Consider the following 72,089-nt stretch of genomic DNA (forward strand, 5'->3'; position numbering starts at 1 on the left):
AATTCAATCCTATGAGAATTTTAATACCAGCTTAGCTGTTGACTCTAGGAGGACCCAATAGTGCACCATACTGTATACTCAGAATATAACAATTTTGGATAGCTATTTGTGGACTGAGCTGTCTGTCTGTGAGGCCTGATAGGAACTGATGTGTGAGTTATGCATTCCCAATGCATGCTCAGTGTTATTTAATGTCGATAGTTCCATGGCTCTGAGTTACTGCGGCTGTGTTCATTGTTATGTCCTCTTCCCTCCATTCACTTTGTTTCTGTTTGCTGTTTTTCCCATCTTTGATTGAAATCTTCAGTAGGGTGGAGAGAGGAGAAGGCAATTTTGCTGCTTCCACCATGAGTTGCATCAAGAGTGAGGTGTGGCTGCAGTTACACTAACGAGAGGCATAAATAAGATGCTTTTAAGAAGCCAGGGCACTGACCCTGTTTGCATTTACATTCCTGGGCAGCAAAGTCATTGGGCGCAAAGTGACTCCTTTCACAAAACTAAGTGATTGGACAACAAAATGGCAATGAAATTTAATGTGGATAAATGTAAAGTAATGCACATTGGAAAAAATAACCCCAACTATACATTCAATATGATGGGGGCTAATTTAGCTACAACTAATCAAGAGAAAGATCTTGGAGTCATTGTGGATAGTTCTCTGAAGACATCCACGCAGTGTGCAGCGGCAGTCAAAAAAGCAAACAGGATGTTAGGAATCATTAAAAAAGATAGAGGATAAGATGGAGAATATCTTATTGCCCTTATATAAATCCATGTTACACCACATGTTACAACAGCACATCATTTTCTTCGACAATCCTACTAATGAACAATCATTTGTGGCCTCCCCCATCCTACTTCCCCTCCCCTCTATTTTTTGAGTGAAAAAACCAAAACCAGTTCGTATACAATGAGCATGCATGTTTGCACCTGCTATAAACACAACCTGTGTACTTGATTCAGTGAACAGCAAGCCACGCATGCCCTTGTGCATGCAGTTCCTAGCCTCCAGCCCTACATATCAGCTGATGTCCCATCTTGTAGCATTGGCTGATGTACTTCCTAAGATGGGTGACTGACACAAATTGGAACTTCAACCTTTTGAAATACCTTCCCTCATTTTACAGCAAGGCTCATTTTGCTCCACCCTAATGATATCTAGGTATGAGGGAGCTGCTTCAGATAAAACAAGCTGAACCTTCACCCCCAATTAAAACTGAATAGAGCCCAACCCTGCAGTTTTCGTGTGGGTTCAGGCAATATTTTCATTCTGTTTTAAAATGCATATGTACCTCTTCCCTTTCTGCAGTTGCAGTTACTGCAAACAGAAATACTATAAGAAAGGTGATTACCAAAGTACCTGGGCTGCAGCCAAAACCAGGAGCTCGCATCAGAATGAGCCAAGGTCCAGAGCCAAGAGGTTCTGATACATTAGCTTTGAATAGGCATCCAAAATGAATCTCTGGACCACCTAAAACACCCACCATGCTGGGTTGGCAAAAGAAATGGGAAATAGGCATTTTGAGTGTCACACAAAGGTGATCTTGTAAAGGGTGATGATTGTCATGGGGTCACTGGATGAAACCAGGTACACTAATAGCCTGGAAGTTCTGTCCTTTAGGAACATTTTGGTATGGCCTAGCTGATATTTAAGAGGCAATTAATACATGCTGTTAAATGGGGTTTCTCCTCTCCCGCTTTTGCCTCCCCAAAATCCCACAGTGGTTTAAATACAATAAGCCCCAATAGTTTGGGCATGACAGATGCTATTTAATATCAGTAAGTGTTCCCAAAAAGAGTGCACAAATAGTATTATAGGAGAAGAGCATGGGGGAGAGAGAAGGGACCTGTGCATCTGTAACGCTGACAGACCCCAGTCATCATCAGACATGATCGAACTGGGGACCTCTGCAGCTTAATGCATGAGCCTCTACTGCATGAACGAAAAGCCAACTGGCTGCTAGCTAAGGCTGTAGAGCAGACTCATTTTATCTCTCTCTTTAAGTGGCCTCAGTGCCACTAGATGGGACAGAACACCACACTCAAGAGGTGTGTGGGTTACACATCAACATATCCTGGATCAAATACTGAAGACTACAGCTGCACGGCACTAAAATGTAAGAAAAGTAACCAGATCTACCCTGGGACAAAAGTCCTGTTAACACACAGGTACATTAACTATAGAACCTGATACCATACAGTGCTGCTGAAGGAAAAACAGATGGAGGCTAATTGCCTAATCTTTAAAGATTTACTTTGTGTTTTTCATCAAATATAAAAACACATACAGCAGAAAGGAAAAACAACCAGAATTCAAAACATTCAGTCTGGAGAATTTTTTGTTTGTTTGTTTGCTTTGCAATTCCAGCAAATATTATTTCCGTATTCCTCTTTAGCTGACGCATTGGTTAATATGCCAAATTCCTCTATAGTTAACCTCTCTAGGGAGAAGATGAAAATGCTGTAGTAATTGTTTCTTTGCTTTGTTGTTTCTCATTTGGGTTTTGTAGAGTTACTCCATAACGACAGGTTTCAGAGTAGCAGCCGTGTTAGTCTGTATTCGCAAAAAGAAAAGGAGTACTAGTGGCACCTTAGAGACTAACAAATTTATTTGAGCATAAGCTTTCGTGAGCTACAGCTCACTTCATCGGATTGTTAATATAAATTTGTTAGTGTCTAAGGTGCCACAAGTACTTCTTTTCTTTTTTCCATAAAGATCTATCTCTCTAGTGCTTTTATAATAGCTGCCACTCTTTACTGGGATTGACCTACCAGTCTTGGATAGAGCTGGGCAAAATGTTTTGGTTGAAACATTTTTTGGTGAAACATTCAGATTATGGGTCGACCAACACATCATTTTGCGAATTTGTGTCAATTTTGCCAAATTGTTTCAGTTGAAAAAAATAAACCCAACTAAAAAAAAAGTTCTGAAATAACTGAAATGTTTCATTTTTTCCTTTTAGAAATGAAATATTGTGATTTTTCCATTTGAAATGAATTGGTTTGAAATTTCCTTCAGTTTTATTTAAAAAGTCAAAACAAAACAAAACATAATATTTCATGGAACTGAAAACATTTTTTAACTTTTTGATTTGCTGAGTATTTAAAATAAATTGTTTGGGGTTGGTCTAAAATGAACTTTTTTTCTAATTTTTCAGACCTGCCACCAAACCAAAAAATCTCTTATTCTCACAGCTCTAGTCTTGGAGTCCCCATACACTTCATGCTCAGTTAAAACCCAGATGAAAATCACCAGCAGGACCAGTCTCCAGGAGGAACCAGCAATAGTGCTGCTGCTGATGCCATTAAATGAGGGAGGGAGATGCAACATTACAGCTTTTAAATGCACTGAAGTCAGGAAATTCAAAGATAGTTTTCCCCTATAGACCTGATGTAACAGTTTGTATTACTGTATGCAGTGTTGATTATTAATTCTTACTGCAGTGTGGCCAAATGATAGTGGTGGCAGGTGTTTTCCTGATTTTTAGGGCTCAGCCATAACTATTCAAGCCAGAATTTAAGGACGCAGCCATAACATTGCATTAATAAGTGCACAAAACAGGTGTGTCCAACTCATTGTAGCAGTCTTTCTGGCATCATTTCTAATCTGTATAGCCACATCATTTCCCATAGCTGTATTTCCTTATACCTAATAGGTAGCATTTCCCCAAATCTATTTTAATCCCCTCATTTTCCAGTTCATTATCCCTTTTATTGGCTTTGTCAGCATTGGGGTCTAGTGCAGTGCTTAATTTGTGCCAGGACTTCCCAAGGCTGAGCCCTGGCACCTCTAGGCTTGGTAGTTCATAGCCCCGGCACCTCTGGGTCTGCCGTGTCAGTTATGAAAGTAAAAAAATTGCTTGAGCTCCAGCACCTAATTGCTTGAGCCCCAACACCTAATTGCTTCAGCCCCAGCACCTCTTTCAATACCAATTAAGCATTGGTCTAATGTAATGGTAGCCACTAACTCAGTGCTCAATTTTCCTCTACCGCAAGTGGACTTAGGCTCTCACCTTTTCATGTGAAAGGTGTGTCTAGAGGGCTCTTCAATGAACTGTCCTTTATTACCTAATCATAGAAGTGTAGGGCTGAAAGGAACCTCAATGGGTCATCTAGTCCAGTCTCCTTCACTCAAAGCAGGACTAAGTAATAACTAGTTCATTCCTGACAGTGTTTTCTAACCTGGTCTTAAAAACCTCTAGTGACAGGGATTCCACAATGCCCCCAGGTAATTTATTCCAGTGTTTAACTACCCTGATAGGAAGTTTTTCCTAATGTCCAACTTAAACCGCCCTTGCTGCATTTTACCCCCTTGCTTCTTGACCTATCTTCAGAGGTTAATGAGAACAATTTTCACCCTCCTCCTTGTAACAACCTTTTATGTACTTGAAAACTGTTATCATGTTGCCCCTCAGTCTTGTCTTCTCTTCTCCAGACTAAACAAACCCAGATTTTTCAATCTTTCCTCATAGGTCATATTTTCTAGAACTTTAATCATTTTTGTTGCTCTTATCTAGACTTTCTCCAAATTGTTTATATCTTTCCTGAAATGTGGCACCCAGAACTGGACACAGTACTCCAGTTGAGACTTTATCAACATTGTACAGTAAACAATCAAGGCAGTATATTAAACATCTATCACTCAAAGAAATAATCAGCACATTTCATCTTTATTTATTTTTGGTCAAGAGTGAAAAATCTGGTCAGACACCTTTTTCTCTGCCACTGCGACACAACTATCAATTACCATTATGCATGTTTAGAGCCTTAGGAAAGGATAATATTAAATGTATCATTTTAATCTGTACAGTTAAGCAAAAGTGGATCTTTCAGCCCATGTATAATATCACAAAACAAGACATGGGCGGTGAGTCAGTAGACCTAGAGTTGTTGGCACCTTCCTTATTCTTGCACATTGAATGCGACTGATCTTTGTCAGTTCAAGGCTGCATCTGAAAAACAAATATTAGGCAACATTCAGTTTCAGGGATTGCATTTCCGCCTTTCAATGCAAACCCAGCCGAAAAGGTAACTGTGGCTGAATTCAGCCCAAACATTCTAAACCACGGAATACTAGAAGACTAGTGGTTTTGAATGTGTAAAATGTCAAAGATTCTCTGTGATTTGGCTTGGAAGCATTTGATTTTTATTGGTTAATGTCAATTTCACACAAACTGATGAAAAAGTATTTCCATCTATAATAACAGAAATTTATAGACAGCAAAGTAAGAAAAATGCTGCCTGAGAACGTATAAGTTTGATTTAAAAATATTTAGTTTTTATATTTTGACATGTGATGTCGATAGTTTGTGTTAGCACTTATAAAGTTTTAACTTTTTAATTTCAGTGTCTACTATTATTAAATAATTATTGTTGGACCCCCCCTTCCATAATTTTGTGCAACTGTGAACATTTAAAGTGTTAAAAATAAAAAGAATGCTTAAAAACTAACATTGATATTACCTATTAAACTTATAAAAAAATAATAATTGAATTATGCCCTGCCTATCTCTGGTTCATGGTTAGGAGGGACAAGGAGAAAAAATAGAATGTTTTCAAGATAGTTCAATGACACTGAGGCAAATAGCTTTGTAAGATTTCAAAAGGCATTTGACATTTCTGAATATTTGTGCTATCCTAGTGCAAAATGAGACAATTTTCTCTTTAAGGAATTACTGAAGTATCTTTAAATGTGACAGATATGGGAAAATTTTAGATTCTTTTGTCTGTTAGCGACAAAGATTAAACTTATAAATTAAAAGGATTGGGATGATTTAGTTGGTTCTCAAATTTGAATTAATCAGTTCAGAAAGATTAGTGCCAATGCATCACTCTTTGTATGAGAATTTTTCAGCCCTCATGGGTGTCCAAGACATGCTAGGAAGTAATCATACTTGAAAGTTAAAGCTGAAAGTATTATTATTACCTCTGCAGTGGGCCAAATCTTGAGCACTCTCAGTTCCTTTTGATATCAGTGAGGGATGCAAGTGCTTTGCAGATACTCACTTGTTTTCAGGATTTGGCCCAGACTTATGAAATGTTGTGATCAGCTCCATGTGCCAATTCTTCTTGCATACCATGGCTGGTTTATTGGAAGCTGAGATGTTTTTTGTCAGCCCATGTCTCACCCAAGCAGTAGTGTGTTACTCTGCAGTGTTGGTTTTCAGTTTTTTGCCTACTCCTTCTTCTGCAAACCTAGTAATTGTTTCCTTTGTAATCCTCTGTTCTCTTGTCTTCCTCTTTTATTCTGGTCCACTGGTCATTCTTCTGCAATGTCTGTTGGCAGTTAAGAAACCATCTGCATGAGGCAGAACTCTGTCATACATTCTGTTACACTCTGTTCCCGTCCTACACCTAAAACTTATGTCAAACTAGCTATGTTGCTCACACCCCTAAGACATGTAGTTAAACCAACCACTAGGTTGATGGAAGAATTCTTCTGTTGACCCAGCTACTGCCTCTTAATGAGGTGGATTTACTACAGCAATGGAAAACCCCCTTCTGTCCATGTAGCAAGTGTCTACAGTACAGCAGTTGCATAGCTGCAGTAGTGCTTTGTAATATAGACATACCCTAGGAGACAATGGGCATGTGATCTCAGAGTCCCAACCATTCCCCAGAAATTCTCTCATTTGACACGATTTGGGGTTAGTTACCATTACAATCTGTATTGCTCTACTTTAGCACCCCATTAATTGTTACTTATTTGAGGTGAACAAGGTTTCTTCCTGTCCATATTGCATTTGGGACAAGGAGGATAGTTAGAATGATGTAGTTCAAAAGACCCTGTGATGACACAGTGTCCAGTTTTTCTACACACACGGCATGAAGCGTACCATGAAGCAAACCAGCAATGGTCTAATCTAATACAACACATCCTCTGATTCTCTGGTGTGCACCCTAGAACTAATGCCAAAGGGTTTGTGTGTGTTGGGACTAAAGATTCAGCTTTGGCCCAAACACTGAATTTGCTGGCAAGAGGTGTTGGTTTGTATCTCACCCTTAGACTAGGTCTACACGAGAAACTTTTGCCAGTTTAGGGGTGTGATTTTTTAAACAACATTTCTATATTAACAGTTATAGTAACATACAAGTTCTTTTGCTGGTACAGATTATTTCACGTGGGGAACAGGTGCAGAAGCACTCTTTTGCCAGTATAAGATTTGTTTCCACTAGGAGGGTTTGCCGGTAAGGCTATACCAGTATGGCTACACCAACAATACGTTTCTGCTGCAGCCCTGGCCTTAGTGTTATGTACAGGATAGGTTTCAGAGTAGCAGCCGTGTTAGTCTGTATTCGCAAAAAGAAAAGGAGGACTTGTGGCACCTTAGAGACTAACCAATTTATCTGAGCGTAAGCTTTCGTGAGCTACAGCTCACTTCATCGGATGCATTCAGTGGAAAAACTGAATGCATCCACTGAATGCATCCGATGAAGTGAGCTGTAGCTCACGAAAGCTCATGCTCAAATAAATTGGTTAGTCTCTAAGGTGCCACTAGTACTCCTTTTCCTTCTGTACAGGATAGGGCTCCCCAGTGTAATGACAGACAGACAGGCCTATCTCCCCCTCCCCACCACTCCTTCCATTGTGAGTGACAAAGTGGCACATGACGAGTGTCGCTTAGGTCAATCCAGGGGGCCTGAAAGCCAGGCCTGGGGCTGGGGTTGTGACAGGGGTTTCTCACCATGGGCCCTCTTGGTGCCCCTGCCCGTGGCACTGTGTGATCCCTTCCCTTCTCCCAAGGTGCCACTTCCCTGCCTGTCACGGGGGAAGGAAGGGGTGTGGGCTTTGGCTATTCCCAGGAGAAACTGCTCCCCCTGACCCCATCGGGCCAGGAAGGGATCCCTAAAGGGGAACAACCGCTCCTCCTCCCCGCTCTGCCCCACCCCCTGCTGCCCTGCCCCCTTCTTCTCCTCCTCTGCCCTCTTCTGCCCTGCCCCTTTCACTCCCCCCCTGCTCTGCCCCCCCCTCCTCCCTGCCCCCCCTTCCTCTTCTGCCCTGCCCCCTGCCCCTCTTCTTTCTTCCTCTTCCCTCCCCGCCCTCGCTCAGGGCGCTGCGCCGGCGGGGGCGGGAGGAGGAGGCGGGGCTTGCGGCCGGGCCCGCCCCCTCAGCTCCGGGCCGGCAGTTGAGCTCGGCGTGGCCGGGATCCGAGTTTATCTCTCGGCGGTGGGAGCGGGGCGGACGGGTGAGTGACCTCTGCTGGGAGCGGGGCGCGCGGGCGGCCTAGCGAGGGCGCTCCGGCGGGGGCCGCCCCGGGGGAGAGCGGGGGTCCCGGAAGGGTGGGTCGTGCTCCGGTGGGAGCGGGGAGACTCGGTGCAGGGGTGGGCGCCCCGGGGAGAGCGTCGGGACAGGGATCCTGGTGGGGTGCGTGAGCCCCCGGGAGAGCAGCGGGAGGGGGAGTCCTGGGGAGTGGGAAAGGGAGACACCCCCGGGGGGAATGTGGGGCCAGGGGTCCCCCTGGTAATGGGGAAACACCCTGAGAAGGGGGCTGCTGGTGAGGAGGGTGCGGTGTTGCACCCCAAGGAGAGCGGGCTGGGGGGTCCTGTTGGGGATGTGGGCGATGCACTCCGGGGAGAGCTGGGCTCACTCTCAATTATTTTCAGACTTCTCAATTAACTTTGTCAGCGCTTCTATAACTAAGCCTCCAAATCTGCTCTGTCCAAAAATCCTCCCTGCCTTGTTCTCCTTCAGCCTCCCTGTGCCGTATACACAGAGCCTCCCTTCACTGCCAGAACTGCTTGCTGTCCCAGCTCGTCTCATCCCTGCGTTGTCTAACCCACTTATAAACTTCTGCCAGGTGTCTTACTCTGCCTGTATCACATTAAATAACTGATAAAAATCCTGAATGGTGTTTTTCCCCCTCTCAGCACCATTTTGATTGGTCAGCTCCAGGCTGGGGTGAAATTAGGAGGGGCAGTAGTATTTAAAGATTATTATTATAGATTTAAACTCACATGAGTAAACCAAACAGCCCAGTTTTTCTTAGAGATATGAAATCTGGAGTTTAAGATTGTTGAAATTTATGATATTGGTGCTGACTCATCACTAGTTTTGAATAGAACTTGACTCATCTGGTTAGTGCATCTTTATTAAAGACTTTATCCCAAAACACCTTCCAGTGCTAAATAAGAAATAACAGCAGAAACATCTCAGTTTGAGAGAGACAGGCAAGAGAGAATAAATGTATAGGTGAGACTTGAAATAGATGGGAGTATCACAGAGGCAGACTGAGTGCTTGGAGCTATAGTGGGACTGATAAGTACTGGATTTGGAGAGAAGGGAAGATGCAGAAGGCACCAGTCCCTTCCTGTTTTAGACCCTGGTCAGTTAAATTCTGATATTTAAGTGGGAAAAGATCAAAGTGGTGATTTAAAAAGAAATAATTTCACTGTTGGTAGGAACTGCAATGTCATACCTGATAAAAAAAGGTAGGGCTGAGGCTCTTAATAAAATTGCTGCAAAATTGTCAAACCCTGTAAATAAACATGGGATTTCTGTTTTTTCTGCTGTACATGCATTATAAAAAAACATTCCTTTTTAAAAAGGGAGTATTAAACTGAATTCTGCAGATATATTCTGTAGGAGGCAATGTGGCCTGAGTCTAATGAGACCTGGGTTTTATTCCCAGCTCTGCCACAGCTTGCTGGACCTGGGTCACTTCCCTTTCAGCCAGAGTTTCCCCCATCTGTAGAGTGAGGATAATGATACTGACTTCCTTGTTTAAATGCTTTGAGATCTACTGAGGAAGGTGGTATAAGAGCTAGGTGGTATTATAACCTAATTGTTATTTACTGTCATCTTGAAAAATTTAAATAATCTAGTGATAAATTTGTATTGGCTTCTAAAATGTCCCACAGCCCTAGTGTATTAGGATGAGACACTGTCTCAAAGAGAGTATGGCTGTGACCGTGGAGAGAAGACTTTTAAGCTTAAGAAAAAAAAAGTGTTTGGATTTTTTGTTTGATCTGTTTCACTTCTCACCATGTTTATTTGCCCTCACTTATCCTTTATCCAAGGTAAATGCTGGCTTTCTGTGTGCTCGTCTGTTCAGTTCAATGTCTGGCAGGATTCATTTAGAGATGTCTTCTGTTCATGTGAAAACCAAACAGTTTCTCTTTTTCTGGTGGAGCTAGGAAGTTCCCGGCATTTAGTCAGAGAGAGCCATGTGATGTGAGCTGGCCTTAAACGCTCTAGGAAATTTCTTTGGGGAGAACCTCCCCTGCTGGTGTTTTATGCAGAATCTGCACATGACTGTAGCACTGTGTATCTGTTTCACTTGCCTGACTAACAGTGGGCCAGAGAGAGAGGCCCTATTTAAGGGATGAATTGCCGCTTTTCCTTCCCTGGTCCATACAAAAACTTTTGTTTTAGTTAGAAATGTTTCTTTTAGATCATAGCAAGCTTGGTGATTAAAAGATCTAGACTGACAGTCCTGTAGAGTAAACGCCAACATCTGCGGAATAAATCCAGCTCAGGTCTGACAGGGCAGTCATCTCTGTCCATGCTATATGTACTGCCATGTTCTCATAGATGAGCCATCCGGTTACTGTATAAGATACAGAGGAAGACACTGTTCACCCAGATCACCCTTTAATATTACATTTGAAATAGACAAAAGACCAGACACACACACCCCACTCACTCTCATGCTCGGTGCTAATTTAGAGCTTTTTTTGCTGTCATGGATAAGTGTCTGTGAGCATCATGGACGTAGTGAAACATTGCCTGAATTCAGCTCCTAAATTTATTGCTGAAATGTCATATTGTTACTGGGACAACACAGAGATGCCTATTTATGGCCCTAATTCAGAATTCAATAGAACTACACATTTGCCTAAAGTTAGACATATGTTTAAGTATGTTGCTGAATCTGAGCCTCTTATCTCTTCTGAGTGGTCTAACCAGCACAGAATTAGGGTTACTGATCAAAAAAGTAACTGGCATACTTCATAGGAGAATGTCATGTTTGTTTGATTTTTTGCAAGAATTTGAGCTCAATCTTATCCACATGTGATCTTTATATTGGTTCTGGAATGTTACTGCAGTAGCTGTCTCATTATTTCAGTGACACTGGATTCCCCCAGTCCCTCTACAGTTGTGGATGGACTCAGGCCCGCTGATGCGGGGGGCAAAGGGGACAATTGCCCAGGGGCCCAGGCGATTTAAAAGGGCCCGGGGCTCCCGGACCCTTTTAAATCACCTGGGTGGGCTGCAGGGCTCCTAGGCACGTGCACGGTGGTACCGGAGGCGGTGAAGGCAGCTGGGCGGGCATTTGGAAGCCCTGGCCATGCTGGAAGAGCGCAGCCAGCAGCTCGCTGGGCACCAGTAGTGCAGGCACAGCACCACCCAAATGTCAGGCGGACCGTGTGGGCGTAGGCATGGCTTGTGCATGTGTGCGTGCTCCAGCCGCCACATGTGGTCCAGCTCTGCCCCCATGTGGTGACTCCACACTGGGCCTGGGGGCCCAATGACTGTTCTGCCCTGGGGCCTCGAATTGCTGATGGCGGGCCTGGATGGACTGTTTGGTACAGGGTAGTTTTTGCCTCCAATAACCACAGGTGAAAGGGCATGTTTTCCAAAGTATTGCTTTTACACTTAGACATTTAGGCTGGATTTTCCAGAGAGCCTAAAATTGTTAGGCCGTAACTCCTAATTAATTTCAATAGGACTTGGGAGCCTTTGAAAATCCAAACTTCTCTTTAGAAAGTTTGCTTGTGCACTCAGGGCTCTTATTCTGGAATAAGTGTGTCTACAAACTGAGTTATACAGGAATAGCTACTGAACTTTAAATTCACACCATGCATTAATCAGAAAGAACTTTCAAGTATAAATTAGCTTTTAGTGTTTAAAAGTGGCTGCATAAAACTGCACAACTGTTGGTGCACAAAACTGGGTATTTGCACATTTACGTGGGTGTTTGCGCACATATAGTTTAGGTAGCCAGTCTTGACATCTGGAGTCTGTATTTTGGAAAGCAAGCAGGATTTTCTTACTGCTTGTAAGTACAAACTTGACTTGAATTTAAAGTTGTAATGAATTGTTTGAGCACATAAGTGAGTTAAAATTCCCATTACTGTTCTCTCACTGTCCAAGTGACCATGTTCTGGGACGGTTACATGGAAATCCATGCCAGCAGAGACCTCTTGTGCAGTTCCTGGTTCCATGAGGCTAGACTACTAGGCAGATTGCAGCTAATGGTTCAGTAAAAGGGAAAATGAATCCCCTGTCTTTTTAAACTGACTTATATGTAATCTGGATATTGTACAAATTTTAAGCTTGCATAACTTGAATACGTCCCCTTATCTGATTTTAAGACAGGTCCTTGTGGTAAATGTCTCATGACAGAGGGATATCTGTGACCGTTTCTCTTACTTCACAGCATTTGTAATGGAGCTGAAGCAATTAAGCACTCCTCAAAGACCATATTCAGGCTGAAAGGAACTGGTAAGACTGAATTCTGGGCATGGAAATTGGTCGTATAAAAATAACGTCTTCTCAAAATAAACAGACTTTGGAAACTCCTTTTCTGAAATTAAATGCTGTGCTCGCTGTACTTAACTGAAGTTTTTTCATCCTCTATCCCTGAATGGAAAGAATCCAAGTTTTATGCTAGTTGGCTTGGGCTGTCTGCTTACAGAAATAATACAAAGCGGCATTTTTGGTCAGAAATGAGTGTAACTGAATGAAAATTCTGCCACTACCTAGTGTCCTTTCACCCTTACAGGCAATGCCTGTCTTTTTGATGAAAGATCCTTTTCACACCACATAAGGAAGGCTGTTATACAGATGCATATAAAGACTTTGTGTAAGTGAGTCCACTAGTATGACCACAACTTACTAGCAAAATCATTTTCCCTTAGACCATGATTCTGCTGTCTAGACATTCACTTAGGACGTCTGAATCCAAGAATACCAAACAGGAATAAATAATATAGCTGGCTGTCATTTCAGAATTTTCTGACAGAAATTAAGAATAACTCCAAGGTTTCTGCGAGCCCTCTGTGATTTTTGGAGAAGATGGGGTCAGAAAGATTTAGATTACTGTAATGTAGGAAAATAGTGAACCTGTTTAAGAAGTTTGTAACAGTTACAAGTAGTTTGGAGATTAAATTGAAAAACAAAATGTCAGCATTTTACTGTACTCATTCATACAAGGGTTTTGGTAGAATGATTCTTGGTTCATAATCGTGGACAGATACATTGAAAAAAAAGGCTTAAATCATAAATACAGTGTGCGCTTATAGTGCATACTGTAGATATATGCACCGTTTATCCTTGAAGTATTGACTTGAAGTATTTGTTTTATATGCACACGCTATAAATAACAGCCAACTAGAATTTTGCAATACCATCTGGGAGGGCACATTATCAAGTGAGTGCTGGAAGAGGCAAGGGTCATGAATTCGAAGATCTCTTTTGGAACTGACTTGCTGTGTGACCATGGGTAACTTATTCTGTAAATTTCCCTGTTGAAAAATAGGGATCAGAATACATTCTTCACAGAGCTGTTGTGAGGCTTAATTAATCAATGTTTATAAAGTGTTATAGTTCTATATGGTAATGACATAATCTTAGTTGTATCCTGCCAGATATGAGACTAGCATAAGAGAGAAGTTCAGAATCATTAGGGATTTATTAGATCTGTACAGTAGTGATACTATAGTTTAGATGGAGATTTAATAGACTCTGGTTTGTGGATTTACACTTGTAGAGTGATTAAGAGGGGATGCCCTCATGTTAAGTGTAAGATGGATGTATATTTGGGTCTAAAATGAAGCACACCCCAGCCAGCTAATGTGGGCAGGGCTGCTGGAACCGTTTGTATAGTGGGGATGCTGAGACGCATTGAACCAAAGTGTAAACCCTCTATTTGATGGAAACCACTTCAAGCCAGGGAGTGCAGCAGCACCCCCAGCACCTCTAATTCCAACAGCTGTGAATGTGGAACCTAAATTTGGATTCCCCGTGTTAGAGCATATAGTGCTGTCACTGGACACTGTGCTGGGCAGGTGTTTGTTTTTATAATAGTTAATTGAAAAGAAAGCCTTTGTAACAAACAAAGTTGCACTGTAGTCTTCTTCAGAAATGGACTTGTATTGGGTTTCATTTAGTCATAAATGAGCTATTGTTTTCCTCTTTGTCTCATTACTTGGAACATTTTGAAACTAGACCTGGCAAAATGTTAAAAAATAGAGAACAATCCTGAAATGGTAGGGATGTAACCTAGACAGGGCATTTTGCCTCAGTGGGCTACAGGACCTAATAGGTATTTTCTATTTCTGGATGCAATGATTGTTCATAAAAGATCAGGCTTTTTTGTAAGCTGCACTTTCATGAATCAATTCATTTCTGATTGACCAAAATTCATCTACTAATCTAACTGGTTGACACAGATTTGATTGACTATAATAATAATAGTATTTGTGGTGAATTGTCTGTGTCTTCCTAGGCATTTTTCTTAAAATTACCCACCATTGCACTAGCCCTGGTAAGCTGTACTGGTGGTAGAATTGTGGCTGGCTAGTATAGACTAGCTGTTGGTGTTTTTACCATTGTTTCTAACCTCCTCACTGCTGCATCAGTGCTAAGTGGAAGATTTGAAGAAAAATATAATTGGAGACAGTTTCCCCCAATTCTGTTGCCAAAGAAAGGGTCATGTGTGCTTTCAGATGCACAAAAACCTATATTCTGTTTGATTAGCGATTAGCAAACCAGCTTTGCAACTCATGTAATTTGCAAGAGGCCAAGAGTTATTTAATTTGTCATCTCATGTGACTAATGCTTAAATCTGCAATAATAATGAGTCACATGGTTACCATATTACATTAACTTCTAATTATCATGTTTATCTTCAGTAGTATTGTTCGGAGGATTTAAACAAATACAGGTATTTTATATAGCTGCGAACATTATAGTAAAGGCTACAGCTCAGCTTCCACAGTAATCCTCTTTTCATTCACAGCTTTCTCATATACCTTTTTGGGTTGAAACTTTCCATTCTTGGCCTCAGTCCAAAGGTGAGAGTCTCTTGAAAGCTTGAATTAAAATCCATTCAGCCATTTGAGTATGTGTATAAATGAGAGAAAACATACTTCCACTATTGTCTTTCTGTGCCTGCCCAAACAGCGAATGATGTATGCCTCCTGCTGATAGGTGGAAACAGGAAAACAAGCTACTTACAGCGTTGCCTTTGGTGCTACATAAAACGTTTGTTGATTGACATGCTCCCATGTGGGAGAAGCTCCTGCTAGTGGCTCTGATGCTCACAACATAAGAATGGCCATACTGGGTCACACCAGTGGTCCATCTAGCCCAGTATCCTGTCTTCTGATAGTGGCTGGTGCCAGATGCTTCAAAAGGAATGAACAGAACAGGGCAATTTATCGAGTGATCCATCGCCTATCTTCCAGTCCCAGCTTCTAGCAGTCAGAGGCTTAGACACACCCAGAGCATGGGGTCATGTTCCTGGCCATCTTGGTTAATAGATATTTATGGACCTATCCTCCAGGAATTTATCTAATTCTATTTTGAACGCAGTTAAATTTTGGCCTTCAGAACATCCCCTGGCAACAAGGTCCATAGGTTGACTGTGCATCATGTGAAGTATTTCCTTATGTTTGTTTTAAACCTGCCGTCTAGTAATTTCATTGGGTGACCCTTGGTTCTTGTATTATGTGAAGGGGTAAATAACACTTCCTTATTCACTTTCTCCACACCATTCATGATTTTATAGACCTCTATCATATCCCCTGTTTAGTTGTCTCTTTTCTAAGCTGAACAGTCCCAAGTCGTTTTAATCTCTCCTCATAGAGAAGCTGTTCTATACCCCTAATCATTTTTGTTGCCCTTGCCTGTACTTTTTCCAATTCTAATATATCTTTTTTTGAAATGGGGTGACCAGAACTGCATGCCGTTCAAGGTAGGTTATAGCATGGATTTATATAGTGGTGTAACAGGGTTGGCACCCACCTCTCACAAGTGTTTCCTTCTGGTTGGGCATGTCTGTGTTCTTTAGTTCTGGTGACCCCCTTTGGTGGTTCTCAGGTGGGTTTGTCAGTGACAGCGCTCTGGCTCAGTCACACTGTCTGCCTATTAACCAACACAAACCCCTTCCAGGGTAGGCCCCGGTGGACTGTATATCTCAGTGCCCCTCTGGTGGTGTCTCTCTCTAGCCCTCCCTGGGCTTTGGTCTTTAAGTAGTCCAGCCTTGTTATGGAGCTGTATCCCCAGGGCTTCCTCCCTGGAGACACTATCTTCCTGCAGCTCTCCCCAGACTCAGCAACCAGCTAGATGTTCAATGCCCTCAATGCTCCCCCGGTCCCTGCTAGCAAACCATCCATGGCCCTGCTGCTTTTTCAGGACTGCAGTCCTTTCTTCTCCTGCTCCTAGCAGCAACTAAACTGTTGCTCTGCGCTGCAACTCCTTTTATATGGCCCTCCTGGGCCCTGGTTGGCTGCTTCCCCTGCAGCCACTCTAGCCTGCTTGGAAAACCTCTCCACTGCTTCTTCCCTGGGATGGGTGTAGCAGAACCCTGAGGCCTCCAGCAGGGGGCCTTTGGGCCTAGTCCACCCCATCACAAGTGGCATTATGATATTTTCTGTTTTATTATCTATCCCTTCCTAATAGTTCCTAACATCCTATTAGCTTTTTTGACTGCTGCTGCACATTGAGCAGATATTTTCAAAGAACTATCCCAAGTGACTCCAAGATCTCTTTCTTGGGTGGAAACAGCTAATTTAGACCCCTTTATTTTGTATGTATAGTTCGGATTATATTTTCCAATGTACCTTATTTTCCAATTATCAACATTCAATTTCATCTGATATTTTGTTGCCCAGTCACCCAGTTTTGTGAGATCCCTATGTAACTCTTCGCAGTCAGCTTTGGACTTATCTTGAGTAATTTTGTCTCATCTGCAAACTTTGCCACCTCTCTGTTTACCCCTTTTTCTAGATCATTATTGAATATGTTGAACAGCACTAGTCCCAGTACAGATCCTTGGGGGACCCCACTATTTACCTCTCCACTGGGAAAACTGACCATTTATTCCTACCCTTTGTTTCCTATCTTTTAACTAGTTACTGATCCATTAGAGGACCTTCCCTCTTATCCTGTGTCTGCCTATTTTGCTTAAGAGTCTTTTGTGAGGAACCTTGTCAAAAGCTTTCACAAAGTCCAAGTATATTCTATCCACTTGATCACCCTTGTCCACATATTTGATGACCCCTTCAAAGAATTTTAATAGATTGGTGAGGCATGATCTCCCTCTATAAAAGCTGTGTTGACTCTTCCACAACATATTGTGTTCACCTGTGTGTCTGATAATTCTGCTCTGTGCTCTTTCAGTCAATTTGCCTGATACTGAAGTTAGGCTTACTGGCCTGTAATTGCCAGGATTGCCTCTGGAGCCTTTTAAAAAAAAGTCAGTATTACATTAGCTACCTACCAGTCATCTGGTACTTTGTATTTCTTTTTCTTGAAGTTGTTGTTCTCCCCTTTCCCTTTGTAAAAAAAGAAAAAACAAAACAGAAACAAACTAAATCAATATTAATGAATCATTAAGGCTGCATATTTAAACACAGTCAGGAAATGCAAAAATAAGCATTCTCACAGCAACATTAACTCATCCACACTGCACAGAAGCACTTTGGGATAATTACACTGTTCAGTGTATACCTTAAAATACAGCATGTGCAATGCAGATAGATTAATGTTGCTCCCAGAACCATATTTTTTCATTTCTATACATTTTTGTGTTTAAAATTGCAAACTTAACATTGCTTTAGCTAAGGGTTGTTGGGTTTTTTTGAGGTGTGTGTGGGGTTTTTTTGTTTCTGTTTTTGTTTCAATTTTATAATAATAGATGTAAAATGAAATCACTGGTGATGGACATTATTTAGGTCTGTTTGACTTTTGCAGGCAGTTAGTTCCATGTAATAAAGTCTTTGTTCACTGGGGTGTATCAGCAAGTACTAGATGTTCAGCAAGCTTACACAAGGAAGTGCTTGGATAGATGACTCTTTACATAAAATGGTCGTGAAATAATTTTTTTAACCAGTTGCAGTAATGACCACACTGATGAGTCTGTCTTTCTATTCCTAATATTTATGCTATGCTTACTATAGTTTATTCTGTCTTCCTTCTCTGTTATATTTCTCATGCACCTAGCATTGCAGGAAACACCATTTAAGTTTAAGAGTAGCAGCCGTATTAGTCTGTATCCGCAAAAAGAAAAGGAGGACTTGTGGCACCTTAGAGTCGAACAAATTTATTTGAGTATAAGCTTTCATAAGATATAGATCACTTCATCGGATGCATGCAGTGGAAAATACAGTAGGGGGATTTTATATACACAGAGAACGTGAAACAATGGGTGTTACCATACACACTGTAACGGGAGTGATCAGGTAAGGTGAGCTATTACCAGCAGGAGAGAAAAAAAACCTTTTGTAGTGATAATCAAGGTGGGTCATTTCCAGCAGTTGACAAGAACGGGAGAGGAACAGTAGGGGGGAAAATAAACATGGGGAAATAATTTTACTTTGTGTAATGACACATCCACTCCCAGTCTTTATTCAAGCCTAATTTAATGGTGTCCAGTTTGCAAATTAATTCCAATTCAGCAGTCTCTCGTTGGAGTCTGTTTTTGAAGTTTTTTTGTTGTAAGTTTGTAGGCTGTGGAGTTTGTGAAATCTTTTCAGTTTAACTTTACAGTCAGACTGATTGGAGTAAGTAAGCTCAAATTGGGCTGAGCTGCAGGCTGAATACATTGTGGTATTCACTGTCATAAGTGTGTGTGGGATGTTCCATTCAGAAGTGTGACTAGCCCAGTCTGTCAGTGACCTGGGTTCCTTCTTTCAATGAAGTATTTGTGGTTTTTCTGTGGGTGTGTTTCTCCTTCGTCTCCCTACCCCCTCCACTCCTTCCCTCTGCCCAAACCACCATACAGACACTTCATGCAGAAACCCAACCAGTACTCTTTATATGCAGAGAGGAAATTTACCAAATAGCTATTTCAGTTTCTCAATAATTCCAAATCTCTCTGTGAGGATTTAGTTGGCTGAGGCCTTTCCCTCACACCCTTTTTATTATGGCCTTGGCTTTTATTCGTCCTTTTGTCTTTGTTTTTATGTACAGAAAAAAAATCTGGTACTTTGAAAATATACCCCTAAAATTAGAATTGCATTGGACTCTGAGTGGATTAGTTCATTGGTTTCAGTGGGTGTCAGGTGGCTAAAATACTCTGCTCTCTAAGAACTTGAATGTATACTTGAAGGGAAGGGAGAATGACCCAGTTCAATATAATTGATCACAATATTATAACCTTCAATTGCTATTGAACAATGGAATAGCTCAAGTTTGGTGGTGCAATCACTGGAGGTTAATACAAAACAGAGGTTCCAAAGTGAAATATGTTGCAGTGTAATATGGAGTAACTGAACTAATAAGAATGTATTGATTCCTAATTGGAACTTCACTGTAGATGTGCATTGAATACTGCTAGTTGGAAATGGAGGCCACTTTGAAGATTAAATGCTGTCACGGGTTCTGGTGTGATGGGCAGGTTTCGGCAGTTCAAGAAAGCAGATACTTCACCATTTAAATTTCTTTGCATTGTCAAAATTATCACCCTAATCCTGCCTGAAGATCCTAGAGACAATTAGTCTGAGTTGTTTTTCTGCATTAACAGACTATTAAACACAACTGTGGACATGGATGATGATGACCATGACATCAGAGGCCAGTGGACTGCCTCCCCTGCTTAAGAGCCTTCCTACACAGAATGGAGAGGTGTAGATAATGCACCCTGTAAACTGAAATTAGTTCCACAGCTTGAACCATCTCCACAACTCCAAAGAGTGGTGTCTTGTAACAGACCATAGGAGAAGCAAGCTGTCTAAACTCCAAAGTCTGACTCCCGCTTCACCCACGTGTACACAGTTTCTAAGAGATTCATCCTGAAGTAGTAGTAGTAATAATAAACAATTTATAGCTCTTTGCAAAGTGTTAATTAGGTGAAAGAATTCCCAGTGAGAATCTTGCAGTATATTCTCAGCAAGCCTAGCTCAAATATGCTTCTGCTAATTAATTCAGAAGTTGACATTACGTAGAATATGAGTTCTGCATTCATTAATGTTTGAACTGCACATTGAAAGTGCAAATTGCTATATAAATGATAAATATTTTTGTTATTAGTAGAGCTGACCTGGTAAAGAGGTGAGATCTGGTTTTGAAGGTGGAGGACTGGGAACTACAAACTTCGAAGTTCTAATACCACCTCTGACTTTGACTCCTTTGTGGCCTTGAGCAAGTCAGTTTCTGGCTGAGTTTCACCCTATGTAAAATATGAGCTCATATTTATACGAGCTCCCTCATAAATATAAAGGGAAGGGTAAACACCTTTAAAATCTCTCCTGGCCAGAGGAAAAACCCTTTCACCTGTAAAGGGTTAAGAAGCTAGGATAACCTCGCTGGCACCTGACCAAAATGACCAATGAAGAGACAAGATACTTTCAAAAGCTGCAAGGGAGGGAGAAACAAAGCCTCTCTCTCTCTCTGTCTGTGTGATGCTTTTGCCGGGGACAGAACAGGAATGGAGTTTTAGAATTTAGTAAGTAATCTAACTAGATATGCGTTAGATTCTGATTTCTTTAAATGGCTGAGGAAATAAGCTGTGCTGAATGGAATGGAAATTCCTGTTTTTGTGTCTTTTTGTAACTTAAGGTTTTGCCTAGAGGGATTCTCTGTGTTTTGAATCTGATTACCCTGTAAGGTATTTACCATCCTGATTTTACAGAGGTGATTCTTTTTACTTTTTCTTCTATTAAAATTCTTCTTTTAAGAAACTGAATGCTTTTTCATTGTTCTTAAGATCCAAGGGTTTGGGTCTGTGGTCACCTATGCAAATTGGTGAGGATTTTTATGAAACCTTCCCCAGGAAAGAGGGGATAATGTTTGGGAGGATTTTGGGGGGAAAGACGTTTCCCAACGGACTCTTTCCTAATAAAATAATACCGGTTAGACGTTTGGTGGTGGCAGCGGGCAAAAGGTAAAATAGTTTGTACCTTTGGGGAAGTTTTAACCTAAGCTGGTAAAAGTAAGCTTAGGAGGTTTTTATGCAGGTCCCCACATCTGTACCCTAGCGTTCAGAGTGGGGAAGGAACCTGGACATGGTGGCAGAGTGGTGGGATTAACTTGAGATCAGTTTGAGATTTTTTGAACCAGAAGCACAGATTTGAAAAGGAATTTTTTTTTTCCTTTGGGCTGCTGAAAAGCAGGTTTTAAACTGAAAGCAGTTAGAGGTTTTTTTTTCTCTGCTTGGGGGCCAGAGCAGAGACAAAAGGGAATTGTCTTTTGTGAGCTGGAGTTTTCTCTACCTAAAGGCAGGGTAGTTAATCTCCTGCAGGGAAATTCACCAGTCTTCACAGACCTGAAGAAGTTTTTTTTTTACCTAAGAGCAACTAGAGGGGTTTTCTGCCTATTTGCCTGGAGACAAAGGTGTTAGGGGTTTTTTTTTGTTTTTTGTTTTGTTTGGGTTTTTTTTTGGATTTTTCTGTAGGCTGACCATCACTATCAGAGAATATAGGTATCATATTACAGCACAGCAAAATTTTACAAGCCAAGTTTTTTTTTTTTTTTTGGTTGTTTGTTTTATTTCTAACTCTCGGGTGTAAAGTTGGTTAAAAACGGAGAGGCAAAGATGACAGAAACCAAGACACAACACAGATTGGGTTAGCAAGACTGGAGGCAGCAAAAGAGGCAGAAAAACCCCTAGAAGCTGCGCACAGGAGAGAAATGGAGGCAAAGGACAAAGAAATGGAGGCAGCAAAAGAGGCAGCAAAAAACCACGAGGCTGCCCACAGGAGAGCTATGGAGGCAAGGGCCAAAGAACTGGAGGAGAAGGAAAAAGAGAGGAAGCATGTGGAGGAGGAGAAGGAAAAAGAGAGGAAGCATGTACTGGAGATGGAGAAGGCAAAGGCTCAGCAGAATATACCAACAAACCCTAGCAATCCTTCTCCAGGTACCACTTCCCATCCCAGAAAGTTCCCCACCTACAAGGCAGGCGATGATACCGAGGCCTTCTTAGAAAACTTTGAAAGGGCCTGCCTTGGGTACAGCATCTCTACAGACCAATACATGGTGGAGCTGAGGCCGCAGCTCAGTGGACCCTTAGCTGAGGTGGCGGCTGAAATGCCTAAGGAACAAATGAACCAGTATGAACTGTTTTAAAGCAAGGCGAGAGTCAGAATGGGGCTAACACCCAAGCATTCCCGTCGGCGGTTCAGAGCCCTAAGGTGGAAACCAGACGTGTCATTTACCCGACATGCCTACCACATTGTGAAACATTGGGATGCCTGGATATCAGGAGCAAGTGTTAAATCTCCAGAAGACTTGCCCTTCCTAATGCAAATGGAGCAGTTCTTAGAAGGTGTTCCTGAGGAAATAGAAAGATACATCCTAGATGGGAAGCCCAAAACTGTAATCGAGGCGGGGAAGATTGGAGCCAAATGGGTGGAGGTGGCAGAAAAGAAAAAAACTGGTTGCAGTTGGAATGGATACCAGAAGGGACAACCTCAGACCACCCCCTACTACCGGGGGCCACCCAAGCCCCAACTACCCCCAAGGAACCCTCCAGACACCTTATCATCCCGCCACACCATTCTCCAGCAACCCACCTCGCCCCAGTGACCCGTCAGCTGGACGATGTTTTAAATGTAACAAGCCGGGGCATGTAAAGGCCAACTGCCCCAAGAACACAAACAGATGACAGTTCATTGCACTGGAATCACACCAGAGGTCCTCAAGCCCAGATACCTCCCAGATACCCTTGGAGCGGAGGGAAACTGTGAGTGTGGGCGGGAAGAAGGTCACCGCGTGGAGGGACACCAGAGCACAAGTGTCAGCTATCCATGCTTCCTTAGTGGACCCCAATTTAATCAATCCAGAGATCCAAGTGATGATACAACCCTTCAAGTCAAACTCTTTCAATTTGCCTACAGCCAAGTTGCCTGCCCAGTACAAGGGCTGGTCAGGAACGTGGACTTTTGCAGTCTATGATGATTATCCCATCTCCATGCTGTTCGGGGAAGACTTGGCCAATCATGTGAAGCGAGCCAAAAGGGTGGGAATGGTCACCCGCAGCCAGGCTAAACAAGCTGTCACGCCTAGCTCTGTTCCGGAAACTTCTACCAGGACCCGGTCAGAGGTGATGGACCCGGACCCCAGGCCAATGTCTACAACAGCAGTAGTGGATCCAGTCCCAGAGACCCAGACAGAGCCCAAACCGGAACCGGCGGAACAACTAGCACCAGACCAATTGCCAGCACTGAATACAGTACTTGCAACCCCAACACCAGAGGGCCCCACCGAACCTGAACCGGCAGCAGCCGATAACCCTACACAAGAGGCGCAGCCGGAGCCTGAACCCCAACCTAGTGCCCCAGCGGAGAGCGGTTCACAGTCAACGGAAACAGCCCCATCCCCTACATTGCTTCCAGAGGGACCAAGCATAGGTCCACAATCCAGTGAGGAACCTATATCTCCAGCATCAAGGGAACAGTTCCAGGCCGAACAGGAAGTAGATGAAAGCCTCCAGAGAGCTTGGACAGTGGCACGGAGCAACCCACCGCCTCTCAGCTCTTCTAATTGATCCAGGTTTGGATCTACAAAAAGTCTTCGAGCGCATAAGGGAGGCAGGACTAACTGTTAAGGCTAAGAAGTGTCAAATAGGCCTAAACAGAGTGACTTACCTTGGACACCAGGTGGGTGAAGGAACTATCAACCCCCTATAGGCCAAAGTGGATGCTATCCAAAAGCGGCCTGTCCCAAAGTCAAAGAAACAGGTTCAATCCTTCTTAGGCTTGGCCTGTTGTTATAGGCGATTTTTACCGCAATACAGCCAAATCGCCGCCCCACTGACAGACCTAACCAAAAAAAACCAGCCAAATGCCGTTCAGTAGACCGAAGAGTGTCAGAAGGCCTTTAACCAGCTTAAAGCGACACTCGTGTCTGACCCTGTACTAAGGGCCCCAGACTTTGACAAACCGTTCCTAGTAACCACAGAAGCATCCGAGCATGGTGTGGGAGCAGTTTTAATGCAGGAAGGACCGGATAAAGAATTCCACCCTGTAGTGTTTCTCAGCAAGAAGCTGTCTGAGAGGGAAAGCCACTGGTCAGTCAGTGAAAAAGAATGTTACGCCATTGTCTACGCTCTGGAAAAGCTACTCCCATATGTTTGGGGACGTCGTTTCCACCTGCAGACCGACCATGCTGCGCTACAATGGCTTCATACCGCCATGGGAAATAACAAAAAACTTATTCGGTGGAGTTTAGCTCTCCAAGATTTTGATTTCAACATCCAACACATCTCAGGAGCTTCTAACAAAGTGGCTGAAAATTTCCCAGAATCAACTGGTTAAAATCGTCCTTGAGATGTGGAAAATATTGTTAGTCTTTATATACTTGATAGTATATTTAGAGGTGCATGTGTCTTATTAACTCTGTTTTTTCCTAGAGCTCCAGGAAGAAATCCCAGCCAACGTTTCACTCTATCTGTGATTTGGGGGGCGTGTCATAAATATAAAGGGAAGGGTAAACACCTTTAAAATCCCTCCTGGCTAGAGGAAAAACCCTTTCACCTGTAAAGGGTTAAGAAGCTAGGATAACCTCGCTGGCACCTGACCAAAATGACCAATGAGAAGACAAGATACTTTCAAAAGCTGCAGGGGAGGGAGAAAAAAAGCCTCTCTCTCTGTCTGTGTGATGCTTTTGCCGGGGACAGAACAGGAATGGAGTCTTAGAACTTAGTAAGTAATCTAGCTAGATATGCGTTAAATTCTGATTTCTTTAAATGGCTGAGGAAATAAGCTGTGCTGAATGGAATGGAAATTCCTGTTTTTGTGTCTTTTTGTAACTTAAGGTTTTGCCTAGAGGGATTCTCTATGTTTTTAATCTAATTACCCTGTAAGGTATCTACCATCCTGCTCTTACAGAGGTGATTCTTTTTTCTTCTATTAAAATTCTTCTTTTAAGAAACTGAATGCTTTTTCATTGTTCTTAAGATCCAAGGGTTTGGGTCTGTGGTCACCTATGCAAATTGGTGAGGATTTTTATGAAACCTTCCCCAGGAAAGGGGGGGTAACGTTTGGGAGGATTTTGGGGGGAAAGATTTCCAAATGGACTCTTTCCTAATAAAATAATACCGGTTAGACGTTTGGTGGTGGCAGCGGGCAAAAGGTAAAATAGTCTGTACCTTTGGGGAAGTTTTAACCTAAGCTGGTAAAAGTAAGCTTAGGAGGTTTTTATGCAGGTCCCCACATCTGTACCCTAGCGTTCAGAGGGGAGAAGGAACCTTGACATGAGCGATAATATTTAATTCATCCTTGCTAGCCATCTGCAAAGGAAGTAATGTTTGCAAAAGACTCTGAAGCAGAAGACTGCCAAATTGCGTACATGTGTTAGAGATGTCTCTTTCAGGTTGTTTTTGATTTGCTTGTCTGCTCGGATATTTTGCTTTCACAAGTTGAGGAAGTAAGTTCTTATTATAAGAATGTTTTTTATTACAATCACCTTGCTCATATATCGTCTGCTGTTCAACCTACAGTAGGAGAAACCTGTTGGTGGGAGCATGTCATCTAGAACCCATATTTCCAGTTAAGATGCTTGTTTCTGTTCCTTTGGTTGGATATAATTTGCTTGAAATCCAAACTTTCTTCTTCTTTAAAAAAAATAATGGAAAAGTGCGTGCAGAGTGTTCCTGTTCTATATCACGTGCTGAAACAAAACCATTTGGATAAAGATTGCCGCTTTTTAGATAACAAGTAAGTTCCAGTATAACTGGCTGGCGTCCTAATTGCACTAGAAAGAAAACACTAATGAAAGACTTAGGCCTGGTCTACACTATGAGTTTGTCGGATTTAGCAGCGTTAAATCCGAATTAACCCTGCACCCGTCCACACAACGAAGCCATTTTTTCGACATAAAGGGCTCTTAAAACCGATTTCTGTACTCCTTCCCAACGAGGGGATTAGCCCTGAAATTGACATCGCCGTTTTGAATTCGGGTTAGTGTGGACGCAATTTGAAGGTATTGGCCTCCGGGAGCTATCCTACAGTGCACCATTGTGACTGCTCTGGACAGCACTCTGAACTCGGATTCACTGGCTAGGTGTACATGGAAAAACCCCGGGAACTTTTGAATCTCATTTCCTGTTTGGCCAGGCGAGCTCATCAGCACAGGTGACCATACAGTCCCAGAATTGAAAAAGAGCTCCAGCATGGAGCGAACGGGAGGTACTGGATCTGATCGCTGTATGGGGAGAGGAATCTGTGCTATCAGAACTACGTTCCAAAAGACAAAATGCTAAAACATTTCAAAAAATCTCCGAGGCCATGAGGGACAGAGGCTACATCAGGGACGCAACACAGTGCCGCGTGAAACTTAAGGAGCTCAGAGAAGCATACCAGAAAACCAAAGAATCAAATGGACACTCTGGGACAGAGCCCCAGACATGCTGCTTCTACGCTGAGCTGCATGCAATTCTAGGGGGGGCCGCCACCACTACCCCACCCCTGTCCATGGACTCCGGTGATGGGGTACTCTCCGCCATGCCTGATGATTTTGCAGATGGGGAAGATGAGGAGGAGAAGGACCAGCTTGGGGAGAGCACACAGGACACCATTCTCCCTGACAGCCAGGATCTTTTTATTACCCTCACTGACATACCCTCCCAACCCAAACAAGCCGGAGAAGGGACCTCTGGTGAGTGTACCTTTTAAAATATAATACATGTTTTAAAAGCAAGCGTTTTTTAATGATTAAGTAGCCCTGAGGACTTGGGATGCATTCGTGGCCAGTACTGCTACTGGCAAAGTCTGTTAACATGTCTAGGAATGGAGCGGAAATCCTCCAGGGACATCTCCATGAAGCTCTCCTGGAGACACTCTAAAAGCCTTTGCAGAAGGTTTCTGGGGAGAGCAGCCTTATTCCATCCTCCATGGTAGGACACTTTACCACGCCATGCTAGTAGCAAGTAATCTGGTATCACTGCATGACAAAGCCTGGCAGCGTCTGGTCCCTGTGTTTGCTGGCATTCAAGCAACATCCGTTCTTTATCTCTCTGTTTTATCCTCAGGAGAGTGATATTCACGGTAACCTGGTTGAAATAGGGGAATTTGATTAAGGGGACATTCAGAGGTGCCCGTTCCTACTGGATTGTTTGCCTGTGGCTGAAAAGAAATCCTCTCTGCAGTTAGCCAAGCGGTGGGGAGAGGGGCCATTGGCGTTGAGCTGTTCGCGTTTGGCTAGCAGGGATCTTCCCTGATACCAGCCAGGCGGTGGGGGGACGGGAAAAGCGATCATCCCAGAGAATTGGATGGGGGGAGGGGGTTAGTTTGGTTTCTGCTGTTGCATGTTAACAGGAAAACAGCCTGCAAGCTGAATTCTGTTGCCCAGCCCTGCATGTTTGATTTCTAACACCAAAGCCTCAGGCACTCAATATAAGATGCAAAATGCAACCTTATACCAAAATCACATGTGCTATGTAATGTGAATAGCGTTGTTCACCGTGAAAGAGTATAGCCATTGTTCTGTAAAATGTATCTTTTTAAATACTTCACTCCCTTTTTTTCCTCCAGCAGCTTCAAATGTTTCAAGCCTCCCTCCTCCGTACCAAAGGCTATCTCAGATAAGGCGGCGAAAAAAACGCACGCGCAAGGAAGTGTTTTTCATAGATTTCATAGAATATCAGGTTGGAAGGGACCTCAGGAGGTCATCTAGTCCAACCCCCTGCTCAAAGCAGGACCAATCCCCAATTTTTGCCCCAGTTCCCTAAATGGCCCCCTCAAGGATTGAACTCACAACCCTGGGTTTAGCAGGCCAATGCTCAAATCACTAAGCTATCCTGGAAATACTTAATTCTCTGAGCTCATGCAGTCGTCCGGCACTGACAGAGCTGTGTGGAGGGACACAATAGAAGAGTACAGGACGGTGGCCGATGAACGTGAGGAGAGGTAGCGGCAGGAAGATCAGAGAAGCATGAGGAAATGCTGGGGCTACTGCGGGATCATGCTCCAGTGTCTGGGGGAGGTTCAGGAACCGCAGCAGGATCACAGACTGCTGCTGTAGTCCCTGTTTAACCGCCCTCCCTCCTCCCCAAGTTCCATAGCCTCCTCACCCAGACGCCCAAGAACGCGGGGTGGGAGGCTCTGGGCACCCAACCACTCCGCTCCAGTGGACAGCCCAAGCAACAGAAGGCTGGCACTCAACAAGTTTTAAAGTGGCCTTTTCCTTCCCTCCTCCCACACCCCACCCCGGCTACCTTGTGAGTTATCTCCCTATTTTTATAATCAATTAATAAAGAATACATGGTTTTTAAATGATAGTGACTTTATTTCCTTTGCAAGCAAGCTGTGATCGGAGGCGGGAGGGCGGGTGGCTTACAGGGAATTAGAGTCAACCAAGGGGTCGGGTTTTCATCAAGGAGAAACAAACAGAAATGTCACACAGTACCCTGGCCAGTCATGAAACTGGTTTTCAAAGCTTCTCTGATGCGCACCACTTCCTGCTGTGTTCTTCTAACTGCCCTGGTGTCTGGCTGCGCATATTCAGCAGCCAGGCAATTTGCATCAACCTCCCATCCTGCCATAATTGTCTCCCCCTTACTCTCACAGAGATTGTGGAGCACACAGGAAGCAACAATAACAAATGGAATATTGGTTTCGCTGAGGTCTGAGCGAGTCAATAAACTGCGCCAGCGACCCTTTAAATGTCCAAATGCACACTCTACCACCATTCTGCACTTGCTCAGCCTGTAGTTGAACAGCTCCTTACTACTGTCCAGGGTGCCTGTGTACAGCTTCATGAGCCAGGGCATTAAGGGGTAGGCTGGGTCCCCAAGGATAACTATAGGCATTTCAACATCCCCAACAGTTATTTTCTGGTCTGGGAAGTAAATCCCTTCCTGCAGCCATTTAAACAGATCAGAGTTCCTGAAGACGCGAGCATCATGAACCTTTCCCAGCCATCCCACGTCAATGTTGGTGAAACGTCCCTTATGATCCACCAGTGCTTGCAGCACCATTGAAAAGTAACCCCTTGCAGTTTATTTACTGGCTGCCCTGGTGGTCCGGTCCCAATATAGGGATATGCGTTCCGTCTATAGCCCCACCACAGTTAGGGAATCCCATTGCAGCAAAGCCATCCACTATGACCTGCACATTTCCCAGAGTCACTACCTTTGATAGCAGCAGCTCAATGATTGCGTTGGCTACTTGCATCACAGTAACCCCCACAGTAGATTTGCCCACTCCAAATTGATTACCAACTGACCGGTAGCTTTCTGGCATTGCAAGCTTCCACAGGGCTATTGGCACTCGCTTGTGAACTGTGAGGGCTGCTCTCATCTTGGTATTCTTGTGCTTCAGGGCAGGGGAAAACAAATCACAAAGTTCCATGAAAGTTCCCTTACGCATGCGAAAGTTTCGGAGCCACTGGGAGTCATCCCAGACCTGCAACACTATGCGGTCCCACCACTCTGTGCTTGTTTTCCAGGCCCAGAATCGGCGTTCCATGGTATGAGCCTGCCCCATTAACACCATGATCTCCAAATTGTGGGGGAACGCGGTTTTAGAGAAAAGTGTGTTCATGTCCTCATCACCGCGCTGCCGTCGCCTCCTCACCTGGTTTTTCAGGTGCTAGTTCTGCATACACTGCATGATAATGCGCGAGGTGTTTACAATGGTCATAACTGCTGTGGTGAACTGAACGGGCTCCATGCTTGCTGTGCTATGGCGTCTGCTTCTGCTCAGGCAATCCAGGGAAAAGGGCGCGAAACGATTGTTTGCCATTGCTCTGGCGGAGGGAGGGGTGACTGACAACATGGCTTACAGGTTTGGCTTATAGGGAATTAAAATCAACAAAGGGGGTGGCTTTGCGAGAAACAGAATGGCCCCCTGAAGGATAGAACTCAAAACTGGGTTTAGCAGGCCGTTGATTTCACGGAGGGAGGGAGGAGAAAATGAATACAAAACAAATCTGGTCTGTTTCTTGTTTTGATCCACTTCATCTATCTTTATACATCTTGCTGGCAGCAGACTGTGCAGTATGACCGCTAGCCATCGTCATCTCCTGGATGCTCTGCAGAAGATCGTGCAGTATGACTGTTGGCCATCGTCTTCTGCTGGCTGCTGATTAAAAGACAGTGCACTGCCAGTAGGACTGAATTGCCATGACACGAAACTTAAAAGGGAATGACCTGGCTGAGTCACTCCCATGTTTGCCCAGGCGCCCCGACCTCATTGAGGTCGGTTAAAAGAGCACCCTGGACTACATCGATGACGGCTGCCAGTCATACTGCACTGTCTGCTGCCAAAAGGCAATAAACTGCTGCTGTGTAGCAATGCAATACCGCGTCTGCCAGCACCCAGGAGACATACAGTGACGGTTAGCTGAGCAGGCTCCATGCTTGCCGTGGTATGGCGTTTGCACAGGTAACTCAAGAAAAAAGGCACAAAATGATTGCCCTTGCTTTCGCGGAGGGAAGGAGGGAAGGGGGGGCCTGACGATATGTACCCAGAACCACCCGCGACAATGTTTTAGCCCCATCAGGCATTGGGATTTCTACCCAGAATTCAAATGGGTGGCGGAGACTGCGGGAACTGTGGGATAGCCACCCACCGTGCAACGCTTCGGAAGTCGACGGTTGCCTTGATACTGTGGGCACACTCTGCCGACTACATGCACTTAGAGTATTTGTGTGGGGACACACACAATCGACTGTATAAAAACGCTTTCTACAAAACCAACTTCTATAAATTCGACCTAATTTCATAGTGTAGACAAGGCCTTAGACCTCAACTGCTATTCCAAAAATTGAGTTGCAAGGGGTGTGTTTCACAAACTGAATTATAATGAATGTTCAGCTAGTACAGCCTACTCTTTCTATTTTTGCTGAATAGAATAGACCAGAAACAGTGAGTGGACTCATCAGGGAAGGTGCTCTAAGAAAAAGTGTCACTAGGGTGGTGTGCGTATATCACAATTGGGCTGATTACATGAAAAGAAGTATGTTCTCTTCTTGCAGTATGTGCGTAGCTATGATTTAATCAGAGTCATATTCATGGAGAGGCTCTGTCTGATAATAAACAAAGTTTATTTTAGTGACAATAAAAGGAAATAGATTAGGTTTATAAAGCCACATGTCTTGTGTGGTAATGAGAAAGCAGTAGCTTCAAAGATACAAAGCTGAGAAGTTAGGGGGTGCATTATGCTAGCTTTTAGTTCCTGAAGACATGGGTTCAAATCTTGACATAGGTCATAAGTGAAAATGAGTTTGGGGATGTTTTTCCATTCCATTTCACAATATAGTTGGACAGCACCAGCAGCCCATGCCTATGCCTGGCTGAGGACAGGAATAACAGCTGATGTTTATAGATTCATAGATACTAAGGTCAGAAGGGACCATTATGATCATCTAGTCTGACCTCCTGCACAACGCAGGCCACAGAATCTCACCCACCCATGTTGCTGGGCAAGATTGAGTTGTATCATAACATGTTTGTGTGGAACATTTGCAGAGACCTTGCTTGTACAATTGTTGACTTAAGCTAGTACTATTAGTCTTTGCCTTTCATGAGAATTAAATTAATTCCCATTAAAAAAAAAAAAGAAGTCTGGAATAATCTATAAATTAGTTTAAGGTTGTTAGGCAAGAGTTAAAAATTCAGTTAGCAGCTGAGACAGAAACCCACGTAACTAACAAGCAGAAATACAAGGGCAGTGGCAGCTGTAAACACTTGATAAACTTATATGGTCAGATGTCCGCCTAGTAACTTGGCCTCTCGGTAAGAAAGAACAGTTTCCCTCGCACAGCTTTCCGGATATCTGTGAACACTCACCCCCACCCCACCCTTCGCCTTAAGGATAGTCACAGATAAATGATGTAACTAGAATAGTTTCTATGCGTACGTCCTGCTCCTGGCACTATCATGTTAAATGTTCTCTCTCTCTCTCTCTCTGAAATAATGTTTGTCTCTGTAAGTACAAGGTAAATGCAAATGGATTGATAAGAAAAGATATATAATTGATCACTGTAACACTATACTTTCGAAGCTGTTTATCAGTCTTCCCAGTGCCGTGAATAAACCCCTTCAGTATTGCCTGTGCCTGCCTGATTCTTAGGGAAAAGAATCTCCTTGCTTCACAAGGTTAACTAACTTACCTGATAATGTTTGTGTTGGTAGGGAGCCTTCAGGATGGCGGCAGAAGTGGAACTCAGCCATGTCCAATCAGCATCTGAAATGGCAGAGGGAGAGAATGACACACACATTTTTCAACCCACGATGTTCCTGGAGCCTCAAGAGACGAGCATTGATATGAAGGCACTTCTGGTCAAGAAAGTGACGAAAACTTGCAGCTGCACCCCAACCGAAGTTAAAGACCTGATTTTCAGTTTTCTCCCTGTCTTGCAGTGGGTCCCCAAATATAAACTGAGAGAGTACCTCCTGGGAGATATAATGTCTGGTGTGATAGTGGGCATCCTGCTGGTCCCACAGTCCATTGCCTATTCCCTGTTGGCTGGCCAGGAACCTATATATGGTCTTTACACAGCCTTTTTTGCCAGCATTATTTATTTCCTATTTGGTACCTCTCGTCATATATCAGTTGGCATTTTTGGTGTGCTTTGCCTTATGGTGGGACAGGTGGTGGATCGTGAGGTACAGAGAGCTGGGTATGACATAGAGCCCAGTGTTCATAGTGGCCTTCAGAGAGATATGGTTCTTTACGTAAATACCACCACTTTGGCTGTGAACCAGACATCACAACCGCTGTTATGTGATAGAAGTTGCTATGCAATTACTGTGGGAGCCACGGTGACCTTCATAGCTGGAGTTTATCAGGTAAGAGGGGGCAGGGTAAATGGGTGTTCTGTGAAAATGCTTCTAATTCTCTTCCTCTCCTCTCTTAGCTATAGTTCAACTCTTTACTGAAGCCTTCTGAGACCAGCCTGAGAGACAGTGGTAGTGTTGTTTATAGCAGTAGTGTCCCATATTGCTGTTCTGGTTAAGGGTCCACCAACATTTCCCTTTATAAGGACCTGATTTTAAGCATTGCCAAAGACTCACCTCCCATTGATTTCACATTATCAGGTACTCAACACTTCTTACAGTCTGGCCCTAAACACTTCTTTTCATTGATTTGTATTTGGGCTTTAATTTTCACTGGGACAAAATTTGCAGCATCAGCTTTCAAATCCAGACCACTTTTTGTTTATTTCACATGTGATCAGCTGGTTTTTTTTCCACTGAAAGTTAATACAAATTGTAAAATAATTTACATGGTATTTGATGCTTTTATTTGGTGCTTGTAAAACTTGACGACTTTTTGTTCAAAGCCAGAACCCTACCATTATTTTAAAGGGATGCTACAAAGATAAAAATCATAATTGAAAAAAATCTGTTACTTAATACCTTAATTTATTAAAATGGAAACATTTAAAAATATAATATTTTTTAACTGTTATGCTTGTATTTCACTGTTTAGCTACTGAAATTAGATCAGCAAGCTTAATTTCTGGTTCTTGTGCATTAGCAAAATGCTGCTGTTTTGGGTTCCATAGCATTGTAGAGGAAGGCATACATCCAAAATCATACACCCTCATTTCTGGAGTGCCCACAACTGTATCATCTAACAGAACGTGGGGTAGAGAAAAAGAAAACATTTTTATGACATTCTAGACAATCCTCTTGGTATAAAACCTAAGACGTCATCTTGTTCTACCTGGCAGTGTTGAGTAATTGAGATAGAGTGGTGGTGGTGGGTTGGGTTTCTGTGAGGCAGTGGGGTTGTGGAGTTGTGGATTGCTGTTTGGTATTTGGCAAAACACTCTCTCTAGCTTCTTTACATAAACAAGTCAAGTTACTTTACCTGATTTAGATGTTATACATAGAACAGCAATTAGCTGTGTTTTGCCTGGGGTCTCTCTGCTTACCAGCCAATAGAACCTCACTTAAACTAAAATATTACTTATGTTATGTTTGCTCTTCAAAGCCCCAACCAAGAACAGGGTCCCTTTGTGCTAGGAACTACAGTAGAACCGCAGAGTTACGAACACCTCAGGAATGGAGGTTGTTCGTAACGCTGAACAAAACATTATGGTGGTTCTTTCAAAATTTTATAACTGAACATTGACTTAATACAGCTTTGAAACTGTACTATGCAGAAGAAAATGCTGCATTTAACCATCTTAATGTAAATGAAACGAGTACAGAAACAGTTCCCTTACTTTGTCAAATCTTTGTTTAAAACTTTCTCTTTATTTTTTAGTAGTTTACGTTTAAACTCAGTACTATATTGTATTTGCTTTTTTTTTTTGTTTTGGTCTCTGCTGCTGCCGGATTGTGTACTTCCGGTTCCAAATGAGGTGTATGGCTGACTGATTAGTTTGTAACTCTGGTGTTTGCAACTCTGAGGTTCTATTGTATACAGACACATAGTAAAAGACAAGCTCTGCCCCAAGGTTGCTTGCAGTCTAAGTACGCAAGAGAGATAAAGAGTGAGGGAGAGGAAGTATTGTTATCCTCATTTTATAGACAAGAAACTGAAGGAGGAGTCAAGTGACTTTTCCAGGGTTACACAGGGAGTCAGTGGTGGAGTCAGTGGTAGAGTCAGGAACTGAACTCAGCTCTCGAGTCCCAGTCCAGTGTCTAACCTCAAGACCATCCTTCTTCTCAGTAAATGTATGCAGTTCTTATGCGTTAGACCAGTTTTCAGCTATGCCTGTATTTTCTTTGTGTTGCCACCGCTAGCTGATGACATGTGTGACCAAGTGGGACTAGTTTGTTTGAGCCAAGAGGTGTAAAAGTACCATAGCTGGTAGCTTGGTGGATCCTGGCATGGCAGTTTCTAAGATGACAGCAGGGAAAAGGCCAGTTTGGCCAGTGAAAAGGGCTTTTAGTGCGGCGTTCAAAGGGAGAAATAACTGAACTTGGTTGTAAGGGAGGCCTGTGTTTAACTTACAGAAAGTTAAATGGGGAAGCAGGGACACTTAGCCACCACCACTGTGGCTGTGTAAATACAGGGGACTGCAGGAATCTGTACATCTGTCCAGCCCTTTCCATCATGAGCTAACTGTAGACAGCACTGAAGATTTAATTGGAACCAAAATTCATAAATATGAATAAAAAAAATACATTTAAAAATTTGCTTTTACTTGTGTAACCTGGGCATAGTGGGAGTTTCTGTACTCTTTTGCTGAATTAGACATGCCATGGGTTAGTTGTTAGTGAAAAGAGCAAGCTGGTATTTGACTGGGGTGATAACTTATTGCAGGCTACGAGGAGAAATGCAAGAGAGACTAGGGCATTGGTGCTGGGCTTCTGTAATGCCTAAAGGCAAGGGGGTTTCAAAAATTTGGGGGAAAAGCAACAAAATTTACCAAAAATGAAAAAAAGCTTTTTTCCTGTGCTTCCCCTCTTATCCTTTAAGGATGCTGTAAGCTGTTACTGAGAGTTGAAAGAAACAATGAACAAAAATATAAAAATGAGTTCAAAAAACGAAGACTTGTCTGAAAGCCAGTGCCTGATTAGCAATTATGCGTCCCATTTAAGGCTGATGCATCTTTAGTGGGTAGGGATTCTGGCTTGCATTTCTCTTCACTCATCAGATGGTGCAATATCCTGCAAAGTGACATATTGTGCTGTATTACCTATGTTATCTAACTTTCCTGCTAAATTCCGTAATGCTAAGATTTGTACTCTAATCTGTTGTGTGTGGTTGATTCCTTTAGGTTGCTATGGGCTTCTTTCAGGTGGGCTTTGTCTCAGTGTACCTCTCTGATTCCTTACTCGGCGGATTTGTGACAGGTGCCTCCTTTACTATCCTAACGTCCCAAGTGAAGTATCTTCTGGGCCTGGACATTCCACGCAGCAATGGCACTGGCTCCCTCATAACCACTTGGATAAACATCTTCAAAAACATTCACAAGACCAACATCTGCGACCTCATCACCAGCTTCTTGTGTCTCCTTGTCCTCATCCCAACCAAAGAGCTGAATGATCACTTTAAATCCAGGCTCAAGGCCCCCATACCCATTGAACTGGTCGTGGTTGTGGCAGCTACGCTGGCATCTCATTTTGGGAAGCTGAAGGAGAATTATGGCTCCAGTGTTGCTGGACACATTCCAACTGGGTTCCTGCCACCCCAGCCACCCAAATGGGATCTGATTTCTAGTGTGGCGGTGGATGCTGTTGCCATAGCCATTATTGGCTTCGCTATCACTGTGTCCCTCTCAGAGATGTTCGCCAAGAAGCATGGTTACACAGTTAAGGCCAATCAGGAAATGTACGCCATTGGCTTTTGCAACATTATTCCCTCTTTCTTCCACTGCTTCACAACTAGTGCAGCTCTTGCCAAGACTCTTGTCAAAGAGTCAACGGGCTGCAGAACTCAGATCTCCGGGGTGGTGACCGCATTGGTCATCCTATTAGTTCTGCTTTTGATTGCACCTCTCTTCTACTCCCTTCAGAAATGTGTCCTAGGGGTCATAACCATTGTGAACCTCAGAGGAGCCCTGCAGAAGTTCAGGGATCTGCCCAAAATGTGGCATCTGAGCAAAGTGGACACAGTGATCTGGTTAGTCACGATGGTCGCTTCGGCACTGCTAAGTACTGAAATTGGCCTGCTGATTGGTGTCTGCTTCTCAATGCTGTGCGTCATTGTGAGGACTCAGAGACCAGAGGCACCATTGCTTGGCTGGGTGGTAGAGACTGAAATGTATGAATCCCTGTCTGCCTACAAAAACCTGAAGACTAAGCCAGGCATTGTGGTTTTCCGTTTCGAAGCACCTCTCTACTATATCAACAAAGAATGCTTTAAATCCATGCTGTATAAGCGGACTGGAGTCAACCCAGCCGGGGTGAAGGCAGCCAAGAAAAGGGCAGCAAAGCGAATGCTTAAAGAGAAAATGGTGAATTCTGGTGGCAGCCAGGTGGATGTTGCAGTGCAGCTTGTCACTGAGCCATTGGTGTTTCACACCCTAGTGATTGACTGCTGCGCAATACAGTTCTTGGACACAGCCGGGATCCACACGCTTAAAGAGATCTGCAAAGATTATGGGGAGATAGGCATCCAAGTGCTGCTGGCCCAGTGCAATGCCTCTGTGAGGAGTTCCCTGCACCGGGGAGAATACTTTAAAAAAGAGGAACAGAACCTCCTCTTCCACAGTGTGCACCAGGCTGTGGACTTTGCATTGGCTGCACATAAGCAAAATGGGTGCTGGAAAGGTAACAACAATGTGTAGGATCAGGGGGGAAAATTGTGGATGTATATGTAATGTGCGTGCTCTCACACAGGTAAAATGCACCAAAGTACAGGGGTATTGTTCAAAAACTGTAGTGTAGAGCATATAGTGTGCTTTAATCTTGCCCAACTGGATAGGGTGATTAGGTAAGTAGTGCTGAATATAGGCATCCTCAATGTGATCATGATTAACTTGGTAAACCAATGTTTTTCATAATCCTCCTGTGTATTCCCTGTTCAGCTCTCCATATCCTAGTAATAACCCAACATTTAGATCTGCACCCCTGATGCCCTTATTACTGCCACCATCTTTCTGGATTGAACTTCCTTTGACAGCTGTCAGTACTTCCCCTTAGTGAATAGTTTGAGGCAACTACGCTTTTCCTCCCCAGTTCCCGGACTGGGCATGCTGCCTTCATATCACTTAGTCCTTGTGCTGGCCAAGGAATGAGTGAGCGGGAACAGATACCCAGCTCTGTTGGGTTGTTCTCTGACATGACAATGGAGAGAGTTTTCTGCTGGATGAGGACCTGGGCCTGACTTTCACAAAGAGTTACAATTTCACTCTGAGAAAAGGGAAGTGACAAGTAGATTCCTTGATGTATGTGACTTGTGCATGTTACATATGCAGCAGGTCAGGTACTGAAAGAACTTCAGGAATCGGAGTGATTTGAAATCAAGGCAACAAGTCTCAGAGCCCAGGTCTGCAGATTTGGGCTCACACTATGGTGCTAAAACCAGCAGTATAGATCTTCGAGTTCGGGCTGGAGCTCAGGCTCTGGAACCCCCTTGCCTTGGATTTCAGAGCCCAAGCTCCAGCCTGAGCTGGAACGTCTACATAGCTATTTTTAGTGTTCTAGCAAAAGCCCAAGTCTATAGACTCAGGCTCTGAGACTTGCTGCCTTGATTTGTTTGAGTTCAGGCTGAGTGCATGACCCTGAGGGTGTGAGTTTTCATCCCTAATGGGAAAGCATTACAGTTTATCTCACTGTCACATTCTATTGCTGTTATCAGAGGGATCTGCAGAGCAGGTACTCTGTAGGTTCAGGTTTCAGAGTAACAGCTGTGTTAGTCTGTATTCGCAAAAAGAAAAGGAGTACTTGTGGCACCTTAGAGACTAACCAATTTATTTGAGCATAAGCTTTCGTGAGCTACAGCTCACTTCATCGGATGCAGTGATCCGATGAAGTGAGCATAAGCTCACGAAAGCTTATGCTCAAATAAATTGGTTAGTCTCTAAGGTGCCACAAGTACTCCTTTTCTTTCTGTAGGTTCATACGCCTTTGATTACACCTCTGATTGCACAGAGTTTAAGCGTTTTCAGAAATACAACTTGATGCCTTTCTAGCTTGCATGGGTTGGGTATATATTATACAGGCAGTTCAGAATGAAATGCTTTAATAAATAACTCCTCATAACCACTTCTAATCAAAGATGCCTTGCCACCTACTCTCTGACCTTGCCACCTATTATTCTTATCTAGTAGATAAGGATGGAGCAATGGTTTTCTTATTTACACACATGGTTGTATATTTGTTGGGAAAATTTGTCTTTTTATGTTGAGTTCCTTTGGACAATCTTGACAGATTTTTATTTAAAGATTTTTAGAGTACAGTACCAGGAATGGATTATAGATTGGAAGCTGTAAGGCAGGCTAAGTGTAGCCCGACTCATGCTTGTATTTAATTATTTGCTTATATTCAGTTATTTGCCTAGCACTTAAGAGCAATAGCATGCTATACTACAGAATCATAGGAATTAGACCTAATCTATTATTTTCAGTAAAGGACTGCAGTCAATATTGTGTGTCATGCAGATTGAATCATATACGTTAGAAATTGAAAAGGTGGGTGAGGTAATATCTTTTATTGACCCAACTTCTATTGGTGAGAGACAAGCCACCCCAGCTTTTCTTTACCTTGTCTCTCTAATAGCCTGAGACCAACATAGCTACCACAATATTGGAAGCAGAAACGAAGAAGGCCTTTTAAATTATCCATCCAATCCCTAATTTTGCAACTTTAATGAAAACTTCATGTACTGTTCAGTAGAAATGAGTAACGTGTCCTTCACACATGCAAAGTAACTGTGTTTATGTAACAGGGAAGGGTTAATACAAAAGAAATGGAAACCAGTTAACAGATCTTCAGCTGAGTTCTGTTTACACACAGGATCGCCAACTCCAGACATTCAAAAATCGAGAGTCATGCCTTAAAAAAAAAAAATCATGACATTGGCTTAAAAATTAGGAGGTTAAATAAAAATACATTTTGTCTTCTGGTTTCTGAGCTGCTAGGGTATACTTGGACCATATTTTCAAACTTTTCTCTGCAACCATGAGGGGTTGAAACTTCTTTTTTTTAACATGAAAGTGAGACGATCGTGTAATCACTTGACTCTAAGAGCAGGAGCTTTAAGAAAACACCAAATATCACAAGACTTGTGATAGACTCACAAAACTTGGCAATGCTGGAACTCAGTCCTCAATCCTCAAATCTTCTGCAGTAGCATACAGGCATTTAGACAAGGTGTGAATGGATGAGGATTTTTCAGGTTCCTGAGTTAAGAGCTTTAGAACTGTTTAAAGTTTTTTTAAAAAAAAAAATATTTTTTCACAGAAATGTACTTGATTGACCAGAACATAAAATGCTATAGGTAAGTTCAGGAATACATGAAACATTAGATTATAATTATTTTATAATGCTAAGAGTACAAAAATGGATTCCAAAATAAACTACACTAAGCAAGTTCCTTTTTTCAGAGGATTTAAGTAGAATACAATTTGTGATCTTCCCACAAAGTTTACAATCCTGCACAGCTTTGAGAGAGGGAAATACAACCAAAATTCATCTGTTCTAAAGGCTTGAGCCTGTGGCTGTTTAGATAAGAAATTGCAATTGACCAGATCCTGCTGTCCCACCGTAGTTTCCATGGCCACGCTCTCCTCAAGTCAGTTTTTCATAAAGCTCCAGGAAAAACTTCCTTGGCAGTATAGAGCATTAGTTTTGCAACAAGAAACAGTAGGTCTTGTCTGAACATCAGTAGGAAAATGTTAAGCCTCCAGAGCGCTTAGTACCTAAGCATGCTTCTATAACTCACAACATTTAGGCTAATGTCAAGAGACAACAATTTTATCGTATGCACAATGACACTTGAAGACTTGAGACTGACAGGGCTATGTCTAAGTGTAAAAGCCTGTACATTCCAGCAGGGGGCTCTGCATGTTCACATATTGTAGGAAGAAAAAACCAGTATATATTGAGAAATGTAGAGGTTAAGCACTAGAGGAAGAACTAAGCATGAGAGTAAATGAAATGAATGAGCCGAGTATCAGCCAACGCAGTGTCTTGGCTGAATTGCTTTCATTATGATTGTTCACGGGACCATAAAGTGTGACTGGAACATTGATTTTATTCCTCCCCCTCCCCCCATTAAACTGTTAAACTGTTTAGTTTTAAATACTGATTAGCAACATATTTCAGGAGAACAGACTGATATTGGAGAAACATTGTCCTTTGCTATACTTTCACTTCCTAGTAAGTGTGGGCTTCCCACAAAATTGCAGAACACTTGTTCAAAGCTGTTCCATATTCACTTTCATAACAGAACCATAAAAACCCTCAGGAAATACAGTTTAGAGCTGTTAATGCAGCGTGATTAAGACACATCTAGAATTAATTTATGTTCAGCTAAAATGCATATTATTTGGACACAATAAGTGCTATTCTTCTACATGGACAACAATGGGTTTTTTCCTCTTGGTATACCCAAATACCATTAGAGACAAAACAAAAAACAACAGCTAAGCAGAAAAACACCCTTCTGAACAATTCTGTGTAATACAAAAGTGTCCTGAATGCCATAGCTTATGTGCAGGTTGTATATTAATACACACAACCCCACTCAGAGGTGTTCATAGATAAATGTCAAAAAAGGTAGAGAATTAGAACACTACAAATAATACATTTAAATGTACATGGGCACTAAATAAAGATTAGAGTTTACCATTTCACATGTTATTTACTGTACTTGTTGCACTACTGATGAGGAAGAAGGTCTAATGCACTAAAGTCCAGTTATATATGTGTGTGTGTGTGTGTTGGACTTTTAGTACTTTAGTGATACATAAAAGAAAAGAGGAAATCATTTGAGTTAGCATATTGGAATGCATACTCCACTCCAGATTGTAGCAATAATTGTAAATAATACTTCCAGAACTCTGGGTCAGATCCTCATTTGGTGTGAATTGACCTATATTCATTTGAACAGAGCAAGGCTGAGCTACACCCGCTGAGAATTTAGTACTCTGATACCAGAAATCCTTAATACAGCAATCATCAATATGAATGATGGATTATGAGATCATTAGCACATTAATTAATTTTAATGATATGGCATTATGGAAATTAATATTCACATAGTCTCAGTTATATACCTGACAAGTGACTTAATCTCTGCTTTTACTTAGAGCTGCTATTTATAGCAGTTTCAATTACTCTTAATGTAGGTATTGCACTAATAAATGCTTTAGTTGTTTAAAATGTTTTGAAACTCAAACAGTCTACTTATTAATAAAATCTACTCATTAATAACAAAGACAAATGTACTGCAGTGAGTTACATGGCACTAATTTTAATCCTGGATTTATGGCCACATCGTTAACCCTGGTCTTGTGCTTTGTAATGACCCCCAGTGGAATAATTTCCTTGTAAATCACTGCAGCTCCGTCCATTTTTTTTTTCTAATTCATTGCAAGATGTGAGCCGTAAGCCATTCTGGCATTTGTTTCCCATGTTTTATTGTAAAAAGACATAGCATATGACTGACTGTGAATAGGAGACCCATTGTCTTTGGAGATATGGCTTTTACCTTGTTTGCCAGAAGCTGGCACTTGATAATGACCTGTTCTGTTCATTCCCTCTGGGGCCCCTGGCATTTGCCACTGTTGGTAGACAGGATACTGGGCTAGATGGACCTTTGGTCTGACCCATTATGGCCATTCTTACGTTCTTATTTTCAATGCTAAATCTTTTGATACTGTGATCCAAAGCAGCCGGATGAAGAGTTTAAAAGAAGAAATGAATGACACCTGAAGAAAAGGGGGAGGAAATTATTGGGTGTTTGGGAGTTCAAAGCTCTAAACATACCATTATTCATAATTTCTCCCTATCTTTAGATCAGAGGGAATGCTTTGTACCCTCACACGGCAGCATAAGGATTTGAGAAATTTTGTAGACTATCACAAATAATATGTTACCCAGGAAAGTCAAATCATAAGTGTCTTTATTATGGGGGCTATTATGAAATTGGCTTCTCCATGTGTGCATAGCGCTGTGCCTTATTCCACAGTCAGTGTAGGAACAATGCAAGGTCCCGAGTAGTTGCTGTGGGTCACTGTGTCTCATTACATACGTGCTATGTACAGTAGGGTTGTTTGTTTTCAGGCTTATTTATTTGTGTATAATTCTGTATCCTCAGCTCTACCAGCCTAGACTGCTGGGCTTGCATTTCTCCTGCACTCTCTGTCAGGTTTCAGCAACTAATGGAAAGTTATACTCCAAGCCTTCCAAAGCGTCCAGTGGTGCCTCCATATCTACTTGTTGCTGCTGTCTGAGTTACTAACAAACCGTTTAAAACTCATTATATGATGCTGGTGAGTCTAACATGCTCAATCAAGACATCACAGGTGGCAAGGTACCTCTAAAAGGGTTTGGAACCCAAGGACTATGATTCAGTAAAAATCCTTTTGCCTTTCACTTGTGCTGAACTCCACTGTGAATTCTGGTTGCCTTGGATCCTAGATCTCCATTGTTTTTAGTGCTAGAAGAAGACCATAGAAATTTAAAGCAAGAAAAGATCCCTTAGGTCAGGGGTAGTCAATTATTTTTTGTCAAGGTATAGTCGAGGTCCAGACTCCAAGAAAATAATTAGAATAAATAAATAAATAACACTAAGTAAAAAGATTTTGGGGTCTGTTCAAGAGCATCTGGTGGTCTGGATTTGGCCTGTGGTCCACCTACTGACTACCCCTGCATTAGGTCATCGAGTGAATCCTCTCAGGCAATGTAGGCTTGTTCCTTTCAATGCATTTCCTAGAGCTTTTTTCTCTCTGCTTTTGGAGAGGCAATGAAATGATGACTAAGGCCAGGTCTACTCTAAAAAGTTAGGTCGACTCAGCTCAGAAGTTTGAAAAATCCACATCCCTGAGTGACATAGTCAAGCTGAGCGAATCCCCCGTGTAGACAGCGCTAGCTACTGCCTCTTTGGGAGGTGGATTAACTACTGTGGGAGAACCTGCACTTAAAAGGTTTTACTGGCATATCTATGTGAGGTATCATGAGGGGGGTCATTTTGTTATACTGATCTAGTTATGCCCTACTGTAGACACACATATTCTGGTGTAAGGCCCTTTTATATCAGTATAGAATATGCTATACTGGTATAAATGCTTTTATAATGGTATACTTGCATCCACACTAGGGGAGTTTTGCCACCTTCAACTACATTGGCATAGTTAAAGCAGCAAAACTTTAAAGTGTAAACAAGGCATTATGCATGTACTTTACTTTATACACTGTGAACAGTTCTCTGTTCCAATCAAACTCCAACCTGAGCAGGAAACTAATTTTTTGACTCAGTTATACTTTTGATGCCATGAAATAATAGAAAACTGGGCCTGGAGTCAGGTAAAATAACTGCTCTTTAAAACAAAGATATACTGTTTAATGACATGATGTGGTTAGTATCTTTGCACTTCATATTCTATAGATAATGTCAGACAGATGCCTGCCTCTCTAAACTGGGGGTATATAAAATGTTAGTGCATTTAAGAGGCTTGTATTAAGTAGATTTACTGCCAAAATTATCTCTTTTTTTTTTTTTTAATTAGCTAACTCCTAGCTTTAGGAAGAAAAACTTTTATGGGGGGAATATGGGCTGGGAAATGGTCAAAGGTAGCTAAAGCTTCATTGTGGAGACTGAAAGGCTTACCAGCTTCTTGGTTCATTGGACTCATCTTTTGGAATTTTGTATCACACAACAAATCAAAGCCACGTTTTCCTAAGTGGAAATGACAAGGTTTATCACTACCCTTTTCAAATTTTGGGATAAATTTAAGTAAACAAAAACTCAAGTAGCCAAATATTTCTCATTAGGAAGTAGATCTTCCCACTTTACAAAAATGTTTTATGTTTAACAAGAAGGTTTTGAACTGTACTGACCTATGAACCAAATAACTTTTTTTTTACCATGAACTATTTGCAAAATGGATGTTTTGATACTGACCTGATGATCTACAACATTTACCAGAAATCAAGGTTAGAAGAATTTAGATAGCTGGGGAGAGCCATTAAGTGATCTAATCTGACTGCATTCTGCACATGTAACTTGTTAACATAAACTATGCCTATGCATCAAAAGAGAGAAGAGACCTGGTGTTTGAACATCTTTCTTTTCACCAAAAAGCTGTACTAATTTACCAGTTTGTATACCAGTTTGTATAAGGCGGGTAGTATTTCGTCAGTCTCTCTATTTTGCCTTACTATAGAAAAAATGTTTGTGTTTGTTTGTAGAGTGTCAAACTCTTTCTATTATCTCCAGCTGTTAAACAGTACTGATAATATTGTTTTAATGCCAATGTGCCTTATGAAAAAGTGGCTGTGGAGAAACCATGAACACAAGAATTGTATCCGGTTTAGTAAACTTTTTTGTCCACATTTAAAAAGAGGATGTTTATAATTTTTCTGTTCTTGATGTTTAAGCTCTTTTCATCTGGGTATTAAGCAAGTACAGATACAAATGTTACATGAAGCACTGGTCCCTTATTCTTTAGACAACAATTTCCACCCAAACAAATTTGTCAGCGATGACATGTGCAGCTAATTTTTTCCTAAATTATTTAAAAATTTAGTAACAAAGTAACATTTTCATACTCAGACTGTAACAGCATAATCACCTATGTTTAATTGTGTATATATACACATGTACACACAGTTTGATATGAACATGAATCATGTTATACCAATAAAATAAAAACCAGCAGGATCTTATTAAAGGGACAAGGCAAAATGCCACATTTATTGTAAGTATAATAAAAAGAAATATAAAACTCGCACTGTCGTATTGTTACTTATTCCTTACTTAACTATATATATATATAAATATATATATATATATATATATTCATTCATTCATTCTTTCATACCAGTTCTGCATAGGGGTTATAGTTACCAGCCTAGAAGTTGCTCGTGACAGAGTACTGGCCAGGTAACCTGTACACGAGAGTGGAGCCGAGTCCGTGTCAGATGCGCATCCGATGCTCCTGAAGGGTAGTGGCAGAACTGGAGACTCTAAAGTTCTCAGTCCTTAGTGTCCATTTTTATAGGAATTTCTTCCTATGCCAGTCCGTGGAATTTGCTTTGTCATATTGTTAGTCATGACTGCTCCAGGATGGCTTTCAGGTGCTCATCAGCTTTCTTCATCCTTTGAATTGGTCGGGTGGATCCCAGTTTGCCCTCCGGTGGGGTTCTCTGGTTGTCTCCACCTGGCGTCTTCTTTGGCCAATTGATGTTAAATTCCTAGGCTGGCACTTCCCTGAGTATTCAAAACCCACCATTCATTCACATACATTCCTTACTTTAATAAAAACACATTTCTCATTTCACCGAGTATTGTTATTTTATTTGAGACTCCCTGTCTCTTAACATTCCTTCGGTATTGACTTTCTTTGATCATACAAAGGTGTTATTTATTTGAGACTCCCCGTTTTTTAACATTCCTGATCCAAACTATAGAGGGTGGGAGTCTCTATGTGACATTTCTATGAGCACCGCTCCAATTCGCAGCTCTTCACGGGTGTTACAAAAAAGCATGTCAATCTCCATCACAAAGTATCCGTTTGCAAAGTAGAGCCAATTGAACATAAAGTGAAGTTAGTTAAAAAGCATGTCAGTCTCCATCACAAAGTATCCGTTTGCAAAGTAAAGCCAATTGAACATAACCATTTGAGAAAGTAACGTTAATTGATTGGTTTACATTTATAAGCATCAATCTCAATTACAATCAATGGAAAGCGTCAATACAGAGAAAGCAGAATCAATTAAGCCATTTAGTTTTACAAGCGTCAATCTTAATAACAAGTGAGAAAGTATCAATTCAGAGTCAATGTGAGCGGTTTTAGTTTTACAAGCGTCCATCTTAATAGCTAGTGAGAGAAAGTATCAATTTAGAGAAAGCAGAGCCAATTGAGCGGTTTGCAAGGTACGGTTTGCAAGCTTTAATACAGAATTGTAAATCAATATTGCAGATTTACAATTATGTCAAATAGAAGAATTATAAATGCAGATTTACAAATATTATAAATCAATATGGCAGGTTTACAATTTATTATGAACAGAATCACAAATATTAAGAATATGCCTACAATCACAGTGTATTAGAAAGAGCTCATTGAAGGTGACTGGCTAATGCTGCATGGATAGAAGCAAGCTTTCCCCTCAGTCCAGGCTTCAGTGCTCCATGTTGCAATGCCACTATGCATCTCCTCTGCAGATATGGTCATTTATGACACATTGGGTGGTTGTTTTGCCAGGCTCAGATCTCCAAACTGGACCATAATTCACTGCAAGAGATGAGTGAGGAGTCGTCTTAGCATATGTGCAAGGTGCCTCAGGTGCATTCATCACCCAATTTGGTCCACTGGTTGGATCATTAGCTTCCCCAGCCTAGGCTGGGTACTTTCGGGGAGTGGGACGTGAATGCTGATCCATGCCCCCTGAGAAGTGAGTGGAATAGTGTTATCCAAATTTCTGAATACAAACGTATACTCACTTATAGGGTATAGTGCTTTTTAATTCTCACAATGTTACTGTGATGTAATTGGTATCCCGGAGTCTGTCTACCTTGCAAAACCCACCTTGGCTGGCCCGCGTCAGCTGGCTTGGGCTGTGGGGCTATAAAATTGCAGTGCTGGCTGGAGTTTTATAGACTTGCAGTCTGACCCCTGTGAGCACTAGTGACTAGTCAGCTGACACAGGCCAGCCAATGGTGTTTTACTGCCGTGTAGACATAGCCCCTGTTTTACAAATGGGGAAACTGAGACAGAGGGGATTAAGCAATTTGTTCAGTGCCACTCCCAACTCTGTATATATTCCAAGTATATTTTCTGTAAGCATTGTCTATAGAACCACACCTTATAGTTACACACATTAACAGAGTATTTGACCTTAACTGACACAACCTTTACCTTAAAATGCCTGGCTAGGAACTAATCATATGAGGGGCATTTTTTGCTGAAAAATTTTTGAATGAAAATTTTTTACCCGGAGCTAACGGGGAGATCTCCTGGATACATAATTAACTAAGTGACCTCCTGCTTCAAACATTTTTTTTTTTTAACTTTTTTATTCCCCAAGAACTTTGCAAATTTTTGGTTTTGGGTCAACCTGAAATATTTTTTTCCTTGATTTTCTTGGAATTGCCAGTGAGCTGAAAAAAATATCAGTAATAGGCACAGTGCTACTCACCATGGCTTTTTCCTGGTGTAGTTTTGGTATCATAAGTAAACCATCATGAGACTGAAATAGACTGGTATTGGCTCTCTACTGAACATACATTTTAAGGTATGTCTACATTTCAAACTGGGGGTTTGAGTCCCAGCTTAAGGAGACATACCCACACTAGCTCTGATTAAGCTAACGTGCTAAAAATAGCGTATAGCCTCAGGGGCATGAGCAGCAGGAGGGGCTAACTGCTCCAAGTATGTGCCTAGCATCGCGGATGCATACGTACTCAGGGTGGCTAGACCCTCCCGCCAGTGCAGCTCCACTATTTTTAGCATGGTAGCTGAATCAGAGCTACTGTAGGTGTATCTCCTCTAGCTGGGAATTATACCCCCAGCCCGAAGTGTAGATATATCCTGAGACATGCACCGTACGACTGCATTTTAACTGCAATGACTGCTTGTCATTTTGGTGTTACATCCTCACAAACTAGAACAAAAACAAAAAATTTAGAAAACTCAGTCTTATCCATTTGTTTTAAAAACAGTGGACCCAAGTATCTCAACCAAGACAACTCCATCTATCAAACAGGCAATATCCTGTCTTCTCTTGCATTGGTCAAGTTGGTACTGGCTGCTTCTCCACTCAAACCTGTCCCAGAATAGGGAATTGAATGAGTTTACGGTGTCAATAGAGAACAACTTTAAAAGATGGATCTGCAAATAAACATGTCATTTGAACCGGCCAATTTTGGTGACCTTTCCTCAGGTTGTGTTTACCGTCTCAGTCAGCTGAGTACCCCTAAGTCACATGATGTTTTGTTGTGGGTTTCTTTTTTAAGTTCTTTTATTGCTCTTGTCATAGAGCCAATGAAACAGGGATTCAGTCTCTACATCTCTTGAGCTCTTCATCTACCTGCTTCCCTGAAGCCTAAGACAGAGATGTACATGTGTGAACACTTTGAGCTAGCTCCTTAGTAGGTATGAATTATCATAGCTCCATTGGCCCTTTATCTGTGGAATAAAACCACTAGCTGTTCAGGGGGAAACTGCTTGCAATTACTGCTGGATTCCAAACCTGCCATTTACAGGGGGAAGGGGTTAGGACCAGCTTGTGATCCTTTTTGTTTTCTATTTACTTCAGAGATGGAGGGGAAGGAAGGGGCTGGGGAAGCTTTTGCTGGTGGGAGAAATTCACCAGCCTGCACCTTTCACTTCTTACATAATAAGAAACCATTATTTATTTTATACACAGTCATCTTTATGGAACAATGTTAATAAGCCCATTGATGGGGCACCAGGACACATGACACATTAAAAAACAAACATTAAATTAAGCCACCCACAACCAAGAATGCAAAAAGGCCCCCTCCCTAAAGTGTCCAATTCAACATAAACAAAACCTCTCCGGAGAGGAACCACAGTCAAACCAGTGATTGGCCAAAAAAGTGTGCCATGCACAGGAGGGTCCATGCACTGGGCTATTGGTTAGATCACATGACAGGGCACGTTTCACATTCATCCTTCAGAGAATGACCTGCATCCATCTTCCATCCTAGGATGGTAATCTTCCTCCTCATCCTCTCTTGGATGGGTGGAGGGCATCCTGCTGGTCTTTGTTCTTTCACCCTTACAGTCTTCTCTTTATACTTGCTCTCTTGATATCCCTGCTTTTCCCCATATCAGCTTGGCTGTTCAGTGATTTTGAATCAGGCTGTATGTGGCATGCCCAAGCACAGAACAAAGCTAGTGACATAGCCATAGAAACCCAGTCTCCAGACTGCCAGTCCTTTGTCTTAATCTACTGGACCATGCTACCTCCCCTCTGGGCATTATGAGAGACTAGCTGCAGTGAGGAAAGACTGGAAAGAGGCAATAGTGGGGCATGGAAAATATGAATAGAGTTGGGTACTGCAGGGAATGAAAGGTGTAGCATAAATTAAGCAGTGGGCCCAGATCACAAGAGGAGAAAGGACATTGCTAATATTTATGAAGCTGGCGTTTCTGTTCCCTGGGAAAAGCTGTCTCTGTCCTACTGATGCCATCTTCAAGTATAAGGACATGCTGATCTCTGAAGCCTGTATGTGAGCAGTACTGAAATGTTTATTTCAAAATCCCTTGTTGCTTATGACACAGTCACTAAAATACACATGCCAAATGCAGCTTCTCTTTCATGCACACCCCACCCACACATTCTTCTTCTCCCTAACTGCCCACAAAATACTCAAAGTCACCAGAGCTTTGCTTTCGGTGCAAATCTTCTTGTACAACCCTATCTGAAGGTGTGGCATTAATGACTCTGTACAGGTGAATAACTGGGGTCTGGTACACTCACTACTGGAGCAGCAGAGGTGTACTTTACAATTGGTGTTTGGTACATTGCCGGATTCTCATGGGTGTACTGTACTAGCTCTGTATAATGGGTGGCTGGCACTATGCTGTACTCAGAGGTGTACATACACCTGGATAGCACAGTTAGTGACTGCTATATTAGGCATTTTTACAGGTACCTATAGGATGAAATAAAGGTGAGCATGGAACTAGTCAGACAAAAGCTGCCCGCATATGAAAGGACTGCTCATGAGCAGCAAAGCCAGCTAAGAGGACTCCTTCAGCACTTGGAGGGAAGACACAGTAGGCGGTGGAGAGAGATTCCTTTGGCACAATTCCCCTTGTTTACCAAATAAAATCTTTTGATATCGGCAATGCTGCCATTTGCTAGGAGTATTTGTCTAAACCTTTCCAATCATCCTAATGGGCAGAACAAGTTTTCACTAAAATATCCCTCTTGAATGTTATTTGTTTTCAAAATACAAACTGTTTGGCTGGCTTCACAATTTTGATCAGGCAGAGCCAGATAAAAAGGACCAACAGCACGGGTGGATTATCTAGGTCTCTTCTCAATGGGAGCAAGATACAATCCAGGAAGAGGACCGGGAAACAGGTTTGAAACTTTTTGCCTCATGCATTCTCTTCTCTTTGCTCCTGTTTTGAGGTAAGATGGCTGCTGGGAAGCAGCTTGGGAGATGCAGAAGATCTCCCTTCAGGTAGCTCGTGGTCACAGAGATTTAGACACACTGTCTAGAGGGCAGTGTCATTTGGTTTCAGAAGTGCAGCCCTGCAATGTCTGGGTGCCAGGGGTAATTTGAGGAGCCCTAGCTCTGAATTTCCTGGCTTTGATTGGGTCAGACCGGCCGAACGACTAGAAAATATGAAAGCCTGTGTTTTCATATAAAGTAGCATTACTGCATGCAGCAGTGATAGATGCCTTAGGGAACCACAAAGAGGTTGTATTTCCATTTGAGCAAGTGAGACAGTTAGCTAAATACATCTCCCCTCTAAAACTGGAGCCTGCCATGGACCATTGTCCCCTGGTGACACTGCTCAAAAGGGCGTTTGCTAATCTTGTTGCCACTACCACACCAAGTGTGAGGCAGTATATCTGACTGCTGGGAAAGTACCAGACAGCAATACCCACCTCACCACAAAGCAGGATTTAGGGCTGGGCTACATGTGGAAGTTAATCCAGAAAAGGGTCGGATGTGACTTTAAAGCAAATTAACTATTCCTGATTAACTCCATGAGTGGCTGCTCATATTCTGAAGTAAGAGAGTCTTATTTACTAAGTGGATTAAACTAGATTAAGCTAATTCATAATAAGGGATTTATATTCTGGAATAAGGGCTTCCACACATGGAGTTAATCTGCAATAGTTGTTCGGGACTAACCCCTTGGGGGCTGGTGTGCTGTTTTTCTAGCCCCAAAATAAATCAGGGAAACAGCATTCAGTCCCTTTTCTCCGGGGACACCTTTATGGGAATTTATGAAGAGTCCAAAGAGAACAGAACAGCAGTCACAAAACACACACATCAGTTACAACCACAAGTCACACAGACCTGGGCAGGACTCTAGCTCACACTCAGCTGTTCCCCCTTCGGCTGCTTCTAGCGGTCAGGGCTAACTGGCTGCTGCATTAACCCTTTGGGGTTTGGGCTAGGCTAGCCTGTCACATTTCCATGTTATAGACCAAGGGCGGGCAAACTTTTTGGCCTGAGGGCCGCATTGGGTTTTGGAAATTGTATGGAGGGCCAGTTATGGGATGCTGTGCCTCCCCAAACAGTCAGGTGTGGCCTGGCTCCCGCCCCCTATCCCCCCCCACTTCTTGCCCCCTGATGGCCCCCCCAGACTCCCGCCCCATCTAACCCCCCCTGTTCCCTGACGGTCCCCCCGGGACCCCTGCCCCATCCACCCCCCCTACTCCTTGTCCCTTGACCACCCCAGTTCCCCCACCCCTGACTACCCCCTGCCACCCCATCCAACCCCCCCTTCCTGACTGCCCCCCCGGGATCCCTGCCCCCAAACCCTCCTGTTCCCCGCCCTCTGACCGCCCCGACGGTCATCCACACCTCCACCCCCTGACCACCACCCCGAACTCCCCTGCCCTCTATTCAACCCCTCCTGCTCCCTGCCCCCTTACCGCGCTACCTGGAGCACCGGTGGCTGGCGGCGCTACAGCTGCTCCCCCTGGCCGGAGCCAGCCATGCTCCGGGTCAGGCCGGGCTCTGCAGCTGCGCTGCCCCAGGAGCTCGCAGCCCTCCTGCCCAGAGTATGGCTCCGGCAGCTCAGGGAGCTGAGGCTGTGGGGGAGGGGGAACAGCAGGGGAGGGGCCGGGGGCTAGCCTCCCGGGCCTAGAGCTCAGTGGCCGGGCAGGAGAGTCCCGCGGGCCGGATGTGGCCCATGGGCCGTAGTTTGCCCACCTCTGTTATAGACAAACTCGGAGACTGCAAAAGGCATTTTAAAGAGTTCAGTCTTCGAGTTTACCCATCAGATGGTTATGCAGCTGTGCAAAGAATACCCCTCCTGCCCTTAGGATATTGAATGAATGTACATGCTTCCTAGAACTGCTTAGAATTTTTCTGTAGAAATGTAATTTCAATGAAATGCAGCTTCTGGAAAAATGAAAATTTTCACAGAAAAAAAAATCATTTTTGGTGGAATTTTCCTTTCTTTAAAAGCAGTGGCGGATTTAGAGTTAGTGGGACCCTGTGCGCAGCTTTATTTTTGGGGCTCCCCCCTCGGGACCCAGCCAAGAAAAAGAACATTCTCGCTTATCTCCACCCCCACCCCCATTTTTCATTCTTTTTTTCTTCATCCTCCTCCTGTATTATAAGTACTGGGAAATAAATGAAAATAAAGTGAGGTAACTTGATTAGGGCAGGAGGTTGGGGTGCAGGAGAGGGATGTGGGGGGGGGGCGGGCTCTGGGAGCAAGTTTGGGTGTGGGGTGCAGGCTCTGGGCTGGGGCAGGGGGTTGGCGTGTGGGAGGGGGGGTGGCTCCCAAAGTGACCGGCACACACATGCTTCTGGCAGCGGCTCCTAGGCAGGGGGTGGGAGGGCACGGAGTCTCCGTGTGCCGCTGCCCACAGGTGCCGCCCCTGCAGCTCCCATTGGCTGCAGTTCCTGGCCAATAGGGGCTGCAGAGTTGGCACTTGGGGTGGATGCAGCTCACGGAGACACACATACACTCCCCCCACGGGCCGCAGGGACATGCCGGCCGCTTCTGGGAGAAAAGCGGTGCGGAGGGAGGGAGGCAGAGCGGGCAGGGAGCCACCTTAGCCCTGCTGCTGGCATGTCTCTACGCACCCCTTGGAGCGAGGGGGGCAGTGGGTCTCCGTGTGCTGCTGGGGGCGGGGACAGTGCACGGAACTGCCTTCCCCCCACCACCAGGGGCATGCAGAGACCTGCCAGCAGCCAGCCGCCTCCGGGAGCGGCACGGGGCCACTGGCCACCACATGCAGTCAGCCTGCCTGCCTGAGCCCTGCTGCGCCGCTGGCCAGGACTTGGGGGCAGGTTGTCAGATATTTGTCCTGTATTTGGGGGGGGCGCCTGTTGTTGAGGGCCCTGTGCCACCGCACAAGTTTGTTTCACGTAAATCTGCTCCTGTTTAAAAGTTAAAAACCAAAAATCTTTTTTTTAACCAAAAGGGTTTTTTTTGAACACTCAGCGTTTTGGGGGTATTGGTGTTTTGTAGGGAAAAAATGGAAAAATTTTCCTAGGAAAATTTGATAAAAATGAAAAAAAAGTTTTCAAAATTTCCAGCAAAAATACTTGGCATGTTTTGATGAACTCCTGATTCATAATCAAACACCACAACCACTTCATTTCACCTGCTTGGACAGAAGGGGTCTCTCTTCCTTTGTTATAGAGGTTTGCTTGCTGCGAATTGATTTTTCTGGTGCTTACCTCTCCCTGGATGCTCAGGTAGTAGCAGCCAGGAGAGTGGAGCTGGTTGCATGGTTAACAAAAAACCCAATTTACAAATATTTATGCAAATAAAAACACCAGGGCCAGCTCAGTACAATTCATGGGTTCATATTATTTATCATATATGAATATTCAGATACTGCTGAACATTCATGACAAGGTTCACAAATCTCAAAAATTTCACTAATGTTATCACAATTCATAGCAAAACATCTTACTCACTATTCATTATTCTCCTTTTTAAAAACTCACTTACCCAATCAGGGAAGAGAAGCACAATAGCCCATGATTTAGGTAACCAATCATACAGCACAAATACCAAATAGCACCTAACAGGCTGTAAATTATTGGCCAAAACTAATACTACAAGTAATAAGCATCAACAGAAACCAGGTTTGGTTCACAAATGATTTGCTAACCAAGAAATGCATAGAGCCATGTGGAAACTGGAATTTCCAATTTGTTCTGCTCCGAATCAAAACAAAAACAAAGAATTTCAAAAATTTCCCATGAAATGAAATTTTTGACCAAAAAATCATTTTGGGACAGTTGAAACATTTTGTCTGGATTTTGACTTTTTTATTTTATTTTAATAGACTCATAGACTTTAAGATCAGAAGGGACCATTGTGATCACCTAGTCTGACGTGCATGTTGCAGGCCACAGAACCTCACTCACCCACGCCTATAATAGACACCTAACCTCTGGCTGAGTTGCTGAAGTCCTCAAATCATGGTTTAAAGACTTGATGTTACCGAGAATCCATCATTTACACTAGTTTAAACCTGCAAATGACCCATGTCCCATGCTGCAGAGGAAGGCAAAACTCTCCCTGCATGGGTGTCAGGTATCAAAGGCCAGAGAGAGCTAAATCTCCTCTAACCCAGCCCGTGGCCCTGCCCATGCTCTGTCCCGAGGCCCCTCCCTCTCACCCAAAGCCAGGGGAGGCTCATCTCCGGCCAGCGCCCTGGAGCTGGGACTTCGTTGCTGACCAGCAGGCAGCCCAGACCAGTGGGTGGCTCAGGGCTGGCTGGCAACCTGAGGCCGCTTGGGGCTGGCTGGCATGGCTGAGGAGTTTGGGGCCAACTGGCATGGCTGGGGGTCGGTCCAGCGCTTGGGGCCGGCCGGTGTAGCCCGGGGCTTGGGCCAGTTTGGCCGGGGCTCCTCCAGCTGGAGTGGATGGGAGGGGAGTGGTTCTCGTGAACGAGGTGGTGGAAGGAGTGGGGCCTCGGGTGGAAGGGGCGGGGCTGGGGGGACTAGCCTCCCCGAAGGGGTGGTTGCAGTGCCGCCCATACCATCCAGGGTCTCTGTCAATCTGACACAAGGGAAAATTCCTTCCCAATCCCAAATATGGTGATCAATTAGACCCTGAGCATGTGGGCAAGACCTACCAGCCAGATACCTGGGAAGTAATTCTCTGTAATAATTCAGAGCCCACCCCATCTAGTGTCCCGTCACTGGCCATTGATAAAAGAAAATTCTAGATGAAAAGTCTTTCGAAATGAAAAATCAAGATGCTCCATTCTGAACATGTTGACCATTATGTTTGGGTCTTATTGAAATGCTTCTTTTCAACTCCCCCCTCCCTCTCCCAACTAAATTTCCTCAAAATCGACACATTCCTACGAGAAATTTCAGTTTCAATGAAATGACATTTTCTCATGGAAAAATAAAATGTTGTACAAGCTCTGTTGCTATGTTTGCAACAAGAATTGGGCCTGATTCTCCATTGCCCTTCACCTTGGATAGTCATTTACACCAGCGTCTATTGCAGGGGTCGGCAACCTTTCAGAAGTGGTGTGCTGAGTCTTCATTTATTCACTTTAAATTAAGGTTTTGCATGCCAATAATACATTTTAACATTTTTTAGAAGGTCTCTCTCTATAAGTCTATATATTATATAACTAAACTATTGTTGTATGTAAACAAGGTTTTCAAAATGTTTAAGAAGCTTCATTTAAAATTAAATTAAAATGCTGATCTTACACCGCCGGCCCGCCCAGCCTGTTGCCGGCCTGGGGTTCCATTCACCTAGGCCGTCAGTGGGCTGAGCAAGGGGCTGGCAAGGGGCCGGCGGCTGGGACCCCAGACCGGCAGCGGGCTGAGCGGGGCCGGTGGCCGGGACCCCAGACTGGCAGTGGGCTGAGTGGCTCAGTCTGCTGCCACTCAGCCCTCTGCCAGTCTGGGGTTCTGTCTGCCGGCTCCTGCCAGCCAGGGTCCCGGCTGCCGGCCCCGCTCAGCCTGCTGCCAGTCTGGAGTCCTGGCCCTCCCCACATAGAGTGGGTACCTGCCTTCTCCCTGGTTCTAGCCCATTCTCTTCCTCTCTCTCTGCATTGAGATGAGGGTGGGAGTGTGCTGAGAACAGGGCTGGGGGTGAAGGAGCAGGCTGGGGGTTGGGGTGTAGGGTCTGGCCAGGAGCTAGAATGAGGGAGGGGGCTCAGGGTTGGGGCAGGAGATTTGGGTGCGGAGCGCTTACTTGGGCAGCTCCCATTTGGTGTGAGGGGTGCAGGTGGGAATGTGGGGGGTGGGGTGCAGGAGCTCCCGTTTGGGGCTCAGGGTGGGAGTGCGCATGTGGGGGGTGCAAGAGTCAGGGCATGGGGTGTGTGGAAGCTGGGTATGTGTGGGGGGTGCCGGAGTCAGGGCTGGGGTTGTGGGGGGGGGGTGCAGAGGTCAGAGCACTGGAATGGGGTGTGTGGGGGGTACAGGGGTGAGGGCAGAGGGCTGGATGTGTGTGAGGAGGGTGCAGGGGTCAGGACAGAGGGCTGGGGTGTGTGGGGGGGGTGCAGGGGTCAGGGCAGAGGGCTGGGGGGGTGGGCTGGGGTCATGGTGGTGCTCCCAGCCCCCTGCCCTGAGCAGCTCACGGCAGGGGGCTGGAGGGGATATACCCTGATTCCACCCCGCTTCTCCAAGGTCCCTGGAGCAGAGAGCGCACTGCGGCTCTGCTTTTACCTCTCCCCCACTTTTACCTCTCCCTCTCGGTAGCAAGGGCCATCAGCTGATTGGCCGCAGGGAGGGAGAGAAGGAGGGGCAGGAACCCAGCACACTGGGGGAAGAGGCGGAAAGAGCTTGCCTGCCCTGCAAGGAGAGAGCGGTGGGCAGGGGGCAGAAAGAGTGGGCCGGGCAGGATTTTTAGTGGCACGCTGCTTTCTGCCCGGGTCCGGCAGACAGCAGCGTGCCATTAAAAATTGGCTCGTGTGCTGTGTTTGGCACGCGTGCCATAGATTGCCAACCCCTGGTCTGTTGGATGTAAAATGCAACTATTTTGATGTGGTTGCATTTCAGATTGACTTTGCACTCATTTTGCACTGGTTTAAATGACTACACAAAGTGCAGTGGAGAATCAGGCCCATTATTCAGAATAAATAGATCAACCAGCTTCAGGGAAAGATGATTTTCTAACTGATTTATGTCAAATTGTTGCCTTGCAACTTGCATTTCTCTATTTGTGTGTTGTGCATGGCCCCTGAGTCCAGGCAGAGCATACTTATATATACTCCAAAATAAATACCTTAATGAGTATGCCTGCTGTCCTCTCTTAAGCTTCCTGGAGCAATGGAGACTGCCACAACACAGAAGTTTGAGCAGAGCATAGAAACACTGAGCTCCTCTGCACCACAAGATTCATCTTTTCATCACATACACATCAAATTAGAGGAGCATGAGCCCACAAGTCTTAGCACCAAGGAGCTCATCCTGAAGAAAGCCAAAGAAGCTTGCAAGTGGAATTGCCAAATTGTCATCACTTTCTTCCTCAAGCTGCTCCCAGTGCTGGAGTGGCTTCCCCGATACAGAATCAAGGAACAGTTGCTTGGGGATGTCATCTCTGGATTACTGGTTGGGATAGTTGCCATCCCACAAACAATCTCCTACTCCCCCTTATGAAGCCAGGACCCCATCTATGGACTGTACACCAACTTCTTCTGCTCCATCATCTACTTTGTCATGGCCACCTCGCGCCATAATGCTGTCGGGTCCTTTGGCGTCCTGTGCCTGATGATTGGGGAAACTGTGAACCGGCGGCTTCACCTAGCAGGGTATGGAGACGGTAATACTGGCTCTGCATCGTTAATGAATTCCACATTGCCCAGCAACGGGACAGTCATCTGTGACAGAAGCTGCTATACAATCACTGTGGCAATTTCCTTAACTTTCCTTGTTGGGCTTTACCAGGTATGGTTCTTTCATTATCATTCTATTCCTCACTGTGGTCTCCCCCACTTAGGGACTGGCCTGAACCAAACACCCCAAAACTTTAGGATCTTTACAATCCAAGCCTTGATTCACAATTAAATTTCACAATTAACGACAGTGATACTTAGCTGATCGTTAGAAAGGTTCTAACCAAAATGCTTGAGCCAACCACCCTCATGCTTTGGGGGATTTAGAAACCCTGATCCAAATATTTTGAATTTTGGGACATCGGTTTATTTCTCTCCCATATCATGGGCCAGATCCTTGTATCTGTCTGAGCTGTATTTGGGGCAGAAGCTAAGATGGGGGAGAAGGTGGGCTATAAGCCCTCTCTCCATGCCCAAGTCCTGGAGCTGGGTTGCCTCCTGGCATAAACTTGGAGCAGTTTTAGAGTTGCTCTGAATTACACGAGCAGTAACCCTGCTTCCTCCTGCAAGGACCATTTTGCCAGCAGGGGATTGCTGGAGTGCAGTGTGCTCCAGCTATATCTGCTACTGCCCTTGGCCTGATACTGACATGTCCCCTTCACCAGGGTGGCCGAAAACAGTGAGCGTAGAGTTGGCTACATTGACTTTATTGCAACCTGAGGACTCCCGAGTGCTACTTTGGGCTACTTAATCAGTGCAGTGCTGCCAGAAGAGGGACTGAGGGTCTGGCCCTACCCTTGGATTCCACGGTGTTTACTGATCACAGTCATTTGCCATCAGGAGATGGTGACAGCGGCTCTGGAGGCCTTTCTGGAGCCACTGGACACAGACAGGCCCTATAATCCTCTCTGGCTAGCTAGCTCTCAGCCTGATGTCAAATAACATTCTCTGTATTATAACAGTTTACTCTTGTGAAAGCCCAGTAGATAAAACAGCCACTAGCTTTAGAGTGACAGCAAATTGAAACGTTGTGTCAGTCACTCTCTCTTGACTTTAAAACCAATGCTAAGGGTACAACTGGCTCTGTTTTCAGATCCTTCTAGGTGTTTTCTAGCTGGGCTTCATAGCTGTGTACCTGTCAGAACCCCTCCTGAGTGGCTTCGTGACCGGAGCCTCTCTGACCATCCTCACCTCTCAGATGAAGTATCTCCTTGGGTTGAAAATCCCTCGCCACGAGGGGGTGGGATCCCTCATCCTGACATGGATTGAGATCTTCCGGTACATTCAGAAAACCAACATCTGTGACCTGGTCACCAGCCTGATTGCTTTGGCCGTCATTGTACCAGGCAAGGAGATCAATGTCCGGTACAAGGACAAGATGAAGGCCCCATTTCCTGTGGAGCTGCTGGTGGTCATTGCTGGCACTTTGCTCTCCTATTATTTTAAGTTTGAGAAGCAATACAAATCTGCCATTTGTGGGAGCATCCCCACTGGTTTCCAGAAACCCACCGTACCAGACCTGCACCTGTTTTCCAGTCTCGCAGTTGATGCTGTGCCCGTTGCTATCATTGGCTTCTCTACGACAGTCTCCCTAGCAGAAATCTTTGCCAAAAAGCATGGCTAAACGGTCTGGGCTAACCAAGAGATGATCGCCATTGGCATGTGCAATTTGGTCCCCTCTTTCTTTCACTGCTTTGCCACTCTGCAGCCTTGGCCAAGACCCTGCTTAAGGAATCCACAGGATGTCACACCCAAATCTTGGGGCTGATCACCTGTGGGGTGCTGCTGCTGGTGCTGCTGTGGATTGCCCCTCTCTTCTCCTCGCTGCAGATCAGCATCCTGGGGTGATCACCATCGCCAACCTTTGGGGAGGCTTGTGGAAGTTTGCTGACACACCCAGCATGTGGCGACTCAGCAAGGTGGACACGGTGGTTTGGTGGGTCACCATGCTGACCTCTTCACTGATCTTGACAGACATTGGACTCTTGGTGGGAGTCTGCTTTGCTCTCCTCTGCATCATCTTCCGCATCCAGAGGCCCAGGGCCACCCTTCTGGGCAAGGTCAATGATACCGAAATTTATGAGGACCAGTTACAAGCAGCTCAGCAGTATAACCAATGTCAAGATCTTCAGGTTCAATTCCTCCCTTTACTACCCCAACAAGAGCTACTTCAAGAGCTCGCTCTACCAGAAAACTGGGGTGAATCCTGCCATGGTGGCTGCCAAACAACGAAAGGCTCAATCCAAGACAAAAGCAAAAATTTGGGCAGCAGTGACAGCTGCTTCTCCTCCAGGTTTAGCTTCCTCAAGCCTTCAAAGAAAGGAGTCCAGAAGGACCCAACAGCAGCCGCCATTCTGCCAATAGATATACACACCTTAGTCATTGACTGTGGGGCCATGCAGTTCTTGGACACCGTGGGCCTCAGCGTGCTGAAGGAGATGCACCATGATTACAAGGAGATTGGCATCCAGGTCCTGTTGGCCAACTGCAACCCTTCCATCCGTCACCTGCTCCAGGATGGGGGGTGGGAGAGTGAGACAGGAAATGGTGAGCTGGCCTTCCACAGTGTCCACGATGCTGTGCAGTTCACGGAGAGTCAGTACCAAGAGCAGCACAAGGACAGTGAGGAGGTAGGGGCTGCTTTCCTTGACATTGAGGTTCAGAACATCTCAGAGGACCCCAACATTGAGACAGCTCTATAAGCAGTTAGGGATGGGGGTTGTCTTGAAATTGGGATGGGCCTAGTTTGAGCCTCAGAACCCTTTTAAATCTTCATACACTCAGAGCGAGCAGAACATTACAAGGGAACATTAGCAGCAAGACAGGGCTAGACTGAACTCCTACATTGGCATAGCTACGTCTCTCAGGGGTGAGAACAATCCACGGCCCTGAGAGATGCAGTTTAGCCGACCTAACCCCCGGTGTAAACAGCGCTTCTGTCAACCTACTTACCACCTCTCATGGAAGTAACCATGAGAGGTGGTAGGTAGGTTGGATGGAAGTGGATTACCTACAGCAACGGGAGAACACCTCCCATCACTATAGCAAGTGTCTATGCTAAAGCTTGGAGAAACTGTCACTCTTTGGGGCTTGGGGACCCCAGCATGGACAGAAGCTTTTGAGCTGGAAAGGTCTGTAGTTGGTCCCCTCCTCCATCTCTCCGACATCGAGGTCAGATTATCCCTAGTAAGCATCCAGGCATTTAATATCTCCAGCAAGGGCGACTCCACAGCTTCCCTTGGCTGTTTGCTTGCAGGCCCAACCTGTTCTGCTATTGAGCCTGAATGTTCTCAGCTGCAGCCTAAGCCCTTTCCCCTCCCTCTGCTTTTATTCTTCTTGGCTGATCCCATAGAATTTAGCATTTCTGGGGTTGAGAGATCACAGTAATCAGCAGTAGAATAGCACTGTATTGGTGTGGGAAGATGGGATGATATGATTGTGACTGATTTCCCGGCATGCAGCCTGGAACTGGAGTATCTCTGAGCTTTCTGTCCCTCCAACTTGGGCTTCCTTTCATACTGTGATGCTGTTGCTAAGCCACAAACCTCTGTCAGGTACTGTACTTACACAAACATCCACAGGCAAGGACACACCCAGCTGAGTTACATGAATGCTTTTGCCAGCCACTCATGAACCAACAATAGAGAGGCTCCAGTCAATTATCCCAGCTCCCCAGCCTAGAACCCCCAGGCTGTACCATCTTGCCTTGGTCAGAAGCCTGACCAAAGTAAGTTTATTACCCAGTCCACCACCTCTGCAAAGGAAATTGGACGTGCACCAGCCATGAGCAGATTTCCCAAGCATTTCAACCAAAATGCACTGTTTTAGGTAAAATATAAAACAGATTTATTAACTACAGAAAGATAGATTTTAAGTGATTATAAGTAATAAGCGTGCAGATTTTAAGTGATTATAAGCAATAAGCATGAGGTTACCTCAGAAATAAAAGTAAAATCGCAATCTGAGTTCTATAAACTAGACAGGATTTGAATCAAGCAGTGTCTCACTCTGGTAGTTGGTATAGTTCTTTAATACACAGGCTCCTTTCCAGCCTGGGACTACCTCCCCAGTTCAGTCTTTTTCCTCCAGATGTGCTTCCAGGTGTTTATTTGTGTGGGGGAGGAGGGGGGAGTGAGGCCAGGGGATGATGTCACTTCCTGCCTTTTATAGCTTCTTCCATCTTGCTGGAAAGAGCCTTTGCTATGACGTGGGTCAAGCAGTCTCCATTGTCTATGTGCTATTGCTGAGAAGTCTCGATTGTACATGGTTCCTGGGATAGTCCTTGGGTGTGTGGATTTCTTTAATGGGCCATCTGCACGTCTGACTCCTCCATTGTTGCACTTGAAAGGCTGGTTGTGGGTGTTCCCAACCTTGCAACATATTTCAGTAACACACACATAGCAAAACTTCATAACTTCCCATACAATGATAGCATATAAAATCCAAGAGGATATTAATGTTCAACAGGTCAAGACTTTTAAAATGATACCCCACAAGGCATACTTTGTACAAAACATATCATAATTATATGACGGAGGTGAGTATGTGGTTCCGGGTATTGTTTTGGGGCACAACGGGCCCCAGTGAGGGAGCCTGGTCTAGTGGATCTGAATGGTGGATCTGAATTAAACCTCATGCTTCAGGGGTATAGTGATCAGGATGAGACCTAATGTCAGACCCACATCTTCCTATTGCATCTCATATTGGCCACCATCAGAGACAGGATACTGGATAGGATGGCCCTACGGTCTGATCCAGTCTGGCAATTCTGATACTCCTGTCTCATAATGAGGGATGTTTGGAAAGAGCCAGTAAAATGATCAGTGTAATGCGCGAAATGACATAGAAATCCTGTTATTGATAAGGATCCTATTTATTTATAATGTCTCTGCTAAGTGCCTCCTCTGTTCTTTCCCTCTTTGGTCATCTCCTTTGAAAAAATAAAAGAAAATACATCCTCACCTCACTCTGCCTGGGTATTTTATTCTCTGGTCCTGGTTCATGATTAACATTAACGGCATGCTGGTCACCAGAGGGCATAAGCACATTACAAGTAGAGAGCCATGAGAATTGTGCTTCTCTCTCATCAGTTGCAATCTGTCATGCGGGATCTTGCTACAGTGACACTTTATTAATTGCGTTAATTGCATTCACTTCTTGAGTTAAATTTGCAAATAATTTATTTCCTTTTATTATCATGGGAGGAAATAAAGGATTTTTGATTTGGTGGGGGTGTTTTGCTTTGCTAGAGTAAGACCCTTTAATGTATTAAAGAAATAAATACTTAGTGAGTTTAAAGTACTGAAAAATGGGCACATTTCCCACCGGACAGGACATAGTTTGTTTAGGCACCTTGAAATGTAGGGTGTCTCATAAGGAATGAATTTTATGCTGGGATAAACTTGAAAAGAATTCTACAAACACAGTGTAACTTTTCTTGAGTTTAGAGCCCAGAGGCAGAATAGAAACATCGCTGCTGTTTTATTAACAGGCTACATTCAGCTACAGGAGCAGGGGAGCAGGAATCTTCTCCAAGCAGCAAACATTTCAGCCAAGCTCCCCAGCTGGATACTGACTGATACAACACTCAGTCAATGAAACACAAGACAGAGGCACGACAACATCAGAACAAGATGTCATTGGCTAATCAGGACATTGTTCCTTAGCAAAATCAGAGATCTGATTAGCCCTTTTGTTAGCTGATTTATATTTGTACAGAGTTTTATATTGTGACTTCACTGCCAGGGTAATCAAAAGGGGGAGATGGGCCTTGACCAAAATCATAGATCCAACCACCCCCGCCTCATACACTTAGTTGATGTTCAGATTTGGGTCAAAACTGGGCCCAATTCTAATCATAATTAGCATGAATAGCATGGGAAATTATTACATTTCCAGATGGATATGTTCAGCACAACCCCTGCAAATGCTGTACCCACCGGGCCTGGATCCAACTCCCAGTGAAGTCAAATGGGGGTGTTTTTTTTACTGACATCAATGGCAGTTGGATAGGGCCCAATGTGAGGAGGACCTGAAGGGGCAAATCCAGTTGGAGACCCTTTAAATGACCCACCATTAATTCAACAGAGTCCCTCCCCTGCGGCAGCATTCCGTGGATACAAAACCTTCCCTAGGGATGGTTCTCAGAGAGCAATCTCTTCATTCACCACCTCAGCGGGGAGGGCACAGAGCAAGGCACAGCAGCGTGGCATTAGGGGGATGGAAATTCTGGTCAGGGACAAACCTCCATGCTTTTATGAGAAATGTCTGGAGATCCTCAGTGTCCCCGTGGATCCACCTGCACCCCGAGTAACAGTAGGGGACTTGGCTACAACAGGGAATATTTTGTGTAATAGCTTATATAATGTTAAGAGGCTAAAAAGGAAAGAGGGCCCCTCCCACCTCAAACACTCCCTCCCCTTCCCTCCTCTTGCTGGGTGTGCAGCTAGAGGGAGTGTGTCTGCATGAACTCAGTACTACATTCCTCCTGAGCACCTGTGAGGTCAGGTTGTTTGCCTTCAGTTACCTCCTTTGTTTCCCCTGCCCTTGTCTAGGGTTACCTAGTTGCCAGAGGGCTGAGGAGACATTTCCTGGTGAAACCTGCCCAAAGAAAGCGGGCAGATCTGGAGAACAGCAGAGGGGATGGGGTTAGTGGTCCCTGCACAGATTCAGCTCCCCCACGTCCTGGAGCATCTGTTATTGGGTGATGATGATAGGAAGATGCATAGGATTGAATTTAAGAAGGACAGACTGGTCTAAACAACAAATCAGAGGAAAGGCCCCAGCTCCTGCCAGGGTCTGCAGAAAATCCCTGCCTCCCACCCAGGTCCATGGAAAGGCCCCGTCTATTTAGTGAACACTAGAGGATTGTGCAGTAATTCTGAGCTAGCTGAGAGAAGAATTTCCTTCTGGGTTCTCAAATTGGACAAAAAGACCAGCACAGATGTATTAGTCATGATGAAGGCACAGCTATGGGCAAAATCCCCTTCAACGATATTGCCATTCACTGAAGTTGCACAAAAAATGGGTCTTAAAGAGAAACACACAACCCAAAATGTCCTTGGCTCACAGGCAATGAGCTCTAAATGTATCAGAGAAAGAAACAAAATTCCAAAGGTACTAATCAGCCAAGAACTGCCTCCTGAAAGCCAGATAAAAAGGTAGGGTTATGCACGGAGTGTACTAGTTCCTTTCACCACTTTAGACAATCTGTCAAAATGAGAGATAAGAGGAGGTAGGATGTCAGGGGTTGGACCAGCTGCTGATGGGCTTTTCAGAGGTCAAAGGTTGGTTTGTTCATTCTTGGTACAAGTTGTGTTGTTTATTCCCTCTTTCACAGCACGGAGTGATGGGTCATAAAGGACAGTCCATTGTACTAGCTGTAAAGTGCCACACAGAGCCCGGGGTGGCTTTATTCACAGGCTGACACACAGAGTGAAAGTGAGGGAGAAAATGACAGACTAAAATAAAAATAGCAGATAAGGACAGTGTGTGGGGTGTGTGGAGGTGTATTTAATAGAGTGGTGTGGTCCTGTCTCTCTTCCCAACACACTAATCTATCCCCTTGGTCAGTTCCTTGACAGCAACCGAAGCCAAACAACAAAACCCCAGACTGCCAAGTTGATTCCCTTCCTTTAAATAAACAAAAGCAATAGCTAGAAACCTGAGTTTGCTCAATTGCTAGATCTTGTTTATACTGTGTTGCTTAGGGCTTGCCACTTCTTCGGGAAACAAATGCCTTCAAGCTTCAGCTGCTGAGGCCCGTCATCATTCACACGAGGAGAGACAAAGCCCTTCATGGATGACGATACGAAGTGATTGGCGGGTACCTACCACAAGGAGCAGCAGGAAAAGAAGTCAGAGGCTCCTAGGGAGCTGACCTTCCCTGCATGGTGAAGATCTTAATCAGGAGCACTTGTACCATAACTAAGGCTAAGACTTTGTCATTTTTAATAAAAGTCATGGACAGGTCACAGGCAATAAACAAAAATTCAAGGAAGCCGTGACCTGTCCGTGACTTTTGCTTTTGCACAGTGGTTTCCCCCATCACTGTGGTGGCTGGGAGCTGTGGGGTTCCCTCTCTGCTCAGGGCAGCTGGAAGTTTCAGGGGGGGACCCTCTGCCCACAGCAGCTGGGAGCTGCAGGGTGGCCATGTTTCCCAAAGAGAAAATGGGACACCCCCAGCTGCTTGCCCAAGACGTCCCCCTCCCCTCTATCCCCACCGCCAGGCACAAAGCTGTCACCCATCCCTGGAACCCTGAGGAGGGCCCCCTCAGGCATCTGTCACCTGTCACTGGAACCTTGCAGGGGGCCACCTGTCTCTGCTGTCGCCTGTCGCTGGAACCCTGCCAGGGCCCCACTGGCTGCGAGCTGGAATCCCGAGCTGGAATTCCGCAGCTCCAGGGGCTGAAGCAGAGAATGTCATGGAGGTCTCTGGAAGTCACAGATTCTGTGACTTCCATGACCTCTGTGACATAAATGTAGCCTTACCCATAACCAACACAAACCACAGCTTGTCTGGGTTCCTCAGGTGTGAATAGCATCATGCTGCCTTTCAAATATACGCCCTTTTCAGATACCATGGGGTGGATCTGGGCAATAGCATCAGAATCCTGGGTACCCATCTTTCCTCAGAGCAAGGAAAGTATGTGGCCCTCCAGTATGACACCAACAAATGCTGCGGAGTATGCGTACACTTTTAAGTAGACCAGAGGATGGCCCAGCATCTTGCTCTCCTCGGCACAAAGAGAAGGGAATGTTCTGTTCACATGGTGTCTGGGAGGAGTGAGGGTCAAAGAGCACAGAGGGCTAAAGTCAATCCAGAATAAGACAAGGGACAGCTGGGAGGCTGCAGTGAAATCCTCCTTCTTATCTGTACCTCAGCGGTAAGCAGCATCCTGGGTAAACTGCTTTCCTGTCTTGGGAAAGGAGACACAGGTCTAGCAGCTGGTGCTTAGTTTTGGGAGAGCTAAGATGCTCCTGGTGGTCTATAAAATCATGACTGGTGTGGAGAAAGTAAATAAGGAAGTGTTATTTACTCCTTCTCATAACACAAGAACTTGGGGTCACCCAATGAAATTAATAGGCAGCAGATTTAAAATAAACAAAAGGAAGTATTTCTTCACACAACGCACAGTCAACCTGTGGAACTCCTTGCCAGAGGATGTTGTGAAGGCCCAGACTATAACAGGGTTCAAAAAAGAACTAGATAAATTCATGGAGGATAGGTCCATCAATGGCTGTTAGCCAGGATGGGCATGGATGGTGTCCCTAGCCTCTGTTTGCCAGAAGTTGGGAATGGGCGACAGGGGATGGATTACTTGATGATGACCTAAAAAGAAAAGGAGTACTTGAGGCACCTTAGAGACTAATGACCTGTTCTGTTCCTTCCCTCTGGAGCACCTGGCATTTGCCACTGTCAGAAGACAGGATACTGGGCTAGATGGACCTTTGGTCTGATCCAATATGGCAGTACTTATGTTCTTATGATACATGCTGTGAGGCCTGATATTGTCAGGTACCATGATAGTTTTCCTTTAATGAGATGTCTGTGAAAAATTGTCTAACACCTTCCATTCATTCAACATGCGATCATTTTCCTTGCCTTATTTAATCAGAGACAGGAGAATGAAACTTGGGAAAGATCCAGCTCAAAGGAACTCAACGCAATCTCCCAGGTGCTAGGTTGGCAGGGAACTGTCTTGGGTGAAAGGCATCAGAAAAGGAGACCAGTTAGCTGTTCTATTAGAATAATTTGTTTGTGTGGTCTATTGCCTCCCCTGAATTTGTTAAAGTCCTCCCCCCCACCCCCCCGCACACACACAGCTGTCCTGTAGCCAGCTACTTGAAGTAATGCACTGTCAGTATTAAATTACCTTGACTGAACACTTCCACACCAGTGGGGGATCTGCACGATCCTAACTGCTTCTCCCAGAACCCTGGTCAATGTGTCCTGGGTCCAACATAAAATCTGGGATGGCTCATTGGCAGAGGGGGCTGTTTTTCTCCAGTTTATTCCCAGCAGGAACACCGAGCAGTTCTTCCAAGGAGGTTACATCAGCTAATGAGGTAGCTCTTCCATGCATCTGGGGGGGCGGAGGGGTAGGAGTCAGCAAGTCTTTAGACTAGTGGCATCTTGTCTCTTGTAACAAGAACACAGCCTTTTCCCCTTTGGAACAGCACTGCCATTACTTCCTTACATGACCACTTTATGGGGGAAACTAATTTTCCTAGTTAGACTTTAAATGCATTTATGACCCACTGGGATCATAAAACCACAGCAGGAAACAAACAGCCCTATTAGCTCATGAATACTAGCTTGGTGCAGTATAATACAGATGAATTTGTTGTCAGCCTAGGGGTTCACATAGGGGTTTGCTTTAGGAAATGGATGTTTACCTAAGCAGAGAGTCCAATATACTTGTCTGAATGCGTATTTCACAGAGATGTGCCAACACCTGCCCTTAGAAAGAAGAAGTCTCTGCACAGTCAGGGAAATGGCAGATGAGCTGGCTATGAGATTTCACTGTGGGAAGTTTGGGAAACTGAGCTTGGCACTAGCCCAGTCCCTCACTGGCTTTAAGCCAGAGGTCCCCAAACTGTGGGGCGCACCCCCTATGGGGGCATGGAGGAACATTCGAGAGGGGCATGGCTGGGGCCCATGCCAGCCCCCATGGCGGGTGGGGAGGGAGCTCCACTCAGCTTTGCTGATGGTCCTGGCTGCCAGCCTTGGCCCTCAGCCAAGGCTCCACTCCTGGCCCTGCCCCTGCCCCCTTCCCCACTCCCAGCTATGGCTCCAGCCTCAGCCCCCTTATCTCTGTCTATGCCCCGCCCCCACCGGCAGCCGTGTTTCCGCTCCTGGCCCTGGCTGGGGGCAGGCATGGACAGCAGTAAAGGGGGGCATGAGGTAAAAAGTTTGGGGACCACTGCTTAAGCCTATGTCTGCTGGGAATGCCCCTATTGTTAATCCTCCATTTCCACCTGTCCCTGATGGTGCGATGAGAAAGAGAGCCCCAACTTACTCATGATACTGATTTGTTTCTAGTAGCTCGGACAATGTAAGCTCTGCAAATAGAACAGGTGATCTGAGCCTTGCCCTGAAGAGATCAATCTAAAAGAGGCTGGATTTAGGCGGCTGAAGGGCAGATGAAGGGGTAAAGTGGTGAAGGCCATGAGCACCCACATTTTGGTATCTTGATGGTGTATTGTTTTGTTAAGATTAAACCCAGCCTAGCTACTATTAATTGGCTAGCTTGCTGTAGGGATCACGCCAGAGGTGGGTCTTCAGCAGGAATTTGAAGGCAGAGGGGGGACTGATCTTGCAGACCTCTCTTGCGAAGGGTGTGCTATGTACTGGGGGGTGGCATGGAAGAAGGCACCCAGGGAGCTTTGGGGAAGCAGACAAACAGCAGGCTCAGGCTGGTAACACTGGCATGGGTGGGGGACAAACTGAACAAAAGAATCCCTCTGGACACAAGAGGAAGCCAGTTTAAAGCAGGGGTCATCCTAATTTGGAACTGCAGCGCACTGACACTGGAAAGGACTAAATAGCTCACAACGGCATGGTAGCTTCAGCTCCATTTAGAAAATCTCCATGATAATTACAGACCGGGTCATAGTCCAAGGCCACAAAGGAGAGGGCACAGGCCTTACATGTTGGTGGGGGACAGATTCACCTTGGTTTGGTGTCTGAGAGGAACAGCCCCCACCTTTCCGGCCCATGGGGCCGTCCGCCCCTTTCTAAGGGAACAGTCTGCTGCTGGTGCTCTAGCACATTAATAAGTGAACAATGAATCACCTCTGCATGCAGAGACAGACCATTCAGAAACAAACCTCATTACGCAGAGGGGGCTGGCCCCAGGAGTTATCGGGTGAGCAGGCCTCTCTCAGCTGGGAAGTGATTTATTCCATCTCTGAGAGAGGAGCCTGGAAATGATCTCCATTCACAGTAAATGTGTGTAAGAGTGGCACAGCGGCCTTGCCCCAGTGGCCAATTACTGGAGTCCCTGGGGTCTCTCTGACACTTGCCATCTGGGCTATGATCCCAAATCGCGTGGCCTATTAGCTGTAAGGCATCCTGGGGAAAGTGCTGTGGGTACTGAATGCTGTGGTAGTTTGGCTCTGACATTACTCGCTGTCCCTCAGGGTCTCTTAGTTGTACATTTAAAGTAGCTCTAGGGCATTGGCCATTTTGACATCAGTTACTACGTAAGTCCCTTCCCTGTCTGGATGCTTCCATGCTGGAAACATCCCAGAGGAGAGGACGCACACACTGGGAGGATGGGCTGAACTGGAATGATCAAGGATTAGCTTATTATCAGTGCCCTAGGAAATCAATCAGGCTTCCCTCGCTTTCTGCATTTCTTGGCAGATACAAGGGAGAGTGTAAAGGTTACTTTGCACTCATCCTGCTGGAACATTAGTCCTGACCGAACCTGTGTGACAGTCAGCTCCAGGCAGCCTCTTTCTCTGCTAGGACTGATGGAGCATCTGGGTAAAGTGGTAGGCAGAAACCCTTCATGGAGAACTTTCTGTTAAAGCCTTAGATACTGCGTCAAACGCGACAGGTAGCGTGGTATAGTCAGCAGACCCTTCCACGGTTGGGCAGCCAAGACCAGGATTTAGGAAAACCCCACATGGCGCTAGTTGACTATGTCACTAACTTGGCAGCTAGAGATCCAGGGCCTGTCTGTGTCCAGTAGCATCGAAAAGCAATGTGTTTTATTTCTATTATAACAGAGCCCTGCCTTGATCTACCACGAAGGACACCAACAGGGCTGTGGGATATTTCATCAGGGCCCTTTCTCTGAAGCTTTACATAGGAATTGCCGTACTGGATCAGGCCTGTGGTCCCTCTGAACTGTCGTGCAGATCAGACCCCTGGGATTCGGATCAGAACAAGGCTTTACTCTTTCTGCTGCTGCTCAGCCTGTCACTAGTCTCTCTGTCCCCTGACTTACCCTAAAAAAATTATATGAACACTCCAGGGATATGTTAAACGGGGGAAGCTGCTCCTTTAAAGCTTTCTGAGCTACAACAGGTTGATAACAGTGCAACTGCTAATTATGCCCAGGCAGCACCTGGGTTAGTTTAAATCCCTTAGCCACTTTAAAGTTCTCCCTTGTAGGGAGTTTAAGGAACAAAGGTCATAGTGGATGATATGTATTTGCTTCCCCCTCAGTAAAGCACATGAGAAACCAGTTGCAGCAGGAAGTGGCTGCTCCCCTAAGGGCTTTTTGCTCAGAGCCTCTCCCTGCAGCATTTACACCCTGGTTTGTTTTTGTAACACAGTGAGAAGTGGGATCTATAGCCCGGTGTCTAATTTCAATTAAATATTCAGTGTTTTCCTCCTAGAAACCTAGTATTTACTCCCGCACTTATATAGAAGCTTTTCCTAGGAGCTGACACTCAGTAACAACTGGGAGAGCATGAGCTGGAATATGATGATTTTATATCTTCCAGGGAGGGGGTGGGGGAAGGGAAGAGGGGAAGATGTGGGGACCAATCCTAGTGCTTGATTAGCGAATCACTGGACCCTGGTTTGGGATAATGAAGACTAGTTACAGGTGGAAAGCTAACTGGGTGTATTTCAGACCAGGTCTAGTGAATGCCTTATGCAGCTTAACCAAGCTAAGGGAAAGCTGGGTGTTAATGTCTTCATTAAGGAGCTTGTTGATCCGATTGTTTCACTTTTATGCTGCAATTTTTTAACACTGCTGTTTATAAGAATAACCTTTTTCTCTCTCATGTATTTATTTCAGTTTAAAAAGAGATCCCATCCGAGGCATGAGGTGCGTATACCATTCAGTTTAAAAATCCATTCACAAAAAGTTCAAATTGATGCAGTGGCCACATTAAAAAATTTTCCTAATCAACCAAGACAAAGCCCTTCCCTAGTTTCTACTCCAGAATATTGAACAGAGCTTGAAGAAATATACAGAGCTGCCTTTATAACATATATAAGATGCCATATC

The 72,089-nt window shown here is 44.3% G+C and overlaps 1 protein-coding gene and 1 pseudogene across 1 annotated transcript; both read left to right on the forward strand.

The window, feature by feature from the left end:
* The first annotated feature begins 8,111 nt into the window (after positions 1 to 8,111).
* On the forward strand, positions 8,112 to 38,088 carry SLC26A2 (solute carrier family 26 member 2). Its single transcript, XM_074962107.1, has 3 exons — positions 8,112 to 8,186; positions 32,242 to 32,898; positions 35,787 to 38,088. Exons 2-3 carry the CDS (start codon positions 32,254 to 32,256, stop codon positions 37,296 to 37,298), a joined length of 2,157 nt encoding a protein of 718 aa, XP_074818208.1. The 5' UTR covers positions 8,112 to 8,186; positions 32,242 to 32,253; the 3' UTR covers positions 37,299 to 38,088.
* Positions 38,089 to 50,731: 12,643 nt separating this feature from the next.
* On the forward strand, positions 50,732 to 61,327 carry LOC141992771 (sulfate transporter-like; annotated as a pseudogene).
* The last annotated feature ends 10,762 nt before the right edge of the window (positions 61,328 to 72,089 follow it).

The sequence above is a fragment of the Natator depressus genome, chromosome 8, assembly GCF_965152275.1.
Source record: "Natator depressus isolate rNatDep1 chromosome 8, rNatDep2.hap1, whole genome shotgun sequence".
Classification (NCBI taxonomy): Eukaryota; Metazoa; Chordata; order Testudines; family Cheloniidae; genus Natator; species Natator depressus.

Excerpts from the sequence above, each read along its gene's own strand:
- SLC26A2 (XM_074962107.1), top strand. The coding sequence starts at position 32,254 with ATGGCGGCAGAAGTGGAACTCAGCCATGTCCAATCAGCATCTGAAATG. Across the intron at positions 32,899-35,786 it reads TCATAGCTGGAGTTTATCAG|GTTGCTATGGGCTTCTTTCA; the intron begins GTAAGAGGGGGC and ends TGATTCCTTTAG.